This window comes from Thermobia domestica, chromosome 8, assembly GCF_964235325.1.
Source record: "Thermobia domestica chromosome 8, izTheDome1.hap1.1, whole genome shotgun sequence".
Lineage (NCBI taxonomy): Eukaryota > Metazoa > Arthropoda > Insecta > Zygentoma > Lepismatidae > Thermobia > Thermobia domestica.
This window is the reverse complement of record NC_137461.1, coordinates 78,230,118-78,302,206: the sequence shown is the minus strand read 5'-3', so window position 1 is coordinate 78,302,206 and position 72,089 is coordinate 78,230,118. Positions and strand designations below refer to the sequence as shown.

Below are 72,089 nucleotides of genomic sequence, written 5' to 3'. Positions count from 1 at the left end.
CTGATATGAGGTCAACAATTAAACTTTTTACTTCAATTTGAACTGACTGGGTTCCGGTTCACCCCACTATTATGTTTAGTTTAGTTAAGTGGTAATTTGTGACAGCTTCACATCATCAAAAGAATCTTTCGCTTCACCGCCCCCCAGGAGTCCGTACTGGATACGCCACTAGAATCAATAGACACGTTTCCTATTCTTTTTGTCACCCTCCCTAGAACAAAGAAAAAAGCGGCAATATTACAATCAAAGGGCGCTATATATTAGGTATTTCTTTGGTTATCTACCCCTAACCACACTGAGCCATCTTCGGTGGAATAAAAATTCTACGTGATATTCCAATCATGAAGGGGGAGAGGATGCTATAAATATATTTCTTATTCATTTTATCTGCTCTGCTTATCAGAAATTACTTTCTGTTGGGAGGGTACGGAAATGAGAGGGTCAAAATAAAACGTCGTGCCGCAACGCACATGGTTGCTCAAATTACTACTGAAGAAAGCATTTTAAACTAAGATGTCTATGGTTACTACATTAGGTAAGGTTGGCATACTCAGTATTATTATTATTGTTGTTATTATTATTATTATTATCACTATTATTATTATTATTATTATTATATGAATATCTTTGGGGCTCCGAAATTGTGTAAGACGAACCATGGTATTTAGAGGTTTAAAATGGATGGTCATACGGGAGGAAAAAACAGGATTTTTCTCTATCTGACTCTCTAAAGTAAAGAGTATGTGCTGAAGGTAAGAAGCAACATCATTCTACAATAGGTTGCTTTTACGTAGAATATCAGCTACTTTAGTTCTCCTTCGGGCAACTTACCTCATGTAGTAAATTCAAAACAATTTCAATTACAAACAAATACATTGTAAAACTTTTCCGTAATTAAACATCTAGGGAAATTTAAACATTTAATAGAAAAATCTGTTATCAAAAGGTCCAAATAAGTAGATTGAAGACTATTCAATGATAAACATTCTGAAATTTTATAAAATTCTCCAAATTAGAATTAATGTTTACTGGAAAACATTCGTTACGAACCAGTGAGCATGTAGTGAGCTGTGAGCACAGGGGAAAAATTACGAAACTGTTTGCAAACAAAAATTATGGGCACTAATGCAAGTGCAACAACGACATTTTCTTCTTTTTTTTTGGTATCGTCATGAGTTTTACATATATGTTACAATTTCATTCTTTCTCACATAAAAATAAATAAAAATAACCATAGTAAAATATGACAGTTGCACTTCTATGGGATTTGAACCAGCTACCTACAGCAAACAGCCTCGTTGCTTTAATTAACTAAGCTATTTTTTTAAAAGTGAACCGAACGTGTTCTACGATAAAGATGACTTTTCATTACGATCGTGCTACCAATTTCGTCCTTGTCCATAGGTGATTTTAAACTACGTATTTGCTCTATTATCCCAGTCAATCAAGGTAAAAGTAAGCTAGATGTCGGAATTAATTCCCAGAGAGCTGAATGTTTTCCTGTTGATAGACTATGATGAGACATGTAATTTCCCAAAAGTCCCCGGTTCTTCCCCTTGTGCTTTCCTCCCAGCCCCCCTTAGAGTTGAATTTGCTGTCTCTCAGAAAATTAGCCATAACTCCGAAACCAGTGGAGTAAATGTTTCGCATTTTTTATTTTCTTTGTGTAATGTTAAGCTACAAAAAAGGTGTCTTTCTTTTTTCTCTAGAAATGTATAATTTCGTGACATTTGTTCTTAAAGAGAAAGTAACTGTTTTTTCCGGGAAAAATTCTTTTTATTTTTTTTCTACGAGGTAAAGTAAAAAATGTTTCAAATGAAAGTTTTAGATCGAAGTCTAAGCTTTAAAACGAGGTATATTATGATAGTATTTATTTGACACATAACGAAAAAATAACAAAATGTGTTCCACCAGGTCAACGAGCCTCAGTGCTGGTGTAATCCGACGAAATAGTACATGTGTACTACAACAGACTGATGGCTGTGTTACTGTCTGAAATTATTTTGCTTATGTATTGCGTCAGTTGTAATTTAGAACTGTTTTTTTTCTTTTCTGTAAAATTACTGAGATGTTGCTTATCCGCTGTTGTATCTCGGAGACGCTCTATCTTTTGTGTGAAAAACAAAAAAAATCCATCACAATACGCGAAGAAAGAAGAATGTAGTCATTTCTTAAATACTTTTACTATCTCTTGTTTAGTAGAAAAGGTGTAGAAGTGTTGAAGTTGTTCAAAATGGATCATTATAATTTAACATCCATTTTTTGTAAGACGTCTTTACAAGGAAATTTGCCCACAGTCACAGTGGAAAAAGGAATCGAAAAAATATTCAGTGCATTTTAGAGCGTAAAGATAATTTACATACAGAACTTGAGGGCAAACATTCCACTACTGTTCATATCCAGTGTAGACAGAACTATTCAAGGCCTTCCAGTGTAACAGTGACGAATGCCGGTTTACTCTTAGAGAATTACGGGACATTATGGCAAGAAAATAGACTGGAAGCCTTCGAAATGTGGGTGTGGAGAAGAATGGAAAGAATTTGTTGGGTCGAGCGGAAAACGAATGAGAGAGTGTTAGAAATGGTGGGTGAGAAAAGATCACTTTTAGTTCTTCATTCACTTTTAGTTTAGTTTCATTTTAGATATTATTAGGAAGAGGAAGAGAAACTGGTTAGGACATTGCCTAAGAAGAGATTGTATCATGAGGGACGTCGTAGAAGGTATGGTGGCGGGAAAGAGAGGGTGGGGGCGAAGGAGACTAAAATTAATGGATGATATTAAAACAGGAAGATCATACGCGAAGACGAAAAGGTCAGAGGAGAACCGTGGAACATGGAAGCTTCTCAGCTGCGGCAAGTGACCTGCCAATAAAGGCAGAATACCTATGATGATGATGGCAAAATTTCTTCCCGAAGAATGAAAGGACAAAGAAAACACAGTTTATAGTGACAGATATTTAAAAGACCGACTATTAACACAGTTTTGAGACCGGAATCTTATTCCAAATATTTCCGTGGAAAGAATGTCTATTGCTTATCCGAAACAGTTCACAAAATAATTGACAAGTGGTATAAGGATCGAGACTCCGATCAAAACGCTGAAAGAATAGGAATTGTACAGGCAGCTGCCGACCTCACTAATGAAGAAATCGTCGTACCACAGTGCCTTAAAGTATTTATGGACAGAGTTAGGAGTAAACACAATGTGTCAGAATCAGAAAAAGTGAAAAGGAAAGCAACTGTTATCGACTATGCCATAATCGCAAGCATCCGGCCAAGATATTTTATTTCTCCGATTCAAACAGGATTAGCTCTAACTCTTCATCGCCTTTGCGGCTCTAAATATTTTATCAATTTGTTGTCATCACTACGGTTGTGTGCCACTTATTATGAAACAACTCTGTATTTATCTTCTCTGATAAGTGCTGGAACAATTAATATCGAGACTGAAGGGTTTGTCCAGTTTGCTTTTGACAAAGCAGATGTAAATGTAAGGTCATTAGATGGTTTGAATACCTTCCATGCTATGGGTGGTGTTCAGTGTATAACTCCTGAGACATGTGTTGATACCAAAAGAAGAGTTAAAAGAGTTCTATTATTCAATCAAAACACTACTGGAATACGTATCATGGCTTATCCTAATAAAACATAACCCTTATCTAGTATTTTTGCAGAAAATTACACTGAGCTCTGAAATCTTAGTAAGAGCACAGAAGAGTTATGTACAATATTTTACCCGATAAACTTAATTTGGATCGGAGATATAAAGAAGGAACCTGGCTGGAATGGGCTTATGAACATTATTTGCAGCACCAAGCATTATTCTGAATCTACATGTGTTATGGCAGTACCATTTATAAACTTAGACCCAAATAATATGTCTACCATCTATTCTGCTTTATCTTATGCTGCAGATCAATGTAGAAAAAGAAATCAATGTTGCATTGCTACTTTTGACCAACCATTGTATCTGAAAGCAACAGAAATCGTAGTGTAGTCAGATTCTAATAGTGACTTATCAAAGGTTATTCTTAGGTTAGGTGGATTTCACCTTTTAATGTCTTATATGGGATCAGTAGGCCGCATAATGGAAGGAAGTGGCTTACAAAATCTATAGGAAACTGTTTATGGTTCGGCAACTGTTAATCGCATGTTAAGTGGGCATGCATATTCTAGAGTAATAAGAGATTTTTGTTTAACTGCAGCATCTCTCATTACGGTAATGAGAAAAGAATATCCAAAGGTTGAAGAGGACTGCAAGAAATTATAAGACACATGTCAGCAGCTTATTGACAATGAACTGGATTTCGAGCAAATTAACCTGGATGATGAAGTTATAGAAATTGTTTTAAACATTGAAACAAATTTTGAAGAGATAAAAAAAACCTAACAGAACAGCAAAGCTTTGGCTAAATCTAATTAAGTGCATAGATCTTATGTTGAAATTTATATTTGCAGAAAGAACTGGCAACTGGAACTACCACTTAAATACAGTAGTAGACATGCTTCCTTTATTCCATGGTGCAGGCCACTTTCCCTATGCTAAATCCGTGCAATTATATGCTCAGCAAATGTTGAAACTCGAATCTAAACTATCAAAAGAAGAATACAAATTATTTACTAAACAAGGTTATTATACCATTCGCAGGAATGGGAAATATTGGTCAGGAACTTGGACAGACGTGATAATAGAACAATGCCTAATGCGACTAATGAAAGGTGGGAGGTCTGACACATGGAAGAGGAATAACAGATAGTACTTTGTCAAAATGGATTCATGGAACACCGTACTGTTTAAAGATACAAGAAGCCTTCGATAAATTTACAGGAACAGCCTTAAATTTTACTGAACAGCATGTTAAACTGCGGGAATCAAGAAAAGAAAGAGACAACAAGGATATTGAGAAATTTACATTTTAGCTGAGACAGCACAATCCTTTTACCAAGCTTTCAGGATCTCGTGTCTTTACATTCCGGCTTTGTGTCAAATGATAATGTTAACAGTGATAAATCTTATGAAGTGGGTTTGGCAGCTATGGAAAAAATGAAAGGTTCGAGTTTTGGAGAGCTAAAATTAAAAAGAAAAGACATGGTAATTACTCAAGCCAGTCATAAGTCTGTATCGGTTCGATCATTAAAAGTGAACATAAACCCAGAACAGCTTTTTAATAGAATTTTATATGTATGTGACAGCCCCAATAAACTGAAAATGCATTTGGAATATGAATTGTCTTCTGTACCTCCATTGATTCTTGATGATACTTATTTTCGGAAAGGAACTAAATCGTCTATTGTTAAAGCCATTTCAGAAGGAATCGTTGAGCAACCATGTTTAAAAATGCTGTGATAGTTATCGATGAAGGTTTCCTTTTTCATTATTTTTCATGGCCTAAGGATGCTACATATGGAGATATTGTTGGGAAGTATTGCTCATTTGCTGTCAAAGTATGGAAATATTTGTATGGTGGTGTTCGATGGTTATCCAGAAGAGGTGACTACGAAAGAGAATAACACCAAAGGAGGACCCTGAAATATTCCTCATGCGAAATACAGTTCGACGAAAATACTAAATGTGTCGTAAAAAAAGAACCTTTTCTTTCTAACAGAAAGAACAAAAAGAAATTGATTGAATGCACATGTAAAGAGTTGGAAAAGGTTGGATTAGCAGCAGTTATAGATGAAGAAGATGCTGATACTGAAATTGTAAAAACTGGAATTGACAAACTTGATACCTTTTCCAGAGTGATTGTTGTTAGAAATGACACGGACATTTTAATATTGCTAGTTGCATTAGCACCAAAGAGACCAATTTTCTTTCGAAAAGATGTTGGAGGAAAGAACCCGTCAAGCACTTCTTTGATATCGATAAATTGAAAAGATCCAACAAAAATATAGACAAACTTCTCCTTTTTGCCCATGATATTTCTGGCTTTGATACAACTTCGTCATTTTTTGGGATTGGGAAAACAAAAGCAATTGAATTAATTCAAAAAACACAGAGGTAAAGTGTGAGGCAGAATGTTTCCTGCAACAAGATGCATCAAAAGATACTCTTGTGGAGAATGGAGAAAAGTTTGTTCTTTCAATGTTCGGGCTAAGTAAATATTCAATTTTAAGCGAAGCTTGTTATTTCAGATTTACAAGACTAACTGCAAAGACTTCTTTGAAGTCAAACTTTGATTTAGCTAAATTACCACCGACCTCAGAAGCGTGTCGTCAGCACCTCTTCAGAGTGTACTTACAGGTGCAATTGTGGTTAGGGAACAAACTTAATTCTACTGATTGGGGTTGGAGACATGAATATATGAAAGAAAGTTATGGAAAAAGAGGAGTCTTAAGACCGATACTAAGTATGAAACCTTTTGTTCCTGATGATCTTTTTTCTTTTCTTTTTTATTTTCCTTTCCTTTCTTTTCTTTTTCATTTTCTTTTCTTTTAAAAGAGCGAAGTCCCAAGTCCAGTTACAATAAGATCACCTAAGAGAGCAATATGAGTCAGACTGTAATTATCTCTTTCCTACTTACATGAAAGTAAGATCAAATATCAAATAGTCATTATATTAATATTACGTTCAGGTGTAAAATATTACTCGTATCTGTATATGACAATGACTCAAAAGTTATTTTCAATGTTGTTTGCTTGAAAGTAAATGAAAACAAAATCATGTTTTCTGTTTTTTTTCTAATATTTTTTAGTTTAAAAAAATATTATATTTAAGCAACCAATCAAACAAATTCAATGTATATTTTACTTTCTTTGGAATTTCAGCTAAAAGTGCCGAATATTATAGCAAGACAATGTTAGATTTGATAAAATTCTTATTGTTGCATAAGAGAGCATCTGGGTTTATGTGTATGATAACACATATAAAGCTTTGATGCGAATAATTTGAATTTAAATATTATTCTTTAATTTCAAGCATAGACATCCCGCCTCTGAATCTAAAGTAGGATTGGTGCTCACCCATGTAACCATATTAGAACTTTATTCTTCAGGGAAACTTTCCTAGAACTAAGTAAAATTCATGAAAGTAATCTGCATTCTATACAGGGAAGGGATAAACCCTAGGCCAGGGATAAATTTGAAAAAAAAATCCTATAAAATTACTAGCTATTTATTTTATATACCTTTTTTGCTCTTATATTACATTTCAAACATAAAGTACAACGTCTCATTATCTTCTCAGTGAAATAGCGTGTGCATCTGTCTGTCTGTGTGTTTGTGTGTCATCACATTTTCTCGTATGAAGGAGTGTCCTACAGCCACCAAACTTTGCACTTGATTAAGATTAGATATACAATTTCTGGGCTATTAGCATCTAAGTCCATTAGCATCTAAATCCACGTAAATCAGGGACGACGTTCCTCGGCAAGCACACTATCTGATAGAAGTGAAGTAAGAAAGGATTGGGTAAGGAAGGAATCGACCTGGGATCATTATTTTAATTAGCATAATTCCAGTTGCCTCTTGTGAATTAGGGAAACACAGGGATACCTGATTCAAGCTGGATGGTCTAAAGACTGTTACACTTTTTCGATCGAGTGTCTCCGCTGGGAAGAGGACCTGGGACAACTCACATAAAAGCCGGGAGTATTAGTGACTGAAATAATAGCCAGGGCACCAAACTTTGTACACAAACGTATCTATACCACATGGAATTGAAAAAGGAATATTTTATTTCGGCTTTCAACACGAGAGTGATTGATGTAAAAAATGTTTTCGTTTTTGTATATTTACTGGAGACGAAAAGAATTCTGTCGCTTTTTCGAGCATCGATATGTCACTTAAGATGTACCTCAAAGATTAAACATAGTCCTCATCAGCATCGACGACCTACTGGAAGGCAAACAGTCACACCGCGGTAGAGTTTGGTGGGCCTTGAAGCGAAGAATGTATCAAATGCATTTTGCACCTATACTAGGGATTTGAACTGGAGTTCTCTAAAGTGATTGTCCAAGGAATGGAACAGGTATTAATCAGATGATGCTATAGAACAATGCGACGAGAGTGTAGCAGATACAACAGTGTTACCTATCCAAGACGTAGAATAATGTCCCGGATCATCATAACCACGTTGGGCTTAACGTTGTCCTGTAAGAGGAGGACCTTTTTGAGATTCAGAAGTGCTGGATCGAGGGTTTTCACTTTTTCTCTCAACTGCTGAGAGGAAACAGTTGAATTCATGCTCTAACCAGCCTGTAGCAGTTCCCCATGTACGATGTCGCGAACAGTCCAACAAACACATAAGAGGACCTTCTGGTTCATTACTGGTTTCGGGTGGTTTGGAATAGGCTCATCAAGTGGAAACCAATGATGACCGCGACTTAGAGCTTTGTATAGGATTCGCTTGTCATTACTTGTCAACACCCGGTACCAAAATAGCTCTTTACCCAGAGGAGACAAGAAAGAAACACATGTGTTTGCTCGCGTTGATTTCTGACCCGGAGTCAAATCATGTGGGACCCATCTACCCAATTTGTAGTACCTCCCAAGTCGATGGAGATGATGCCAAATGTTCTATCCACTCATACTGGATCGTAATCCTAGTTTCTCACGTCTAGCGTCTGTTCACCTCAATTGCTGTCTGAAGATCTTCATTTTGTACATGTGTTGGTGTTTCGGCACGTGGTTCGTCTTCGAGTGTTTCGTCATCATCCTTAAAATTTTTAAACCACTGCTGCTCTGTCCGCGTAGTCACGATACCCTCACCGAAAGGCTGGAGTATCTTCCGCCTCGCTGGAGCGACGTTTGATAACAGTTTGAACTTGTACATCATACAGCCCTTATGACGCTCTTGGACGTCTCATGTTCACTCAGTCCTTATGGAAGTTCGCAGTGTAACTGAACTGTCATAACCAGGTAGTACGGTAATATAATCACGTGGGTGCTATGTGTATTAGTTTGTACAGCATACCAATAGAGCAAAGACAGTCTTTATCTTTTTGTCGATATTTTCTTAGTGTTACACTACCCACAACCCAGCAATACATTTATATGACATTTCTCTCCTCTGAGGAAAGCTTGGGGCAACTTGGAATTATGGTTCAAAGACAAGGTTAATGTTGATATTTCGAGAATGTGCAACACATGAAGATCAAGCAACAGAAATTTTACAAAGAACAGCTTGTCAATAATAAAAAACTTCATACGAGAATCCTGGCTCAGGACCTCAGACTTTGTGAAACATTTGTTTTACGTATTTAACGGTAGTATAATTTACATCGTTACTATCTCATAGTACTTGAAGAAACAACAATAAATTATTTCCAAGCTATAGTAGGATTGTACATGGTTGGAAGGTATGGGAAATATTCTTTAGCAATGAAGCTACATTTGTAAATTCTTGTCAGTATAATGAGATGATAGTCATAATTGAGGTAGAGAAATTCCACTATGGGAACGTCAATATCCGCATGAGCGTCAATCCTCTCTCAATATATTGTACGGTATCCTCAGGAATCATGTTATTGGACCATATTTCTTTTCTAGAAATCTAATTGGCAACAGAAATGTCCTATTTGACAGTGATATGCTAGCATTGTTTTTAGAAGACATTCCTCTCGACGAACATACATATGTGTAACTGGTATAAAGTTGACAGTCCTCCCGCACATAATCAGAGGGGACTGGGCCTCCTGGATACCCGAATGATTCCAGGTGGACCCTTCCCTCTGCAAAATCACTTAGGATTCTGCTTGATTAGTTATAACTAATTCAAAAACTCTATTTCATTCAAAGTAACCACTGACATAACTAAAGAGCCCCTCCGTGTTAGCGAAAGAGGGTGGCACTAGGGAAAGGAGGCCCCTTTCCAACCAGTAGGCTTGTTTGTTGAAAAAGTAATAAGACAATTAAAATACGCATCAAAATACATGCAAGTTATTAACTCGAAAATGTAATATTGTCCATACATTCTGTATTCAATAATATGATGTGTAATCTACAAAATAAAGAGCATGGAGCTGATTCTCCTACGGTAAGGAAACCGTGTTAGGCGTGGAGTTGTTGCACCTGAGTGCTGAAGATAAATAATGGTCTCCTGAGCACAGAGATGATATCAAAAATTTGACCTAAGCACCAGAAATCGAGCACCAAAATTTCGAGCTTGAGTTCGTTCTATTCACTAATGAAATATGTAGTTCGTTGAGCTGAGAATTGGCAATGGAAAGGTCGTGGTCACTTGAACACAGCGGTGATGTCACAAATCGAGCCCAGGGCCTGATGTTCCCAGGTATTGGGCTCCGAAAGTATAGGGTCTGTTTCCTTTGTATCACCAATGAAGGATAGATTTTTTTGGAAGTATAGGATTTGCATTGGAAAGGGAAGGTTTCCCTTTAGCACACCGGTGATGCCACAATCTGGTCGGGAGCCCAAAGCCCAAGAAATAGGGCACCAAAGTTTGTTAATTCCATTTATCCCACTACTTTTGCTCACAAAAGTACTTTTCCTTATTATCCTACCTTAATGTTATTCAATCGAATATTACAAGAAAATACTGTGATCTTGCATGTCCGTAAGTGACAGCGCAATATATTTGATATTGAATGGAAAGGACCTAAGCCCAAGCATGTGGGCCCGAATTCTTCCGTTTGTGCCACGGGACCGAATTCTAACATCACCGTTGTGCTCAGGGGACCCGGTTCTTTCCAACGCCATACTTGCGTTTCCAACTGCATGTTTACCATGGTTTCCTTGCTGTAAGACAGTGGTTCTCAAACTAACTCGTATGACGACTCCCATTTTATCACATCCTATTTCCAGCAACCCCCTTATAATTTCAGGTTTGCAATAAGCTTCTTTGAGAGTTTTAATATGGCTATTAAGAAGATCTCATCATATCCATTAGTTCTATTAACTTCTTCTATATGGTCGATATAGTAATTTATCTTAAACTGAATGGATTAAAACGAAAATTGATCAGTTCATTCATATTATAGATATTGAATCCGATCTGTCACACTGTATCAAATGGAGGTCGATTTTAAATTTTAGACTTCATAACTGTTTTAATTTTGTGTCATTGAAAAAAAAATAATGTGGTTTTTAATTTTGGTTATAAAACTTGGATAATTGATAAAAAGTTATTGAGTGACATGGTAATGTCAGCCACGAAGACTGAACCAGACATTGCTGCACTAGTGAAATCTCACATTCTCTGGTATCTCAATAGCTTTCACTCTTAATTGTATTTTATTTTATAGGTGTTGTTGCATTTGTAGTTTTTCTGGTATTTCAATATGCAGTTCTCATTAGTTTTACCTCTTTCATTTAAATTGATTTTTAAGCAACTCTGCATCAGTAGAGGAATTGTTTTTGTTATATTAACAGTATGGATCAAAATAAAAGAAATGCCTGTTAGAACAAAATTCAAAATAATATTTAAAAATATTTTTAATGTTAGATTCTAATTATATATGTTTCTTCCGCCTATCCTCACGATCTCTATGAATCCATCTCGCGACCAACTACTAGTCGCGACTCCCAAGTTGAGAAACCCTGCTGTAGGAGCATTTTCATGGAATATTCTCCATGTTCTTATCCAATAGTAACAAAGATATGACAAAGCTGTGGGAATTAAAAGACGTTAGATTGGGACAATTTAGTACATATAAAGTACACGGGAAATAATGAACCCAAATGGAAAGGCAACACTCCTTTCTTGTGGTTCACCCTCCCCAGCGGAACACTTCCTAGTATTTGCATATATGTATTCAGGTAGTGGGGCGGCAAAGTGAGTTCTCCTTATGAAGCCCCTTCAGGAAACCGCCTCCTTGAGAGGGAGTCGTAAAATCAATACCTGTAGTTTAATTTATAATAATGCAAAAATAAAATGACCGTTGCGCGATGTTTGTATGGTTTTGTTATATCGAGTATATTGAATTATTGCGTGGTTCTATGTTTTTGTAGTGTTCGTTAGTTATTCTCTTTCTGGGCCCATCGTCTTACAGACTACTACGCTCCTTCACTGTGCGACTGACATGTATAGGTGGAGTAGAGGAAACACGTGTTTTTAAACAGCTAGTACTCGGCGATAAGTAGGGATATTGGGTTTGAGCTACATTGTCCCCCAAATAATACCGATAACTTAAGAAATGTTTAGAACATATCAGGTAGGATTTTATCAAATTAACTAGCATTACTATTATTTGATACTTCCTTTTTCTGCAGAGAACAACGTGAATTAACAGTTAGTTGAAGAACTCGAACCACCTGTTTCTATTCAATTGGCAACATTGGAAGAATGAGTTGGTCACTAATGCATCTCCAGATGACCATGTACGTAATTATTTGTTTCTTCATAGTTAGGGCTACGATAGTCATAATATGTATGTATGGCACGTTAGTATTTGTTTTTGAAACACATAAGTAAAGCTCACCGTTTAGGGTCTTATAAATTAGGTTTAGCTTTTATTGTTATGGAATAGACTATATTGTTATTTAACAAATTATGTAGATTATACACACGTAAAGTACCAGGTTTCCTTGTATATTCTGTGCAGTAAGTCGAGCCCTTAACAATTTTTCATCGTTTCCGGAGGTGTGAATAACAATAATACGCATGAATGAAGACAGTGGCAAATAATAAAAAAAACAATACAATAAAAAGGCAGAACACCCAACGATTGTCCACAATCAGCGAGTCAAAAAGGTGTTAATATGTGGAGAGACGTGTGAAGACAAATTACTGACAATTTGATCAAGTGTAACAGTGCGCTGCCATTTATTAATCACAGTTCGTATCACAAATGAACATATCTCCGACTCTCTGCTTATGTAGTATTTTGTAGTTGCGAAACACTGCATCGTAATTGAATTGTTAGTCTTTTGTTCTATGTGCCAGTTTTCATTTGGAAGTATTATGCTTTGTCCACAACATTGAAGACTATTAGAAATAATTGAAGGCCGTCTTATTGCTCAGGTTTTACCAGAAAACCTGATAATTTCAGTGATTATAATATTTGTTCCCTGTTACGTTTACAAACTTATACTATTATATATACAGCCTTTTGTGGAAAACGGATATTGTCTTCTAATAAAGATATACTACTTTGTAACAGCGTGTCTACTAGTCTGGAAAACGTAGAAATCCTGGAACATTCATGGAATTTGTTATTTCCTGGAAAAGCTAGGGAAGTTACCAAATTGTCTGAATGTTTTAGCCAAGGGAAATTGATAAAGGAAATTATTCACGCATGAACGGTTATAGCTAGAATAGGAACAAACAACTAAGTAAAATATTGCAAATAAATGATCCGCTACAGCAGAAGTCACCATAAAACAAGGACTCGGCAAAGGAGAGTAACGTTCCATGCATTTGAACCTTGAGCTCAATGAGCTCCTCGCTAAATATATAATGTGTCCAAAAGCTTGCAACAATGTGAAAGGAATCAAAGGCATGGGATTTGGTTTAATGTTTAAATTCCCTTCCTATGAATAGTTTGTAGCGTAATCACTAAATGAAAAGGGTACATTCAAGTTTGTGCATCATCTCCGCACAGGCGGGTGAGTAAAGGGGATTTACGGTACATTATATAGCACCATCATTAATATCAAAGAAGAATGTTGTTTTATTTAAGAGTGATTACGTTATTCGAAGATGTATAAAAGTATTAGAGTGTTCCCACAGTCATTTATTGTTTTTAACTTTCACTAATAGAGAAACGCTATGCGAAGTGATAATGAGTGTGACACATTTCACTAAAATATAATGTAGAAAATGTTCATAGTTGATGTGGGAAACCTGGTAAAATCAGGGAAGTTTACTTGTTCATCAAAGTAAACACTATGTCTAAGTATTTTCCCCATCGCAACCGACTTTAAAACGGAAGCACTTGAAGTTTTGCTTAGGGTCATGAAACTGTTTGTGAGGTAAATTGTGTAGAGTCGAATGTTATGGTTATTTATATATTAAGTACATTGTTATAAAACAATGTAAACCACAATCTGTACTTCAGGCAAGCCACTTTAGTGAGTACAAATGATCGAAACATTACAACTTTCTATATGCCAAAACGTGAAGTTATGTGGTTCATAGGTTAATCACATATTTAGCCGTTTGTCAAGGATTGCATTTGATGATGGGTTTGTGTTTACAAATATACATCGTTCAAATAAACATATGTCCAAGATTCACGTATTGTACAATGTGTTATTTACAGAACAGTTACACCATTGGGCTAACAATGGATTCCAATGAGCCGATAACAGGTGTGGATGGTAGTTTAACATGCACAAATGTGGTCGAGGAAACAGCTGGGGAAGGTGCACTTGCCATTGAGCAATCGGTATCGAGTTTGGAATATGCAAGGAACGTGGAAGAGCGAAGTACTCCAAGTGTAATTGAGGAATGCCATCCATTACAATGAAATGAAGTAAGAATGCATGAAATCTCTCTCTGTGTTTTTCTCTAACATTATCGCTTTCTACTTTGTCTTGACGAGCCACTTAGTGAGGTCGACTTTTGTATGTAATGTTTATTAGAAAGCTAAAAATTGTGACAGACTGAATGACACATCGCGGAAATTTGAACCCACTTCCAGACGAGGTAGAGATGATTTATTTGCTTTTAGTGATGGACAGTAACAAGGAAATAAATGAAATGTGTAAAATGCGAATTCGAAAGCCTAGACATTACAGGAAAGAACACCCTGATGTTTGAGAATGGAATGAATTCTTTGTAAAGTATGCAGAGTCGTCTTACGCGTCATTAGTGCCATAATAGAGTTCGACTAACATAGGTTTCCTGCAGTAGTCAGGATTTTAGTATGACGCTTATCATACCTTAAAACGACTCTGCATAAGACCTTTTGCGTTTAGCATTCCACAGTTATACTCTTTGGACAAAGGGAGACGTTGATGAGAGCAAGTTAATGATTATAGAAGATTTGATAAAATGAGAAAGTGGAAGGAAACGACGTATCCCGAGAAAACCCACGGACACGATGTTGGTCATCACAAACTTACTTTGCCGGCGAACGAACCAAGAACCCAACAGCCCTGTAGTACTAAATATATGTATGTACTAACGTAATTCAAATGAATTTATATATATATATATATATATATATATATATATATATATATGTGTGTGTGTGTGTGTGTGTGTGTGTGTGTGTGTGCACTATAAGTATATATATATGTACTAACGTAATTGAAATGAATTTATTTGTCGTGAAACTGATATCTACAAGCTATGAACTGGGGATGGGAAAGGAAAGTTATAATGTAATGATCAAATCCATTAAACATAGATACAGTTCCAGCTTTCTTCAATGGAGCGGAGGAAGTCAAAGGTACATCAGAGTTACATAAATAAACTCATCTCATATTGTAAAGTTACCACGGTCAATAGGCTTAAGTATTCATCAACTATCGATGCGTCAGCACACTGTTCTACAATTTCGTTTTTAGCCGTTTCCAATGTACATTTCCACCAATTCTTTTAATTTTCTAAAAAACTTCAGAGGTAGCTGATTACGGAGAACATTTCTTTTCGCTCATGCGACGACTCTAACTAGTCGAAATTTGCGATTGAATTTTGGTCTGCTACTCGTGCGCTTAAAACAACGACCACCATGTTTGAACATCACAGTTCAGTGCAGGGGAAAAGATGTGCCCGTCTTACAAGGGAAACAGCTTAGCGAAAGATACGATGCATGTATTCAAATGTGTACAAAGTTGCTAATACAAAGAATAAGAAAAGTAAAAGAATTTAAGGTTCACTTAAAAAGCTATTTATTTATTTATGACCAATTATTTGAATATCTTAGGGCAAAGTTACAGTGTACTAATTTACTGTATTATTGACATTGTTTGCAGCGTGAGGTAAGGAACTAATTAATATTCTCATGTTTCGGTCACCTACCAACCTTACGAAACGAATGTTATCCATTCTTAAAAAAAAATCAACAATATAAAAGCATAGTTATTTGATAGTAAAGTGCTATTTTTTTATAAGCAAGTTCATTATGGATTCGATAGTTATACGCTCAGAGGGAAGTCCAAGGAAATTAATACATAAAAAAACATTTCTCCAAGTAACAATAATCTAAATTCTTAATTGGATTCGACACAAGGACGCACAATATTACGATGATAATTATGTTAATTTACCAGTAGTATTATCGAACTAATTGGCACATTAGCAATATTATTTCATAATAATATCTTCGCGTTTACTATCGTTTTTGTTTGTCCATGGAACATATCCGTACATTGTTTATATTAGTCCACGTGAACATTTACGAATTGACTGAAGTGTTTTGAGTACATGAGTTAACACTTAAACGAACAAATAAACAGATGTGATTAAACAGTAATGATAACAGACCAGTTACACTGGCTTATTACTAAATAAAATAAAATGAAATTTCTATTTTTATGTTTCATGACTGCGTCCTGTAGATAAAGGAACACGGATAAATAATGAGAGTGAATCGGTGATGAACACCGGCGATGAATCGGTAACCAACAAAAGAATCGGTGGAATTGTGATGCGGAAGGAAACGTCTGAATCACGAGAAAACCACGGACACGATATTATCCACTGCAAATTTATATGGCTTGAATTCCAACCAAGTACCTCTCACACTAGAAGTGGGCATTCCGCTATTGATCCATCGCCTTTGAAGTAAGGGGGGCTATTCCAACGATATTGTAGTTCATCACCATATTATAGTTTATTAGCAAGCCTACCTTAAAAATTTCAGGGGACCTATAGAAAATTAGGGGGCTACCTCTCGTGGATAAGGACTCGGCTGAAGGGGAGAAAGAATACAAATAAACTTACGTTTGTATACTTAGAACACTTTTTCTTGTGAGGTTATTTAAATGAAAAGGCTGAAGTTTCAAAGTAACAACATAACAACACAAGACATTCGGTCAATATTCCTCATGTTCAAGATCGAAATATTCTGGACGCCAAGTAGTCAAGGTGATTGGAAATATGAGTCTGGCTCCTACATAAGTTAAATAAGGAATAAAATTATGAATGCTCATAGGTGAAATTGTATTATTATGGTTGCCTAGGTTGATGCCTAGGTCACAAGAAAAATTCTCGAGAACTTAGCTTGTATATGATGATCTTTCGGCAGTCTAACCATCTGTCTGCGTCTATTCGCTATAGCTTTCTTCAGCTTCAAACCACCACGATGACAACGAAAGCATTTGCTTTGTAGAAATATATTAAGAAAGTGAAGCGCTATATAACACGATTATTTCAGCATTAAAATAAGAATAGTTGTATCAATGTTGTGGGGTTACTTATTGCTAATATGTACAGCAAATAGTAGAAAAATGCGGGAAAGTAATAGATATAAATTTTTTAAGGGCTTAAGAGCTTTTTGGTGCAAATATTGCTTATTTGGAGCCATCTTTAGAATGAAACAGTGATTCAAAAATGGAAATATTTCGGTTAGTAGGTTCTATACTATATTTCTTATATGTACCGATCTTATTTGGTATTGCGCAGAGTTCCTACGGGTCCGAAAGGTCAGGGAACATGGTGCAGGGCAGGGAATCTGAGAGGAAAACACTGGAAATCAGGAAAAGTCAGGGAAAGTTTGTGGAATATATTTTTTTTCTTACATTAATTGTACACCAATTTCAGCTTAGCCAAACATAAATGATCACAGTAGGGACGTTGCTAAGATTTTAATGCGAGGTAAGTGCAATATACATTTGAGCAATTAATTACTATTTGTCTCTATAGAAGAAATGTTGTAATATTATATTATTCACCTTTATTTATATATCATCGTCATCCGACACCTGTCATGAAGTCAGGGAATTTCCGGCTAAAGGTCAGGGAGACGTCAGGGAAATAGATTTCTCCAGATCAGTAGCAATCCTGTTGTGTTTCTAAATAAGAATACCGTTCGGAATTGTAATTATTTTCGTGTAATGTTTTCCTCGCTTGGGTTTTAACCAGGGCTGTAGTTGAAGGAAACTGGCGGAAACTGCTTAACCTTAGTCATTAGAGTGTACCTTCTGCTTGAAAACGTATAACATTTTCTACTTTTGTTTCTTTTATACTTATTTCATCGACGCATGACTCCAATGATAAAGTGGCTATATCATCTTTTAATTTTTTTAAAATATATTCTTAGAAGGTATTCAAGTGTGTGAGTCCTTATTATACAGGAAGAAATCAAAACATAAAATTGTTATGCTTAAGATGAGGGGATAGATCGATGCAAGTTTGTTCTGACAGGATATCAAAGCGTTTTAAGGTCGATGGCTGTGATATTTCAATTGGTTAATACCTTGTTCTATGAACAGAATAAAACTTGTTCAATATTTTAAAACTTAGGAATGAATATTTTCAATGTCATGCCGATGGTAATACGTAACTTGAGTAATATAGAGCCTATTGTTGAAAAGAAAAGTATTAATAATTTTATAGAGTTAAATTTGGGGAACAAGTGTCTTATTTCTGACACATCGGGCGCGATTTTTTGATTCTTCTTGGAGTGAGTTGGTTTATTTACCTTATTTACATCAATTTATGTTTTAATAGTGCGATTTGGGTAAAGAGTATCATCAAGAGAATAGCATGAAATGCTTTTGACTATAATACGTAATATCCTTTATATTTTAAATGAATTAACTTATACATGCATTTTACATTGTTTGTTAAGAAAATACCGTTCATGTCTTTATTGATAATCATAGATGATCCCACAACAGCGTATACACTCTGAAAATCTTAGGATTACAGCACTGTTTATATTTGTGTAATTCGCTGTGAAGTTAATTAACTGTTGTCGTCTTTTACAGCTAAAACATGATTTTTGCCATTTTGCATACAGGAATCGGCGGAAATGTTTCAACAACTTGCCATTATATAAGGAATAGATACTCTGTTGTACGGAACAGAAACTAGAACGAGTAAAGGATCGACAGAGTAAGCAGCGCCAATGGGACTACAACGATCTCGCCAAAGGTTAGTAATGAAAGGCCGATCTTTATGAGTTTTAAGTTTGAGGACTTAACATTGCACTTTATCTGCGATAAGACGATGTACTTTTCTCCCTATTTCTATATCATCACATTTCAATTCACGAATTTGCAGCGCACTGACAAAGATTATCACAAGTTGTTGTAAGTACTTCCTGTTCTATATACCGTTGGGAAAAAGGCATCAGAAATGAAATTATGTATCGTAGTTGAAAGTTATAAACAAATTAACCTAAAACATGTGGTGTTTAATTCATGCAAATGACATTGACACTGTGCTATTATTTCTTGAATTGCTAAGCGGAACGAAACATGCCAAACGTATGGGACAACTATGCAAAAAGTGAAAAAAAAAACAAATACAAATTATGAAAATAATAATATAGCATGAAACAAAAATCCTATAATGTACACACATTAAACGCGCTTTTGTACCCTTGATATATTACTTGTGAACTTATGATAATGCCGTTCTATGATTTATCAATTTAAATACGTACATATCCATATGTCGTGCAGCTTAGAGGGCTTTTGGTTTTTAAAATAACGCTAGCACTCGCGCCGTTTGTATGTGCACACGTCATGGACACTGGAAAAAGGGATTGAGACGTGTATGCTGACTTCTTTCACTTGGCTTGTTCCCTCGGAAGACCTAGAGGTATTAAACGCTAGGCACAACCTTTCGCTTTTATGTGTTCATTTGGTAATCCACCCTACATGTATGGGTAAAGCCATATATATTTTATTTGTTGATTTATTGTTACACATTTTACGTTGAAGGGCATTTATGAATAGTTTACCTCTTTGAACGACAGTTCGTTTATACGTCTTTCTTTTATTAATATTGTTAAGAAACTGGTGTTTATTAAAGAAAAGAGAATAATATCCGGACAGTATTGGAATTTTTAGAATAGACCAGCTATCCAAGGAAAACAAAATCTAAATTCAACAACAGATACGTGAATGTCCTACAAAACACTTTCTTCAGGTTAGAATTGAATATTCAGCGAAGTATACACGGAATCTACTCCATATAAAAAAATGCGTTTAGAAAATTCAGTTATCCATTCTTTGTCGCTGCCCACTCTGTGCAGCGCAACTTCGATGGACCACGACGCCCAGCATCATTGATGTAGAATTCGATCCTAGAAGTCCGCGAAGCTAAGTTGGCCCGCGTTTATGTCTCAAATGACGTCCTGTTCCAGAAAAACTCAAATGACTTCCAAGGAAAACTTCTGGTCCAGAGCCCAGATCCCAAGAGGGAGACTACAGAAACGGCCACCAGTGAGAATGAACCAGCTACTTTAGCGTCCAAAGCCGAGCAGCGACCGGAACGTCAGGACTACGAGGCGCTCCCAGAGAAGAAGAGGACGACCTCCAGCGAGTTCGATCCAAGGCCTTCGGCAGCCGACTCCACGAGCTTCTACAAGTAACAGTGCGTCATTTAATAGAATATTACGTGAAAGTGGCACCTAATTCCTGTGCCTGTAGACATAAGCACGTTAGCACACGTTAGTAAGCAATACCAGTTTTTAATGTTCTCAAAGAGGTTCTTTTCACGAAAAAGGAAGCGAATTCTCAATTTCACTCACAGCTTTGCATTGGCATATTTATCTTTTAACGTCTCAGCAGTTAACCTTCACCTAAAGAGACTGCCGATCTATACCGAAATCGTTCTCGTCCAAGAGTAGATCGATCATAAAAATACAGTTAATAATTCTAATAATTTAAATACTGCGGATTTCCATAAATTTCATTTCATTAACTCATCATTATCACTTTTATACTAAAATGCAAAATACAATATCTCATCTTTTATTTAGAAAACTTGCATCACTCTGATGCGCGTTGTTGTAAGTTAAGCAATTTACTAATTTAAGGAATTAATTTTCTCCTGTGTGACAGAGCACTCTTCTGAGGTACTGTTTTATAATTCCCCCTGTTATACGGTATCTTTATACACCTTTGCACAGTGACACTGATACTTCCGAGCTGAAATAATAGTACATGACTGCCGTAGTTTGACTCTACTATTTAATTGTACTTCCATTGGTAAACAGATAGAGCACATTAATATTGTAGTCAGTTTTTTTTCTCGTATTGTAACGTTTCGTTTCTGTAATAACATATATTTTGAAATTATTTCAGACGACAGCTTTTACGTTACTTCTTGTTATACGTTTGGATTGTAACATTGTAAAATAATCAAATATTTATAGGGAATTTATTGCAAAATACACATTTGGGCAACGTCTCGTTTACTTTATGTCAATATTCACAACTTCAATAATCCTTGTTCACAACCACCTTGAGAAACATTTCTTTCTCTTAACCTTTTTTTTTTTTTAAATCTTTTAACTTGGTGTTTACATAATACATACAACGAAGCACTTAACGTTACTGTATATTCTACAAAAATATATTTTCAACGAGCTTCGAATGTTAATACCGTATTTTAAATTTTTATCTTCAACCTATTAACAACGTGGTGGTGGTGTATCTAGGTATATATTGAATTAACACTCATCATTGTATATTAGTATAATACTATCATAATTATTGTTTCATTCACGTCGAGAGCTGTCCGATTGTGGGCTGAGTTCATTTAACGTAGAATGATCCAAAATATATGTCATTCTCTCTCTCTTCATCTCTCTCTCTCTCTCTCTCTCTCTCTCTCTCTATATATATATATATATATATATATATATATATATATATAAATCCAGCTCTAACCTTTTAATTTTGAAACGGCTTGAGGAAAAGACACTACACTTTGGATGTAGGTAACTAGGGTGGGGGTGCACTAGGTGGTGCCATTTTGTGTCATGTGCCTGATTTCGCCATTCTAAATCCACGTCCATTGTTGCAGAAGGAAAGGGAGCATGCGATATTTGTGTTAAGGCTAGACGTTCCCCAGAAATACGAATTTGCAGTTATCACCTGTCTTTAATCAGTATTGATACCTTATAAACTACACATTACATGTGTGATCCTACAAGATATGATCTACGTGTTCCCCATTCTGTGCCACACCTAATGCAAGACGTTTCTGACAGTCCTAATGGACACGTAATAACACTTCCGGCGTCACAGATTCCCAAGCGTATCTTATTCGTTGTTCGAGGTGTCGGAGATCTGGGACTGTCTTGATGAGCCATGTTATTCGCGTGACAAGACATAACCCATTACATGATGCAATCTGCAATGTTATTCACAACCTTTCATTATTGATTAAAGTTAGGTACCAAATAACGTGAGAAACGTATTTCTGCTTTACATCTAGGCTCACATCATGTGTTACATGACCCCTTACCATTGGAAATAGTGGACGTGCATTTAAAATGACGAACGTGCATATGGCCGCCATGAGGTCACATGGCAGCATCCGGCACGCCCCCATCCCCATTACCCACATCCAAAGGATTGTCAACTTTCCTCAATTCATTTCAAACCTACAAGGGTGGTGCGGCACTTTTGCTTTACCCTCTCTAAGTTCCTATACCCTTCCTAACTTGTAAGTAGCCATGTGCGTATTATAAGGTTTTCCTCTAAATTACAAAGAAGAGTGTATTATTTTTAGAGATTTCTGGCAGTATTTACATAGAATCACTGTTTTGTTTTCCTTCCAGATAGAGAAGAGACATCGAATCTTGCTGTCTTCCTTATAATTCCCTATCTATTGCCAGTGTCATCAATTAAGGGAAATACAACTCTTCGTTCCTGCAAAGAGGAGGTGCAGTCTGCGTTTATATTACAGGCTCCTTCCAGTGCTCGTATAGAAATATATGGTATAGCTCTCCGCTACTCAGTGCACGGAAAGAGAAACTGGTACACCAAAGATTGCGACAGCAGCAGAAAATAGTGATTTGTGGCCCTTCCCTACCGCCTATCAAACAATATTTCATTGTGATTGATGCCACCATGTACAAGTTACAAGAAATGTTAAGTTCTATGGATGTTTGTTTTGTTGACTTTCGGTGTGTTACCCTGCTGTGACGTCCCATGTGTGGCACTTCATCCCACTCTGCTTGTACGAGCTACAAACTCCGTATGACTGTAGATATACTTGTGTGCAGGAGTTGATGTCAAATGTCTTGTAAATGAAAGGCCACATACTACTGCAAATTATTAATGCGTTTCTATTTTCACTGTATTACTTATAGCTTGCGTGATATACATATAGTCCAGTACGTATCTCTAAATGTGCTTTCGATATTATTTACTTTGTATACACGCACGTAGAATGGCGCGATGCTTTAAATGTTTAGTTAACTTTACAACGTTAACGTCATTGTTTCATCATATATGTGTCTTTGTCATACAGTAGATAATTACAAATGTGGTGAAGCCAAAATAACATTATATTTCGCCCTCTCATTGACGAATTGAATTTCTTGTCCGAAAAAGGAGTACCCATTACAGTTTCGGAATTTACAAGTGTTCTGTATTTCGAGTTAGGTGCTTTACTGGGAGATAATTTAGCTATACATTCTATAACTGGGTTTTGTGAAAGCTTCTCAGCTACATGCCTATACCTAATGTGTAAGATGACCAAGTCAAAGATTAGAAATATCTATACTGAAGGCACACCTTTATTGAGATCAATTGAAGAATACCATTTAGATCTTCGGTTACAAAATGTTACATGTGTTAAATAACGCTGTGTCTCGCTTGTTGTGAAGGGATTTTCTCTCTTCGATCAAGTTGCTGTGGATATTATGCATGACATGCTGGAATTCTATTGTAAAGATATAGTTTTTTTGTTTCACTTAATGTATAATTTGCAACTTTTTTTCGGTTGAATTTCTTAATGGTAGACTATCAGGATTTGATTTTGGACCGGATTGGAATTTTATACCGCGGTTAATTAAGAAGGAATACGTCCATTTAAATTATTACATTTTATTCCATTTTACGCAACAGATGTGTTGACTCTGGTAGAATATTTTGGATTCCATAGTTGGCGATTTCGTACCCAGGAACGAAAAGAAATGGCAATTATATGTGAGAATCAGGCAAATTTGTGATATTCTTGTTTCAAGGACATTGGATGTAGATGAAAGTAAATTGTTACAAGTACTTATTTCGAAATTAAACGAAATGTATATACAATGTAAAACACTGAAACTAAAATTTCATTTTTTGTTACATTACCAATCGCTCATTGAAAGGTTAGGTCCTTTAGTAAGTTTATGGTCATATCGTTTTGAGGCCAAATGTAAAATATTGAAAACAATGGCGTATTGTTCGTGTTCCAAACGCAATATTTACAAAACAGTGGCACTCAAGCAGCAATTACAGTTTAATACTGTACTATTCAGAGGATATATTAATGTAGAAATAGATGTTGTCCTCTGTAAGAAAGGTGATACACTTAGTGATATAAATGAAACACGGACACGTATCATGTGGATGCAAATGAACGGAATAATGTATAAAAAAGGTATTGTTGTTTGTATTAATACTACAGAATGCGGTTTGCCGGAATTTGGAATTATAGACTCCGTGTTCCATACTGGAGAATCAGCTGTTTTTAAATGTCGTTTGTGGAGTACGATTGGGTTTGATGACCATTTGTTTTCCTATGACGTACAATGCAGTAATAGGAATGCGTGTATTAAGAAATGCACTTTACGGTCACCATTTCCAGCCAATATCAACGTAAATTCGAAAGGACAATATTTTGCTACTGTAAGGTTCTCAATATTGTATATTTTCACTTCCTTTATTTATTTCACATGATCGTAATGCTGACTACAAATTAATAAGATTACTTTTTATGTCGTATGGAAAACAATTTTGATAGTACGGTAGATGCTGTAAACAACCGATACCTACATTATTAATGTACTTGGAAGTTAGTCGTGAATCTGTCGATTGAGTCCACGTGCATCAATCTCAATAAATTATTATGGTAGGGAGGGTCAACACGTGTAATGACGAACACGACAAACTTTCTGTAATGTTACCCAAGGTTTTGTTATCACGAAACACAGTGATCTTTCGTGTAGAATACAATTGTAGTATCGTAAGAGGACGTCTCTGATCAGCTAAGCGATTTCCAGACGGGGCGTAGTTTTTTCCTTGATATTGGAAAACATTCTGTGATGCTCTGAGGTATGGAGTGAGGATTCCCACCAGTTCTGGGGTATATTATATTTATCTAGTGAACCGCGTAGGCAGTTTTCGTACATGTCCCTTATTTATTTATTTTTTTATTTTTTTATTTTTTTTTACATTTCAGCTTCAATAATCTGTCCTTTCTCCTCACTATGGGCTACGAAACTTTTTATATTGGTATGATTTCTTCTCAATTGTGCGAGGCAGGTCTTTTTGAGGGAACAGATGAGTTTATAAGTACACCATTACATAGTAAAGGTTTAATTATGAACGCATCATATATTCTAAACTGTAAATCTCGTCATACATGTTTATTTAATAAGCAAGTATTGATAGTAAGTTTTCTTCTATCCTAGTATATTTTGCATCACATATTTACAATTTCAGTTTCAGTTTCTTGTAGTATACACAATATAACTCGGTGTGTTAGTTACATACCTTTACATGTAAAATTGCAATTTTCTTCTTTATAAATTGTTTTGAACCCATATTTTATTGTCAAGATGTTTAATTACTTTGTGCAAAATATAGTAAAGAGTTCAATCTGAAATGTTGTGTCCTTCTAATTTTAACTTTCCGTTTCTATAACATATAAAGCGTATCTATAACTTGTTGTTAGTAATAACCGTAAATCTTTATATTCGTTATTAAGCATTTTTAACGTTCAGCGTTTGTCCGGACAATCTTATAGTGGCATCTTTGTTTTCTACCTCATAAAAGTGTGGTTTTACTACACAGTGCCCTACGTGTCATGCTAACAGAATGTTTTGTGCAGTGCATACTACGAGCTGTCTCAGTAGAGTCGAACCATTTAACTAAAATGCGCATTAGCGTACTTCAATTTCACTGCTAGTGCTAAGGATATAGGATACTATTTTTGTGAGTCTTTGCATTCCTTGAACTTGATTTCACATTTAATGAATAGGGTAATAATACTATGGTTTATTTTATAGAACATTTCTTTTCCATAAAGCTCTGTGTATTTTAATTATCTTGTTGCTTTTATTACGAGAATTGTCAGTGTAATTGTATCTTAATCCATGTTGAAGACACATTAATTCTTTTCATAATTAAGAGAAATTGCCATTATCTTGTCTGCTGAAGGCAGGTGTCGCCGGCAGGTTGTTGCGAACTTTAATTCGAACGGAACAAGAGAGTATCCGAGGAATAACTAACACTTTTCTTACAAGACTATCTATACTTTGTTGTTCGAACTAAAAAAATGTTACAGTTTCGACAACGTAACGTTATCTTCATCAGACACTAACTAAAGACATATCTTCAGTTATATAGATATAAATACAGAAACAACAGTAATTAGATACAATCACAGATGCCTTTGAAACAAACAATGAGTGTTGGGCTTTTCTGTTTTGAATATATATTTCAATGTTCTGAATATTTCTTTTAGTTAGTGTCTGATAAAGATAACGCTTAGTAGTCGAAAGAGTAACACTTTATTTTTAATTGTAATACAAAAATATATATTCTGGTTAGAAACGTGTTAATTATTCTTGTACGTAGTTCCACAGTCGTGATGGGTGGAGTTCGACTATCCCAATGAAATCATTTTCCAATTGTATTATCATTTACTCAGGATATTGTACAAAGATGATTGATTGTAGACGTCCAAAACGCTACAAACAATGCGGAACTGGTAAACACACCCAGTGACTAGCGCCGAGTATAGTGGACCCAGGGACTTTATGTCGTTCAGACACATTATCCAACATATGAAAAAACATTTGATTCATAGAAATTATTGTTGCATCAATTGTCCACGCGAACGTACCGTTTTTGATACCATTTATGTGTTTACATTTTGTTGGGATGCGCCCAGTTTACGGCACTCACGTTTAGTATTCGGTATCAAATAGGTCTGCTACTATGACCCATATCTACAGTTGTTGGGATTAAACGTATCTAGGTCCTGTAATGAAGGACTTTGGTTAGTCCATGATCGCAGAAACTGCCCAGTACCAGCAACTGAACCCTGTGTCCACTACTAAACATTCGGCTTTCCCAACTAAGTGTATCCAGTACTTGCAGCATGAGTCCAGTACCAGACACTGTAACACCGTTTACTGAATACATTGTTACCATTTCCTACATATTTTTCACTGAATACGTTGGCAATTTGTTTGTCAAGCCGATAATGCATTGATCATTTTAGTGTCCGCTACTGAACTTTTTTCTCCGTGTAGGTATATATACAAAATATGCATTTCGGCTTGAGGGGCAATTTGATGAATGTCCTGTAAACACTTGCTTTTTATCGATTTTATTAGCCCCTCTCCGGTCTTCGAGACGCATATGTGACGGGAAACAGTATGGTTTCGAGATTGAATGTACAAGATAAAATGCTTTGCAATCATACAATTGCAATATTCATTAGTAGGAACATAAAAAAAGAGCATTTTAAGTAAAAAGACTTGTAAGTAAAACAACTAAATATCATGAAATATATATATGAGTATAATGATATTATGATTACAACATCAATTCATATTATATGTTGCAACTATTTCTACGTATAACATTGTTCATAATTTTAAATCAAAACTTTGAGATACATTTCATTTATTTTCTTCAATAACTACAGAGAAAGGCTTTGGTTTCACCACAAGTCCATCCCTCGTTTCTGTGGACGGTGGAGATTGATTCGGCGGGATAGACAACGTAAATTTCTGTAACATCACTGTTGTAAATTGGAAGAGCATTACTTTCGTTACATTTTCACCAAAACATCGCCTTCGTCCTGAAAGTGGAACGCAAAAATTCACTGAGAAGATTACATTAATTCTAAAATTGTTTAAACCAATTTCAATTTTTTTAAAAAATTAGCATGCTCTCTTTTTAAAACATAACTTTTCTTTAGCACAATGACTTATGAATAACTACATTAAATATACAACGACACGTAGTATTTTCTATATGATTTGTAGAGTGAGAACTTTCGATGATAAAGTTTGGTAAGTATTTTGGTTATAGTGTATTCGTATTATAGGCAGTAGCTAGTATTAGTTTGTTTACGCAATCACAAATAAAGTGGGTATTTGTGATATCTCATATTTTTACTTGTAAGTATTAGAAAGAGGAACGCATTCGTGATTTAAATCCTAGGATTAGTTACTGTAATATTATGACCACAAATTAGGCTTCCTAATATATTCTACTTTCAAGCATTATCTGCTATCAATATGTTTAATGTCACGTGAAATACTAATTTTCTCAAGCCGTGGCTGATGTGAGTAGTTGTATTTACACAGTTCCATCTCATTTGAAATCGTCACTACGAAGTCCTTACAACACCAAACAACAAATGCCGTCACATGTTGTTCAATGTAGGTAGTGAACATATTAAGAATACATGAAAGTGTAAGAAAACCTTTCAAACAATATCTTCTCAGATGCTTGCAACATCTTAAGGAGAACATTAAAATGCATAAATTTATGGCTACATTATGATTGGAAAGATACACATCCAGGGAACACATTTATCGTATATATTAGAACTGGACTATCATAGTATTTACGAAAGAAAAGTTAATAATTCAATTCCTCTCTGTGGTACTCAGCTGTGCGGAGAAAGGTACTTCTCGGACAATCAGTACATTTTAAATGTTTGTAGCTACGATCGGAATTGTATTCATGAAATAGTAAACAAGTATACAAATCGAGTTAACCTTACAGTATTTGCACAAATTGTAATTTCAAACTTTGAACTTAAAATTTATTTAATATTCCGTTTGTGCTGGATATTGTGAATAAAAAATATTTTTGCTGATTTGCTGGAGAACTTCCTCATTTTATCATGTAATATTCCTTTACTTGCCATTATTTCTGCAAGATTAGTCTACTTCTCTCCATGAGGAGGATACATGTATTTTTGAGCATTTATATCACCTCCATTATTAATAACAAATCACTGAAGCTTTGAATTTTGAATTTTTAATTTTATCAATGCACTGAACACGTTTGATTAACAGTCTATGAAATTAGTAATTTTACTTAGGTTTTGCGTGTTCCAAACTAATATTCACAAGATCATTCATAAAAATGTGACTTATAAGTAGTTCATAAGAACAATGATAGTACCTAGAGAATGAGGCAGGTCATAAAACGAGAAGTCATCTTCATAAAGCTGAATTAGTACCAGAGGGGAGAGAAATATTTAGAACTTTAGAAATATGTAGTAACCACATACGAAGTCTGGATGTATTTGTCAAATCTTCAGTTCGTCTCACACACATACAAGAGCGAGCACTCATCATACCATGTGACAAACTTTTTTAAAAATACCCCAACCATTCCTCAACCGAAACTGAAGTAAAACAGAGAGTACCTTCCAGGCACACGAGGCATGAGCTATCCCCTATACTATAATAATTGTTTCATTTTCTTTGTCACTCTTTCACTACTTTGAACTTCTCTCACTTTTCTCTATTTAAATGCTTTACCTCTCTCTCTTTCTCTCTGTGCGTGTGTGTGTGTGTGTCTCGCTAACACTCTCTAACTTTGCACGAAGAAACTAGAGAAACTACTACACTTCCCTCTATATTGATGAACACCAACGGAAGTTGCCTCTCTACAGAGAAAGCTTTTTTTTTTTTCTATTTAGTAAATCGAATGACCAGTTTTGCAAAAAACGCCGTTAGCGTACACAGCGTTACCATCATTTACAGCGGAATGCACACAGACAGCTACGCGCACAAACGGAATGAGGTACTGACGTTTTGTACATCTTAAATTAAATATTTACAGAAACTCTTTCCCTCAGTCCAAGTTTAGAATTGTCAGTTGAGCAATTTTGACATTAACAGAAGAAATGAAGTTGAATTAGGGAAAGTTCGCTAGTGTAGCATTGCTTAAAACCTATAATGTAAGGTAGTAGAGCATGAGAAGCAGTACTGTGGGTATGACAGATCGATAAGTCACGTACTGGCTGACATATTCGGTATCTTGTTAAAACTGAGAACTGCGCTATGTAAAATTGGCAACGCTGCCTATACGCCAAAGGGGTTTGCAGTTAACACATGTTTCACGTTATTTCTCGAAATGTATGAAACACTGACTTTCATTTAACACCTCTTTTCTCTTTATTTTCATTGTTGCTTCGATTGATAAAATTCAATCATTCGTTTGACAAAACTTTCTCTTGGAGCGGAAACATCCGGTGATGTTCGTCAATACACGGGCAAGTGTCTTACTTTCTCTAGTTACTTCGTGCATAGATTCGTTTCTCCGTCTACTTTGGTTTCTCCGTTATCACGGTTGGAAATTCTAAATTATATTAAAAGGTGGAAACGTTATTTAGTGATACTGCCGTCAAGTCGGCATTAGTTAACAGTCTCGTAAGAATTTCACTAATGCGGTTTTACAGCCACATATAATACTTTTCACTGGTGTACGTATCGTAACAGGAAATTACCTTAAATAAGGGACACATTATATATATATATATATATATATATATATATATATATATATATATATATATATATATAGGCTGTCTCAAAAATCTCCTGGAAAGTTTTAAATCGAGCAAGCCGTTTCAGCTGTACACTTTTTATGGGCCCATTGTTAAACGAGAATGCAACGTTTCCATTTACCTGGTTCCATAACATAAGTGAATGAACTTATTGTATTTCTGCTAACATGTCGATGGCCAGCCCAATTTCAAACGGTTACTTCACTCACTTATGATGTGGGTCCAGGTATTGGCAAAGTTGCATATTCGTTTAACAATGGGCGCATAAAAAGGGTACAGCTGAAACGGCTTGCTCGATTTAAAACTTTCCATCACTTCAAATAAAAAAATAACATATTAAGAGATTGTTTTTCATATTACATTTTTTTGTAACTCTGATAATAACAGAGTTATTCCATGTCAGAAGACATTTGACACACTCTGTGTATGATATTAAATGCACTATGAATATGAAAGGATTCCCTAAACTAAAGAAATGGGTTATAGATCTAAGAAAAATATTTTCCAACCTTTAGAAAGGGAAATAAAGATGGTAGGAGAAGCAGAGGGTAAAGAACACAACAGAAGCCAAGAGGTTGATTGAGAAAATAGGAGTAAGAAATGAGAAAAAAAAACTTCCTCAGCTTATGTTTTAAAAATGAGTTTTCCATTTTAAAGGTATATTTTAAAGTGTGTGTGGAAGAAATGGAAGACAATACAATAAAGAAGTGGAGTAAAAAACTATTAAAAGAAATGGAACTTATACGGGAAAGAGTGCATGTACAATAGAGAATATGTTAGAGAGTATAGGATGAGTATAGGATCGAGATTAATCTGAGTATTATCAGGAAATGTAATGAACACATGAGAAGAGGATGGGAAAGAGAGTGGAAGAAATGGTATTTATAATTTGCAGATATGTGAATTATTCTTATGCATTTCGATCAAAACAAGTTACAGTTTTAGTGGTTTGTGAGAAAGCTCAAACATAAAGAAAAGGAATAGGCCCAGAAGTGGAATCAAAAGGAGACAGTTAAATCAACGTTTTGAATATAGTAATAAGAAGAATAGAAGGGATATTCAACAGTGCTTTAGGAAAAATGCTCAGCAGATATGTATTTTCGTAGAAAGAATATATAAGATGAAAGGAGTAAAAGGTATGTTATTGAAATTATCGGAAAATTATAGAAATAGTAGACAGTGAAGATGAGAAGAGAAAGGGCATATTAAAATTCTTTGCTTTCTTAGAACAGAGTGGATAGAGTAAACAAAATTAAAGAATGAGAGCAAGAAAGAAGCGGAGCATGGGAAAGAGAGTGAAGAAGGAATAATAAAAGAAAAGATGGTTTTTAATAAACAGCGTTAAAAGAGGAATGAGGAGTCACGTAAAAGCTATTTATGAGAGTAGGAGTATGAACATACAGGAACGGTTGTAGAATAACATTATTTTTATTGAACGGGAAGAGAAGGTGAGGAATGGGTTTCAGTGCAAAGAATGGGGAAAAGGTATATAGAAAATTCGGCAAAAGGTTAGAAGAAAGAATTAGGTGACAGGAAGCTGACGTTGAAGAGAAATAATACGATAGCATATATGTGTATGAGAGTATCAGGACACGAAATGAACTAGTGAGGTATAGAAGATCTAAAAAGGGAAGCAGACGGAATAGATATGAAGTGAAGAGAGAGAGAGAGAAAAACGGATGAATTGGAATAGCTGGCTGAACATACTTGATTTGTACAGAAAAATGTTATATAAAGCAGAAAAAGGAAACGATCAGACATATACGTTAAAATGATTGTAGAGTATTGCAATGTGGCAATTAAGAGTTTAAATTCTTAGGAAACTGAAATATTTATAATTAAAAGTTGAAATATGTTTGCAATTAAGCATTCTTAAAAGTAATAGGATTTCACTGATTTTTGAAAAGACTTGTACTCATTTTCTTGTATATATATCTTGTAGCATTTAGACTTTATTTCGTAATGTGTATGATGGAAACACACACTGTCGAAACTTTACCACTATTATCAAATAAAGTTTCTTCCCTTGATCAGGTTTTATTTATTTTTGAAAAGCCGACGGAATTTCAAAACTAAAATGAACGGTATTATCAAATTCCATTTTAATATTACGTGGTTACTTTATTTTGTTTTGAATGAAAATAATATAATTGCAAAGTTACACTAGTGTAATGTTTCTTAAAGTATTTTACTCGTGAATTCACATGAAACTCGTACCTCCTCCAAACGTTACCAAATTTTCAGAGTTCATAACTTCTCCATTCTGTAGAAATCGTTCTGGTCTAAACTCATCTGGATCGATCCATACCTGTTGGCTTTTGTGAACTCCAAGTATATTCACCCAGATGATTGTGCCCTGAAATTTCCAATGATTAATTTTTCAAATAGTGTTATAATACTACGCTATAATTGTCATTCCTAGCTCATTAGAAAATTGGCTTACACTTCGTGCGGGATTAATTACTGATACTATCACATACTTTGTGTCGAACTGACACACGATATAACTACAATAGTATTATGAATACATGTAACCAAATTCCCAACGACATATCTGCAATTTTATGACAATCTGCTATGTATTACGATATTAAAAGATAAGACATTATTATGGTCGACCATCTTGTGAAACTAAGCATATCAGAACTGTTAAAGGTTTTCAGATTCTAACACAATATTAAGGAGGTACATAGTGCAGTGGCATAATACAAGTGATATTTTACAACGAAAAGCGAATAGATACATATATGTAATATTTTGAAATAGTAATTGTAGTAAGAATGTAAACGGTATTGTGTCAGTCAAGATACAGCGACTCGATATATCGACTCAAGACGAGATAGAAAACAGGACAGATCCACACAAATCAATGACTAGTTGCAAACTTATTAACGTATTCAATCATCACCTGCGACTTAATCATCTCTCATAAAATGCTATAAAATACTCAAATTTATTTGCTTGTACACGTGTATATTTATATATATACCTAGGTATATGGTCGTCTTCCGTATATATATATAAGCATTTCTAGGATATTAACCATCGCTAACATTGTTAAGACAAGAGATGTTTAAGTTTGAAAAGAACCACGTGTTAACTTCAACACAAATGCATAACATATGCAATGACCTACAAGAAAACAATACTATTTTTGACTCTTAGTAGCAGTCAGATAACCGTGATTCTCTTACTATGACGGAACGAACATGAACATGTCATTCAGACATTCGAATCAAACCTAGTGCATTCGATAAACATAAAAAAGATATACTCATGCACAAAAAATATTTGCCATGGGCAACCGAGTACGTCCCTGGAGCACATTAATGGTGTTTGTATAAATAAAATCGTAGACTCACCGCGAAATAGATAGTGTATCTAGTTTTGATAACAAAGCTATAGCGTACAGTGGATTTTCTTCAACATGAAATATACTTTTCAAAGTTGCTATGGATTGGGACCCATAAGGTAATTGAACAGGGACAATTAGGACAATGTCGAAAAATTCCCTTCAGAAATTCCTCTCATAAAATTTGGTCCAATCTGGAGTGACCCCGGGTAAAAGCACACAATAACATGATATCTCGAAAAATACTATATGGGATTAGAAATGAGAGTAGCAAATTTTGTTTTGATAGACGGAATTGGTATGAGGATAAAGATGGTATACTACTACATTATATACATACAAAACTGAACCTATGACCTGACCTGTAAAGAGAAGATAATAGAAATACAGACGCAGTACTATTTATCCTGATATGAAGATTTGTATCACATTATCCGTAAAGTAAAGTGAAGCAAGTGTTTTAAACAGCAACTGTACTACAGCTATATTGGACAAACCAACTTTATGCACACCACCACCACCACCCATTCTTGATCTCTATTTCTTTGTCACTGTGTCGTATTTTCTCACTTGTTTTAAGGAGAAGGATATACATATTATTTTCAGGGTACATTTTAATTGTATACTCGTTCGACGAGTGGGAAGGTCTGTCTTTGAAGAATTGCTTATCCCGAAAAAATCCGAGATTCCTCATGTGAAATTTTCCGCATGTGCTTTCTGTACACTTTAATAGTCTTTTAATTCACACACTGACTCCTACCAGCTCCGGTGTCAGTTCAGAGGAGGAGCAACTTCACAATAGAACCATTTTAGAGGACATAGAAGACATTTTTTTCAACTTATTCCTAATTTTCCTCCTTACATGTTACGGAACGATATGTGTGGTAACTATTGAAACCCTTGCTCCTTTTTACAAATAGTATGGCGCAATTATTGATACAAGTATAAATAGTACTTCGTTTATATGTTTACATTATGCTCTCTTTATAAGTCAGGTTATAATTTTTATTTTTGTATGGTTTTGTATGTACAGAACGTATTGGTTTAAAATCTTTACCTTCATACTTATTCTGTCTATCAGACCAAAACTTAGTACACTCTTTTCTCATTAGCTATGGTATGTTTTAACATCGTTTTGTATTATGCGCTTTTACCCGGCGCCACACTAGAGGATGCCAAAAGTGATGGGAGGGATATCTGGAAGGACTTTCCCGACATTCTCCCAATTTTCCTTGTTCAGGTATGTTATGGACCCCAATTCATAGCATATATGGAAAGCGCGTTTCATGCTGAAGAGAGTAAACTGAGAGTCTACGATTTTCTTTATACTAACAGAGTTAAAAGGTGATTTTTTTGTACATGAACATATGTTTTTTTATGTTTATCAAATGGACTCGGTTTCATTCGGATGTCCTGATGAAACGTTCATATCCGTTCCTTGTAAGTAAATGTAATGATATTAACAGCAAGTATGAATTGAGACAATTTGCAATGTTGCATTTGCCTCTGGACATCCTCTATACAATGAGTAGTCCAATCTGTTTTCAAGTGGAAAGTCTGGGGGCATGAGCGAACTTTGTTATGAGTATCAGTAAGAAATAGAAAGGGAGGAATGTTTCTGCATATATATATATACAGACTGAACTGTCTCAACACATTGCAATTTTTAGGGCAAAATAACAGGTATACTAGTAATGTGTTTGAGTTGTCGTTCACACGTTATACTTTTTTCCACGGGGATTTAATTGCATCACCTCTGTAATGTTATGCGTTAGTCCTTGTTATAACTAGTATTGTTTTTTTGTATTTCTTGATATTCATAGATTATTCATATCTTTCTAGCTGGAAGCACTACGATTGAAATATTTATATTTTGGTCACCTTAGGTATTTTGTAGCCCAGTAGATCGACGTCCTCCAGTGCCTTTCTTACAGTTACAGGTACAACAGGCATTATTCTCTGTACTTCGAGGAGGGTTGCGGCAGTATAAGGCATCCTAATTTGAATAGAATACAGTTTGGGATAAGTACAACGCAAATATGACGCATGTAACACACATTTCTATTGATATAAATAGACAATACAAATAAATAACACTAATTTTCGTGTTTACTGTAGAAACTTAGAAGGGAAGTCAAAGAAGAAATATATCACCTACCTGTTGGCGTGGAGATGAAACGAAGGGGTGTCCTTTATTCCTACGACATCCATTATTTCTTTCTGGACATTCCTCTGAACATCAGGATGCAACACAAGGTACAAAATAATAAAACTTAAGGTATTACTAACAGTATCCAATGAGGTAAACACCATGTCTTTAAGTATATCAAGGGACGTTTCAACTGGAAAGAAGTTAATTTAACACTGTTAAATCTTTTTATGGAATTTCAGAAAGAAAACGTTGAAAATACTTTTGTTTTGTTGATACAGATAATCGCATTTCACCTATTAAATTCTTAAACACTTTAGAGGTGCATAATGAATTAAAGAACCGAAATATTTGACATTCAATTATGTTTGTTATATAATGTTTCTGTATTTAAGCAAGCTAAACATACACACTGAGGAAGAGGGGGACACGTACAACCTAAGAAGTAAGGCAGAAAGACAATTTAGAAACTACATTATTAAATACTATTAAAATTGGTAATAATTGTTTCATTATAAGAAATCAGAAGAAAAAAGTATGAACTTTCTTTACATCAACGTAGTAGACAGTAAGTATATAAGTAAAAGATTTCTACTGAGCTGACACAAACTAGACCAGGTGAATCGAGTGTAAGAAATTAGATATTAATTGGATTGCAGTGAACGGAAGGGAGGAATTTGAAACCAGCATCCACTAAAACTAGACGAAAAGTAAATTCCCAGTCAATTCTTTGTATACAAGAAATTCACAACACTGACAATACAGCAAAGTTAATATTTTAAGCAAAAGTCCGCTTGAAACAGTTTCATTACGTTCTGGGAGAATTATATTTGATTATTGTAAATAATGTAGAGTTAGTGCCTATAAAATTTTTACACGACAGCTAGAGGTCAGTACTCGCTTTAAGCTTATCATAGTTTAGTTCACATAAAATAGTAAAAAATAAGGCCTCTAACAAGTGTGCCTGTACCTAACATTGATTACATTTTTGAAAGTGTAAATGATTTTACAAACCTTTTTAAATGTGTAATCGAACAATGTATTAAGATTTCCTGACGATTGTAGAAACAAATGAAGAGCGTAATTAGCTTGATGTATATGTAAAAGAAAGGTTTTTTGGTTAATGGAAAATGTTAAGCATGACGTTACCACATGACAGTGTTTGAGAAACAAAGAGGTTCATGTTGATGTTGATATACATAGTTGTAAATGAGTCGTTTGCTGTAGTTGTATAAGCCCAATCAAGATAAGAGACAAAAAGAAACTGGTATCAACATTCTTGAGTAACTCTCGTAGATTGGAACTTTAGTTGAAGTAATACCTTTGCTTCCCTAAAGATACAAAAGTATTCAACACACCGTGATGGGCGCCTGCAGAATCTTTTCTAAGGGGACAACACTCACTCACACGCACACACAAACACACACACACACACACACAAACACACACACACACACACACATATATATATATATATATATATATATATATATATATATATATATGTGTGTGTGTGTGTGTGTGTGTGTGTGATGCGCACTTTAAAGCTAGCAAAAGAGATTACTGATGAACCACAAATGATATGAGCAAGATCTTGATGGGAAAAGTGTAGGGGAGGAGGTGGACGTATGCGTATGTTATTGGCCATGTCACTAGAAGAAAACTTGTCACTAGAAGAGCCTATAAATATTAATCTCTTTCGAAAATCCAAACGGGGCAAATGCCCCTCTAGAACTTGCTTATGAAGTAAACCTAAGCTTCTAATTAGGATAATTGTTTCGATTAGTAATTTTGAATCTTTTGAGATTGAAGCTTGTCGAACGGTAATATGTAGAACGGCATTAACAAGTAGTAATATATGCGGCATTACAAGACGACGGAAAAACTTCATTACTTTTAGCTTTAATTGGGTTACCAGCGAACAAGGAAATTAAAAAAAATGTGTGCTCCAAAAAAAGACAGCCCAGAAAACTTATGAGAAATTAGAGAAGCTCGTGCTGGGACGTTATGGATTAAAGACCAATGAAATAGCTGAACAGTTTAATTTTCATATAATCAAACAGCTGCAACACCAAACTGTCGCTCAACACGCCTTGAAACATCATGCAATATTCTGTAATGTTTGGTCGTGCCTTGAGCAATCATTGCGAGATCAGTTTGTTTCTGATAATAGTATCAATGTGGATACAAGGCAAGCAGCGGCTGTACTAACATTGCATTAGGTGATGGACATTACGAGTGCATTTGAAAGTACTAAGGGGCGTATGATATTATTCAGTAGTTCCCCAAATCAGAAGCAATAAAAATTGAATATAAGGTAGAATCCGTGCCCAAAAGAGAATAAAAAAAAGATAATAAAAGGTCATCTAATACAGCAATTGATACAGAAGCAAAAATAGTACTCTTCCACATTATCTGATTGTTCAAGAAAAAAAATACAGAGAACCCCACCTAATGTAGCAAATCGGAACTTTCGCATATGGCAAAAATCATTCAAATATACAAACTAAAACAAATGAACTACGAATTGACAGATCAATTGTAGAAATCAAGAATGAAAACGAACACGATTCCAATTTCATGGAAGGAAGCAAGTCAGTATTGGAAAAGAACAATTGAAGGCAGTACAAACTTTGCAGCAATAAAACTGCGACATCACTGTGCAGCTAGTGTACCCAAACGATACCTTTGTAACTCTTAATCGTGGCTCGTAAAGAGAACCCCTCGCTTCACCCTTCGTTTTTCCCACACTAAAACAGCAAAGAAAATGAGCGCAAATCTAAATTCGATATGTATACGTATATCCTATATACTGAAGATGTTATGAGTACAACGAGCATATGGACAACGAAATTTCCAGTTAATGAAATTTCCAAACTGGGTCGAATGCACATTCAAGTCAAGTATTGGTCCGGAAATGGCTTAGGGCTAGTCACCAGGCCATCAACAGTAGCTAGGCGTTTGCTCTGGAATACGCATAAAACGAGTGTGTCTGTCTGTCAGGTTGAGAAAGAGAAGGAGAGAAAGACGGAGACATGAAAAGGAAAATTAAGCATGACACCGAGATAAAAGGATGGATATAAAAATGAAAACTACTGATCATTACTCTTTATTATAAGGAACACACACACTGTTTACACAAGTGATGCCCTATGAGTTCTCCAACTGGAAATGAATATCTATTTAGAGACATGGGTTTATGCGAAAAGTACACTACCTGTTGAGGGAATCGAACCAAAATTTTCCAGAAGCTTTCACTGGATTTGAACTTACGTATAATAAGTCTACTATCCATAAGTTAAGCACGTTAATGCGCACAGCTTTTCCAACTAAAACCATAGCACAAATATTACGACATTCACTGCTGATCGTTGGAAGGAACCGGCTTCTTCCTGTAAAGTTATTGACACCAAAGTTCTACGCAACCTGAGTCAGTAACATTTTGGAAAATAAATAACAAGCTACGTAGCGAAAAAAAAACACATTTGAAGAGGAATCTAATAAGGTACTTTTGGAGTAGAAATTTGTATGATACACTCATGAATTCAAATTATTACACTTGCATTTTCATCAAAATTATCTCAACATTTGCAACTACTCTCGAAATAGAAAAAATACATATACTTGCTATAATGAGGGCGGTTGGGAAGTTAAATACATTGAAGCATACTAAGGGTAATCATCATAGACGAAGATGTTTTAGGCATGTGATCTTTGTACTATTGCTGTTCATAAATATAGATTTATTCCGATATTAAATATTATCAGTAATACTTTAAGAAAGACTGAAATTAAAAGTTGAGCTTTTTCGATTTTGGCTAAATTACGTTAAGAACCGCTTCGTCAAATAGTCCAAACGGACTAAACCTATGCCAACGGGCACCAAGACGTAAGTATATATTGTGTGTCGCGCTGAACACAAGCTTATTTAAAAAATCTATATATTACTACTCCCGACATTTGTGTACGTAGAGATCGATCCCTGCACATGTCATATGGACTTGATGGTTTGTAAACGTCATTTGCGTAACATTTCTCCAAACGGAAGAGAAAATGCGACTACAGTCAAATATCCAAGGAATTGTTCGCGGGACTGACTTCGTGTAACTTATCTGTGCGTAGCGTCGCAAGTATCGGAGCATATTCTTATTATTGTTCGTTGTGTCGCTAATACGCAATGAAGATAAACATGCGTATCTTTCATTTTTATTATTATTATTATTATTATTATTATTATTATTATTATTATTACACTTATAAACGTACCTCTGCACTTGTACGGCGCAATCACTGCATAATATGTTATTGTTTATGTAATTATTCCTGGAACGTACGTTACGTTATTTATTAGTGGGCACTAATTCGTTTACAGGTTGTAGAATGAATGAATTTGGTTTTGTACTTTGATGTAAATAGCCGTTGAGAAAAAAGTCGGTTTATTCCAAAGAGCAGCGCTGAATGTAGTAATATTTGATTTATGGTTTTAGGCGACAAGATGGTGTAGGGGTAACGTGCTTAACTTATCAATAGTACAGATAGACAAAATAGGTTTTAATCCAGTTGAAGACAAAGTTTTCTTACAATTCGATCGTGAAAAACAAAATAATGACTTCTTATACTAAACGCGCAATCGATAAAAACGTGGAAACAAATACTTATATCATGGAAGATGGCGTATACGAATGTTGGTTGGGAAAGGGCAAATAAAGTCTATGGAGATCAACTGGACAGTTTGAAACATATCAGTGATCTGAAGTATCCACTTTTCATGTTCTTGTTCTTAGAAACATACAGTGTATCATTTGTTAATTAAATTTTATGTAATGTGGCCTGTGTATTATCGAATTCAACTTCCAAATGAAAAATCTCAGTTAGGTTTCCTACCAGAAAATATTTTACGCGTAAAGTAATGCCTGTACACACAGATTCATCTGCAGTATAATAACTTATAAGGCATCACTGTCTGCAATCCGACGAAACAATGTTTGCGGTTCTTATCAGTAGTTTTATATTAGTGTTCGCCATTTTATATTTGTTCCTATATTGACACTTCCTTATCATGTCTTTCCTGTTTCACTTCTCCCTCTCCCTTTTTGTGGTCATCAGTATCTTCGTCTTTTTATTTTTGCATCTCTCTCTCTCTCTCTTATTATATATATATATATATATATATATATATATATATATATATATATTCTGTGCGTGTTCCAGATTTCAAACAGAGCAACTTTTGATGGTGTGGTAACCAGACCTAACCCAAACACACGCATTCCGGTCCACATTTTGACAGCAATGACCCGTTCTACCCGGTCTAGAAAATCCCATTAACGGGGAATTTTGTCTTTGTCTTTTCCGTACTCTTGGGATAACATCTTCAGTCCTAGTCACTTCTGAATGAGAGAATGTTTAAATGCGAAAAAAGAAGTAAAATCTCTTCTTTGTCTCTAGCTTACCGAGTCTCAATCGAATCAGGATGTCAGTGGGGGTTTGAATCGTCGATCATGAGCCGGTATTTAACTAACCCACATCACTCGATTGACATGATGAGCCGTTTTAGCTCTGGTGTGTTCATTCTATCTCTCTAATTTAGAACGTTATATTTCCAATGGATAAAATTGAGAGTGGACGTTTGAAGCAGATATAACTTCACTGATGACTAAGAAATTGCCCCTTTTTAGTTATTTCTATAGAATATTTTACTTATATTCGTTCGACACAAATACGTTTCTTTTCTATAATTTATCTTAACTTCCTCTACTTCGAAATATTTTATCCACGTTTGAAATGTAAAACATGCAACATCTGCTAAGTCTAGGTCGATCATATACTTTAGATATATATATGGTTTTTCATTATGATACATTTTGAATTTCTAATTTTGACTTTTTGTGATAGATATTTCGCAGAAAAATAGTACCAATTCATTTTATTTCCATTACCATTAGTCGTCTGGCATGGAAGATATGATCTGCATTACCATCTGGACTTATTATTATATATTTCGAATTAGTGCGTAAAATGGACATCACAAAACTTGTAACCGAATGGCGTGCAAACAAAGCAAGTGTTTTAACCTTAGGACATAATCCCAGATTTGGTTTAGAATTCTACAATTCCACTGAAAATTAAGTATTATGTTTGACCACTAAGTTTGGTTTTCATTTTGAACGTGGTTTAACGAATTGTTCAAATATCCTCTATATATTTGAATAAGCTTGAAGCAATACAGAATCTAAACTTTACTTCTGTCTCACTGTTTGATTTCAGGAAAGGGAATTTTATAATGCTAGTTTATATTTTCTACCTTTAAATTATATACTTTTATCTTATCATTCTGTTCCACTTTCTCTTCTTCTTTGTTATCATCTCTATATTTATCTTTCTCTGTCACTTCTGCACCTCTGTCTAGAATATTGATTGATTGATGAGTTTTGCGTTATATGTATTCTAAACGGATATGTTTCAAATAATCCAAATAAATAAGCAATAGATTAATTAAGTTGAAATTCCAACTGAGGTGTGTTAATAATATAGAAGAAAGGTAAATCTTAAGATGTCGTGTTGTAGCCTACACCCAGAAAATCCGCGCTGACGTTTTTAATGAAGTATTTTGTCAAATACACGCTATAATCACTTCCTTAAGTTTAGAAGGTGTGATAAAAATAAGGCAGTTCTAAAATCATTATCAACACATTATCTTTAATCTTAGGTAGATGTGAGCTTTGCAAAGATAAGTGAGTTCTTTCATAACATTATTCAAATGCGTTCCGTAGTACTTATGTAGTAGTTATATAGAATGCAGGACTTACGTTAATTGCAGCTAATGTTTTTGCATCATAGTATGAAATGAAACATTTAACTTGTTATGAAAACCTTTAGAAAAGATTTTAAGACATTAATCAGAAGATAACAGTTGGTTAATCGTAGTTGAATGTCTCTTTCAATACAATCCTGTATGGAACGTGAAAACATCTTAATGTAGAATCTGAACCACATTAGCTCCTTTCAAGGATTTGACCCGGGTATCGCATGTTTGAGAAGGTAATAATAGAACAATGATCATATTTACAAAATTGTTTTAAACTATGGAATTGTATATTTACAATGCCTTAAATAATGTTTCATAATTGAATTTGAAAATAAAAGGTTTGTCGAATAGATATACAAAGAAACGCTGTCAGTTTCTTTGCCAAGTTTGGAGCACGAAATGAAATAAAGGAAAATAAAATACTTTACTTATTCGATAGTTTAAACACACGAACACGCCAATAACAATTTATGTACTCAAACTGCTGAAATATTTTTACCTTGGCTTCGATTAAATTTTGATTTTGCGTAAAATGATTTTTCTGTTACATACTTGGTTAAGTATATAGCCAATTACGACTGAACTCACAGTGAATCATTAGAAGTTACAAATCTTGCTACGTGTAAAATCAAAATTTTCTTCGGAATAGGCTCTAATTTCATCGTGAGATTGTCATTGGCCATTTAAGCTTAAAAGGTATGCGTGCAGTGATTCTGCAATTTAGAGCTTGAAACTATTTGATTTCAACCTGGAATTAAACTATGATATCTCACACCAAAATCTCGACACTATCTAGGTCTCAATCAGTTGGATATCATGTGGCTTAATTCCAAAACTATAAAAAAAATATAACAACTCTTTATTCAGCTCTGTAAATGTGTACCTCTCTAAATATATTTTTCTTGAAAACAGTAAATGATACAATCCTAAACTCTATAGTTATGATTTTGGCTGCCACGTAAAAGTAAAATTATCTATTCAAGAGACATTGAACTTAAAATTTCACTCTTAGAATATTTCAGTTACGGAGATGGGCCATTTGTCATACAAGTACTCCAATTACATGTGAGCGCTAACACTCTTTAGATAATAAGTATAGATTGTGGTAACCAGAAATATACTCTAGAAATTCGCTAGTAGCCGGTAATTCTGGGCATTTTCACTATCGTCTTTTAACATACTACGCATGTCCAATTCTTAATTTTTCAGACAATGAACAAACGTTACTAAATCTATTTACAATATTAATATTTCAGACATTTTAAAAAGTGTGTTATTCTACAAAAAGCGCTGACTGCTTTAACTACAACACAAATGGCAATTAACACATTGAACTCGCTGCTGTACGAGGTATTACTTGAAATTTCCAACGTTCGACATGCAGGCCAACAATATAATAGATTATTTGGGGGCAATCTATTTCTTGTGACTTACGGAAGTTTGGTAGAACACGGATTAATGTTTTCTCATCAGGTTTATTCCAAAAATTCAAAGTCGCAAAAAATTGGATATAAGGTGTGACCTTCATAAATGACGTAGTAGCTGCTGGAAATTATGATAACTATAACATCTAACTAATCCGATTAGTATATACATACATTTGCTGACATTGAAACAACTATTTTTGTCCCTGACGAGTGTAGTCTTGTCTGCTATATGTTGAAGTCTTCAAGAACATTTGGCACACCTAATAATCTTTCCTCAAACGATTGATCCTACCACCGCCTGAGGTAGTAGTTAGTAAGTTGGGTATTAGGGAAATACTTCGGTGGAGATAGTGTTCATACTGCAACTCGTGAATAACTTGCACAGTTATATTACGGAAGATGTGGATGTCATGAAAGACAAGTTAGCCATATCTTTTGACTTTTATGTTTCGTGATTATTATAAAGGCTGATTGTGGTCAAGCTTGCATTGGATTTCATCGAGTGCTCTACTATATTGCCCTTAATTGAAGGTTATAGTGCGGTGGAAAATATACGATGGCTCACTATCAGCATACTAACAGCAAACTAGAGAACTTGTTTGCGAAATCTTCTCTGACATTGATTCGATCCAACTATTCTTGACTCTGTTTACTTTTAATTCTTATTGTGGCTTGCTATGGAGAATTTTCTAGTTTTAAGTCACTAGGAAACATCAATCGTTCGCGTTTTCTGCATCTCTACGTTTTCTTCTTGAAGTGGGTATTTCCTCATACATCTAGGGGAGATTTCCGTAACCATCTTTATAAATATAAATATAAATATAAATATAACCAAAAGAATACCAACAACGTTCCGGACACCAAGATAAGACAAGAAGTATAGACCAAACTGGGAGTACAAATACTTCGCTTCGGAGTTAGGGGCTGCCGAAAACGTGAAAAGATTAAATTTAAAGATCCATAGCTCTAAAACTATGGGGCTTATCGTACTCTGGTCAAGACTTCACTTACGAAATAATATGTGCGCTATCTAAGAATATATGTTTCAGAATCCTGCAGTACTCATGCAACAATATAGATAGAGGGGATTAGGCTATAGGCATATATTTTAAAGTACTCAAGAATTACCTTTATAACAATTCTAGCGTAAGTACTGCAATATTCGGACACTTGGATATTTGGATAGGGCACATATTATTTCCTAAGTGAAGTCATGACCCGACAAGGGTGGATCCCATTATTGGAGTTCTGGACTAATAAACTGTTTGGAACTATGGACCTTTAAAGTTCATTTTTATGTTTAGGTTGCCTATAACTCCGAAAGGAAGCATTTGTGTACCCAAGTTGTACTTATCGTCTTATCTTGGAGTCAGGAATCACATCCGAAACGTTGCCTGTGTTGTTTTGAAACATCATGTATACAACGCATTTCTTTTTAGGAGCTAAACAATTCTTCTCATTGTTGTTGGATAACAAATTGTACATTTCAGACTTTCTTTTTTGATTATTTATCAACGGTGGCTTCATATTGTGTTAACTTTATACTGACTACCAGCAGTGCAAAGACAAAAGGTTTTGTAAATGCCTTTGTTTTACAGTATGTTTAAAGAGTGGGCAGCATTATGTAAGCGACTTCATGATACATTGTTTTTCGAGTACACGCATCTGATAAACTCTGATCAGGAGTTCAAATCTTTATATAATTTACCTATCAAGAACATCTATTATATCAATCAAAAATTCATACTACTAAATTGATATCTACAAAATATATGTGACCAGAAACTTACCAGATAGACGAGAATGTTCTTTATGTGTTTCGTAAAGTAGGAAATCAATAAGATGTCGTAAGTTATTGCTACTGTAATCTTTCCTATTCTTTTCCCATAAAGTCTGTAATAAGAAAAGTAATGTATCTACAATAGGATATACGTATATATATATATATATATATATATATATATATATATATATATATATATATATATATAAATAATGTGTAAAGACTCACTCCGTAACATAAATATATACTATATATAAGAATGTATTATGGGAAATGTGGCCATTAAGGCGGAATAAGGGGAAGAGAAACTTCTAACATCCTAGATCTCAGAGGATAGGAAACGGTTATTTAATTTTCGTGCTGTAGAAGGTCGGCACTTTCTATGAAGAAGCTTTGAATATCTGTAGTTCGAGATGTATTATTGTTACATTGACATTTCACGTTATTAGTATGAAAATGTTTAGGAACGTTTAGCATTGAGCCATGAAATTTTCATACTACATATTTTGACACAAGCAACATGCATATATGATACAAAAAGAAAATTTAGCTAATTATCATTTGAGGATGATATGTTTTGTATAATTTCAATGAGCCAGACAAATTTTGAGCAATTATTTGCAGGAAACTGGGAAAATCTTACGATTTCTATTATAAGGAAAGGATTTGAAAACTAACGTTTACTAAATAAACCTATATTTAGATATGGTGGAAATGATTAAACTTTTGTCTAAAGATTTCTATGAATTCAATTAATTCAATTGTTTGCTTATGACAAAAATTACTTATCCCGGTATTTCTTAGTGAAAAGTTTATAGAAGAAATTCAATGAGCAGTTGTTAGCGTACTTTGCGCTAAACCGAACTTGGATGCAAAGTATTTGAAGACAGGAAAGTTTATGATCACGGCTACTGAAAACCCAGAAATTTAATTTCTAATCCATGTTCTAACTGAATGCAAATAAAATCATTAATTATAATGTAGGATTGGAGAGGAGAAATCTCGAAGTTTTTCCAGTGAGACCTTGAGGGTAACATCTCACCAGATGGAATCCAAAATTGTTTTCTGTGTGACTTGATGTATATATAAAATCCAAATATGCTTTAGCATTGTCCTGAATTGATCTACACAATACAGTGTACAAGCACTTGTTTTCATACAAAACGAATTCCTACAATTTCTCGGTATTATCACACTATGTGAGCAGTAGTTTCAACGTCAGTGTACTTCATTGATGGCATGGGACAATGTCAAAGAAAATGTGTACCAGGATCCCTTTAAGAAAACGTTACGAAGAGAAAGGAGATTGAGTAATCTGCTTTCTGCAACAGGCCAAGAATACGCTATTCAGTAGTATCTAAACCATTTTTATAATCGGATTATAACCTCGAATAAAATTCTTAATGGCAATTACGTATACGGTCTATGAAAGTACAAAATGTGTATTTACAAGTATTTTGGTTATTAACTTTGAATTCCGCATCTTTACTTTCTCCTAGTACTATTCTACTGTATTCTTCAGTACCTGTAATATTTACTGAATAACTTGCCGTTGACTTCTAATATGACTCTTGTAGTAATCTACAGAATCTTACGTTAATAATTGAAGAATGTTACTAAAAGAGACTTCAAACGATTTCAACAATAATTTAAAAGAAAACTAAAAGGTGTTTTCTCTATTTGTCACTTGAATTCATTTCTAAAAATTATACTTATAACGGTTCACGTAGTTGTAATACAGTATGAAAGACTACAACTTTACGGTGAAACTTGTTCGAATCTTTGAAAAAGGGTGTGTAGCTCTAAAAGATTAAATATACCGCCGTACTCAAGGAATCTTTCTGTTTTCAAACAAGGTTTTCACTTTACTTATTGTACAACAATAAAAATTAGCATTTCCACTAACATAAAAATGTATAAGCAAAATAGTATTTCCATATGAATAAGCATAATAATTGAGATAATCAAAATAACCATGTCCATAAAGTAAAATAAATATTCTTGTTATGATGAAGGAATAGTCTGCCAATAACAAACATTGGCCTTTACTAGAATATCTTTTAGAGTAATAACAACAGTTACATTCACCCTAAAAGAAGACAATCAAAATTTTCATCACTCGGAAAATCAGAGTATCATGAGCTATGAAAGTGACTAGGTACTCTCTAATATCCACAATCTTAAATTACTGATTTGAGATATATCTTTCGTCAGAAACATTACAATATATCAAGTTGAATAGTTTTAAAATATATTTTTTATGACACATTAAAGTGAAGTGAAATTATATTTGTAAATGACTTATATATTATGTAAAATAAATGTTCGAATTATTACTACTGTGCTAAATTAAACTACGTTTGCATACAGTAAAATTAGTTTACTTTCAAAGATGGATGTCTGTGTTTGGGGACAAAATGTTCGATTTGAAAAGTATCATTTTCAGTATCTACGGTCTTTGAAGTTTCCGGTTCGTACGTCGTTATATTTCCTTTCAAAAATGCAAATTGTACTTCTGTTGTATTTTCAGGCTTAAATATATCTATTTTGAGTTCTGACATTCATCCCGGGACGTTTGATCATCCACTCGTCTGTAATAATGTAGTAAATATATTTTTGCTCTGTCGTTTCTAAAAGAAAACATTCATCATTTTGCTTACTGTTGTCTACTATTCTGAGATGACAGTTCTTTGTTTTCCTATCAGTCATTGTTAGTAAAAGTAATGCCAAAACAATTGATAGTTTGCAGGTATATTATGCGAAATTAATGACAAGTAACATTAGCAACCTTCAGGAGATGAAGAAAACAGTTTGGACAACTTATTTCCATAAATACTGAACTGGAGATAGAAACAAAATACATGCTTTATATCAAAGCAGAATATTCCTGGTTTGAGTATAACAGATGTCAAGCTGCTGGAAAACATTACAAACATAAGCATTGATTGCCTTCTACAGTGACGGATGCTATCAAACCTATCTACAGAGCTCTTATGAATCCCATCATTTTGGGAGAATGTTTTCATGAGAAACCACAGAACCCCAATACAAGTTACAATATACTGATAATTCAGCGATGTCCAAAATCATAAATTGCAGTATATAATGCCTTTATGCGTTTTAATGGTGGCCGTGAAGCAAGAACTGGTGTTTTGGGAAGGATAGGAATTCCAAGCGGGGAATAGAAATTTCAATCTAGGCATGGACAGAAGCGTATAACAAAATATAAATTTGCAAACCTCAAGCTTACCAAGGAATCAAGAATGAAAAAGGTTGAAAGAGACACAGCCAAAGACGGAGAATGTGGTTATGGTGCTTTCCGAACTTTATGATCTGCTTTTTTGATGAATTTATAATCCAATGAATTAATGAATTGATGATTTATGATCCATTTCAATTTTAAACTTTTAATTTCTCACAATTGTATTTCAGACATAGATATACCACTTCCTCACAAACTATTAATACTAAAGTAGCCAAATTTTGCAAAAATATTATTTATATACCTCTATTTACTGAACTAGAATAATTACATAGTTCCTTTATTTCTTTCAATTACTCTTTACTGAATAAAAAAATACATTATTAAACTTCTTCAAAATTTTAAAAAAATAATTATTGGCTTTGTATGTAACCCAGAAACATAGTCTGGGTGCAGGGTGCATAGTGCAGGGTGTGTGGTATGAAAATTAAACGAATTCCTTCACTAGTTTCCAAGAAAAAGCACAAATACTTTTAGAGCTCTGATACCAAGTTGAGTCTATGTCTTAAGAGCAAAAGACAACAAAGAGGGAAAAGAATTAACACAGGAATGCTGAACTTCTTTAGACGTCTAACGACCAAAAAGTAAACTTCTGCAAGCAATAGCAAAGTGTGGGTTGTTAAATTTCCGGAAGCAGCCAAACACGGACATTTATTTACTAGGATTTTTGTCTGTGCCACCGTTAGAAGCAAGATTCCGTAGCTTTCCGTAACGCTCCTTGACCTGACCTTTGACTTACTACTGAAGAAACAACAATTAAAAATATATTCTAAAAACGGGAAGTACCCTAACTGATATGAAGAATTAGGTTTCAGAGGGCGTCATTAACTTGTTCCGCCACCAATGGATTTCGAGCTTTTTTCTTTTGTAAAGTTTTGTGCGCCTATTCCCACGTTGTGTGCGTCACCGGAAGTGGGTCAAAATGGGCCTACAAATATAGCTGAAAATGTTTATGCTGTTCAGCAACCATCGAGTTCTGAGATCGTTTTTTGAGTGTTTCATACCGTTTTGTGCGCCTATTTCCACGTTTTGTGCGTAAACGGAAGCAGGTCAAAATGGGCCACCAAGGTGGGTAGAAAGTGACCCACTGCTCCGCTACCAACAAATTTTGAGGTGGTTTCATTTGCATCGTTTTGTACGTCTTTTGTGCGGTTTTGGCCGCATATTGCCACGTTTTGTGCGTCACTGGAACAGGGTCAAAATGGGCATACAAATATTGAGAACCAACTTAATGCTGTTCTGTAACCAACGAATTTTGATGTCATTTTCATCGCACCGCTTTGTGCGTGTCTTGTAAAGTTTTGTGCACCTTTTCCCTCATTTTGCGCGTCAACGGAAGCGAGTCAAAGTGGGTCAACAAGTATGGCGGACCAACGTAATCCTCTTCCACCAACAACGAATTTTTTGGTTGTTTCCATCACATCGTTTCGTGCGTGTCTTGTGAATTTCTGTGTACCTATTCCCACGTTGTGTGTGTCACCGAAAGTGCATCAAAATGGATCTACAAATATGGTGGACCAACTTAATGCTGTTCCGGCACCAACGAAGTTTGAGGTTATTTCCATCACATCGTTTTGTTCCTGTTTTGTGTCGTTTTGTGCGCCTATTCCCACGTTTTGTGCGCCACTAGAAGTGGGTCAAAATTGACCTATAAATATGGTGAACCAACTTAATGCTGATTCGCCACCAACGAATTTTCAGGTAATTCCCATCACATCGTTTTGTGTGTGTTTTAACCACATTGTGCGTCTATCTAAGCGTTTTGTGCGTCATCAGAAGTGAGGAAAATGACCCAATGTTCCGCCACCAACGAATTTTGTGATCGTTTCCACCACATCGTTTTGTGATCGTTTGTGCCGTATTGTGGGGCTATTTTAACGTTTTGTGCGTCATTGGAAATAGCCAAAATGAGCCTCCAAGTTTGTTTTACATCGTTTCGTGCATGTATTGAGGGGTATTTTCCGCCTACTGTTACGTTTTGTGCGTCACCGGTAGTGCGTCAAAATGGACCTAAACATATAGCTCAAAAAGGTAATGCTGTTCCGCCACCAACGAATTATGAGGTCTTTTCCATCACATCGTTTTGTGCGTGTTGTTTGCCATTTTGTGCATCTATTTAAACTTTTTGTGCTTCATCGGAAGTGGGACAAAATGGGATTTGAAGGTAGGAAAAAAGTGACCCAGTGTTCCGTCACCAACTAATTTCAAGGTGGTTTCTTTTGCATTATTTTGTGCCGTTCTTCGCGCCTTTTCACACCTTTTGTGCGTCACCGAAAGTAGGTCAAAATGGGCCTACAAATAGAGCTTAACATGTTAATGCTGTTCTGCCATCATTTCCATCACGTCGTTTTGTGCCTTTTTTGTGACCATACTTCCACGTTTTGTGCGTCAGCGGAAGTGGGCAAAAACGCGACAACAAAAGAAGTGTAACAAGCAAATGCTATTCCGACACCAAAGAATTTTGAGATCCTTTTCATCATATCATTTTGTGCATGTTTTATGCCTTTTCTACGCCTATTTCCATATTTTCTGCGTCATCAGAAGTGTGTTAAAATGGGCCTCCAAGGTGCGAAGAAAGTGACCCACTGTTCTGCCACAAAAGAAGTTCGAGGTGGTTTCATGTACATCGTATTGTGCGTGTTTTTTGCCGTTTTGTGCGTCGCCAGAAATGGGTCAAAATGGACCTAGAAATATGGCGGAACAACCTAATGCTGTTCCGTCACCTACGAAGTTTGACGCGGTTTGCATCACATCGTTTTGTGCGTGACTTGTGAAGTTTTTGCGCCTATTACAATGTTTTTTGCATTACCGAAAGTGGGTCAAAATCGGCACAAAACAATACAAAGAAGACCATCTCGAACAGCGTTGGTGGCGGAACTGTGAGTCACTTTCTTCCCACATGGAAGTCCATTTTGAACCACTTCCGATGACGCACTAATCATTTAAATAGCTGCACAAAAAGGGCAAAAACACGCACAAAACGATATGACGGAAACTCCGTCCTCAAAATTCGATGGTGGCGGAGCAGTACAAAGTTGTCCCGCCATATTTGTAGGCCAATTTTGACGCACTTTCAGTGACACACAAAACGTTAGAATATGCGCACAAAACGGCACCAGATACGCATAAAACGATGCAAAGGAACCACCTCGAAATCCGTTTGTGGCGGATTAGTGGGTCACATTCGTCCCAATTTGGAGACCTATTTTGACCTAGTTCCGATGGTCCACAAAACGTGGAGATAGGCGCACAAAACTGCACAGAATTACTTGGCAGCATAGGTTACTAATTAGGTCTTATACACGTCACGATCGCATTCGTAAATTAAACTATTTTGGTGTAATGTGATATATTGAATCAAGAACCTCTGATCGTCTCTTTGGAACTAAGATCCATTAAAAGTTACATAGTAAATTTTTCTACCTTTAAATATGCGTAAAACATTTCGTAAAACTATTAAAAAAATACTTAAATTTTACAAAACATAATTCATTCTTTTAAGAAAACGCTCAAAAGTGCTCAACAAATATTGAAAATAAATTGTTCTTCCGTGCTTAAATCTGTTATAAAAGTTGAGTACGCAACGGTATGATTTTTTATCAAGGAGGAAACATCGATAACTGACAGAGCACGAAACATCTGGAATAATGATTCTCTTTCCCCGATTTCTGCCACACCACTTAACTCTTTGCGGCATAGTGTTTCTAATTAGTTATCTGAAAGGTGGTACAATATAAGTACCAACGTCCTTCAAAGAGTTAAGAGAGATCTGATTGATAGGGTCATTCAACAAAACTCACTCTCAAAACATCCTGAAACTCTTCTGCTTTCTTTAATAACCGACAAGACTCAGAAATATAAAAATTTGGTTTTCGAGGATTTAAGAAAGTTAGATTATTGAAAAAAGAGGAAAAGACTTCGCATATTGAATTACCAACCACCAGTTTTATTCCAGGGCAATACTATGGCATGAATGCTCCCTCCAAGAACACAGTTGTATAACAATATTACAAATGAAAATGTCGATGACTATATTAAAGAAAACAGAAGAAATTCAAGACCTTCCCTGTCACTATAAAGGAGTGAAGCAGCTAGTGAAAATAATCACAAAGGCTGATTCTTCTGTTATCGGTGTCAGCGCAAGTAATGCCCGCATAAAATCGATACTGGAATATAGAGGTCGTATGTCAGAATTTCGAACACAAAGTAAATATAAAGTCCAAAAGGAAAACTAGAAGAAAATCTTGGAGTGTCCCTTTGGGTTGATGAACCTTGCCATCTATCCAGCTCCTCGTGATGAGCTTTAGGTTATTTTCAAAACATAATAAACTATAAAAATAAACAATGCTCTGTACAGTAATTGAAGAACTGTTAGCAATTAGAAAGCCAAATCAATTTTATTTAGTATTTTATGTCGAGAAACTTTCGAATAAAACTCGAAGTAAAAACCATTGGGAAAATCAATAAAAATGCTATTTTTCACCTAAATCTGACAGTTATTTATTACAAACATAAGCACACAGCATAGCCCCTGAGACATGAAGTTAACATATTTCTCATTAAATAATAAACGATCATAATTCAGGAAATAATTTATAAAAATAGCGAAATCATGGCTTTATTTAAAAATTGTTGTGCGTGTTGTATTCTGTACAATTTCGCAATCTGATGATATAAATGTTGGCTTTGGAGGGTTCTACTAAAATTATTAAGAGCATACTTTCTACATGTGTATCTGCTAATAGGTATATTTGCTCAAATTATCCATGTGAATTTACTTATGATATCATTATGAAAAAAAAACATACTCCAAGAAGAAGTGCGCAGACCTATACATTAAATCTTTCTGACCAATTTGAGTGCGTCACTTGAAATAGGAAAAGCAAAATCATTATAAACTCAGAAGGTTCTATCAAATACGACTCAAGTCAGGTCTGGAGTTTTATTAATATCAAACCCAAACATCTGTCATCATGAGTCTTCACATAGAATGACCAGAGTAAAGCGTGAAAATGAAATTACACAGATATTTTCAAGTTATTTTCATCAATGTCACAACATTGCACCATCAAAATATAACGTTGAACCTCTTCATGCCAATAGGGAGGAATTTAATATATTAAAAAATTTCCAATTACTTGGAATAAAAGTTGAGGAAAAAGAAAGAGCGATCAAAGCCCTACAAGCAAATGTGTCTTGTGGTCCCAATAACATTCCTCTGTATGTTGTAGAAAGTTGGAATGATATATTTAAATTCTTCTTCCACGGTATATTTCGTATTTCAAGCAGAACTAATTCGTTCCCAAACAAGTGGAGAAAGTTTTGATTTCAATTACTGAAATGTAGAAACACGAGGAACAAAACTAAAAGGCACTAGATCTTTTGTCGTCCTTTGGCAAAATACTTACAAAAATTTCAAATTATGCAAAGGTTGTTTTATCGACTTATCAGCATAGCTTGTTACATTGTGTCTATTTCGACACATTTAGCAATACCAAACTTTTTTTGGAAACTGAAATATATGGAGATGATCGAGTTAGTGCCATTTATATGGATTTTAGCAAGGCTTTTGACATCGTTGTTCATGATGTTTGCTACTTAAACTTGTTCTACGCAGTTTGGAAAGCAAACAATTGAGTGTCTTGAATCATATTTGCATCATGGTAAAGAATCTATTTCACACAAGTGGTTTAATACCGAAAGTTCAATACTCTGTTGTGAGTTACTCAAGAATCTCATCTATGGCCTCTGTTATTTCTTTCCATTAGTAATGATGTTTATCTTTAAATTGAATATTCTCAATCTCTTTGTTTTGAATAAAAATATATGTTCTAAACCACTACCCACTGATAAATGTGTGAAACTTCAACAGGATCTACAGTGAGCTAAAATCTGTTGCAATAAGAACAATGTAGCATTAAATATGTCCAAATTTAAATCCGTATCATTTACGAGTCATGACAATCATATTAACTTTGTCTCAAAACAAATTGAACTGCTTATAAAATTCAAAAAAAAGGTTAATAAAGGTCTTAGGAGTTATTTTTGATAACAGGCTAAGCTTTATTGCAACACATTCACGCAGTGAGATGTGGTGCATATAGAAACCTAAATTTTATTTATAGGTTAAGACACGATTTCTACATAGAATGAACATTTATAAAACTATTTTCCTCATATATAAGGTCAAAATCAGAACACTGTTTTATTGTTTGGACACTCAGTAATTATTCCGCAGCAATAGAAACGGTCCAGTTTAAATTCTCAAATATCGTTGCATATTAGAAAAATGGTTTCTACCCCAACTACGTCTTATGAACACTTACTATCGAACTTTAAATTTTAAACGTTAAGAAAAAGGAGATGCTTATTTGATCTTTTGTTGTTACACTAAATTTTAACCCGTTAATTTGGACGAGCAGAATTACTTTCAGAATTGTTTCTGTGTGCCTCAACAAATAGAACTAGAACAGCAAACACACGGACATTCTACTCTAAGAAAACAAGAATTAATATACTACCCAACTCTCCTTTGTGGATAATGTTTTCTTCATATAACGACATTATTGCACTTTATGTAATAGATATTCATTACGATTTAAAACTGGATCTAATTGATTGTAAAACGAGAGTTTGTGCATGCTTTTATTATCATATATGTTTGATAGAACATTATTATTTATGTACAGGACACTATAATTGAAGTTTAATCCTTTTTGTTCTTGTACAATAAATAAACTTAATGGTAGGTCATGCTGATATGGATACTATGTTTTGAATGTGATTCGGTTTATAATATAATGTTCAAGTATCATATTTATATTAATGTGAGAATTTTAATACAGTTACATTCAAACAGTGCTTTTAAATAACGAACTTAATATTGCAAATGAATAGTTGTTTGTAAAATCATCCTTAGTCTTCCAGTTTTGCGATTATTGCTTTTGTTGTTTCAACTGCTTGTATGGGTAGAACTATCATTTTGTGAGAATATGACGATTTTTAAAATTCACAAATACTGTCTTTCAATGTATTTTCAAGTATAAATAATAGATCTATTCATATAGACTCCACAAAGCAGAAAAACGTAGAAGAGATAGCTAAAATATGAAATAGCCTGCTGTATCAAATATTGATGCAATTATCTTCCCATTCAAAGCTTCTGATAAAGTTGGCTTTATATGTAGCTTAAAGTGACATTGAAAATACAGCTCTAAATTTATTTTTTTTAATCAAAAGTACTTTCTATATATGTAGCTTAAGTGAAATATTTTTGAATCCATCTGAGAATGTATTTTTCCGTTCACAGTAACACAGAACACAGAACACAGAAGTAACACAGAAATCTACACATGATGTACCCTTCTATAGAATTCAATACACACTGCTCGATGTACGTTTCAAACGGTGGAAGTAAATGGAAATAAGTTAATATACTGAATTTAGCTATGGCTATCGGATAATATTTATTTTGCTTACTTCTTATAACTAGTATCAATGAATTTAACTTAGTTGATATTACAGTACCCTAGTCCCTTTACCGTCCTGTACTTTGTTCAAATCATAGTAATTTCAGTATTATTTGCTTACATAAATTGGAGTAAATAATTTTACATTAGTTATTAAGAGGCACATTAGATGCATATAACATTGCTGATGACGGAGCATAAAAGTAAAATGGAATTAAACGGGAAACCAAAATTATTTACCTTGATATAGCCATTCAGACACTCCTTTACTCTTATTTGTTGATTGTATGATGTCAATTCCGGTGCAATAAAACGAAGATATGGATACACATTCATAATCAATGCTGAATTCGTTATTACTGTTTCTAATTCTTCAATTTTCTTCACCATGTTTAGTAACAATGGATCATTATAATTGAAAGTATGTCCTGCAACAATATTCCAAACGCAATTGAAAGTTGGAGCAGAAAATAAGTGATCCATCGAAACAATTTTGGATCCAGATTCGCGAATCTTCTTCTGTAACATTGTTATAAAACGTACACTTTCATCTAAGATAATTGAACACATGCCACTCTTTCCGAATCCTAAATCGTTTAGTGATCTTAAACACAATTTTTTGTTCTCCAAGACAGACGATCCACTTCCAAACATTATTCCTGAAATGAATAAATATTTAATCGTATGGAAAGTAGACAAACTAAGAAAGAACTTTCGATGAAAAAGTAACTGAAGTTTGATGATGAGAAAAAATTGAAGGACACACGGGAATAACGATCTAAGTCCATTTTTTAACATTGTGAGAAAAAGCGATTTAAAACTCTAAGGACTATTTTTAGTTTGTTCTGGACAATTATTGCGTTTGTTTTCTGTTCTTAAGTAATACACAATTTTATTGAAACCTACTGTCTTTTAATTTAGAATGGTTAAGTGTTACAAATAAAATAATTACAGTTACAGAACAGAAATACAGAATCTTTCTTGAATAAACTATAGATTCATAGAGATAATATCTCTGTTTGTAACTTGTTTGTGGGGTGTGTTTTATCTGAAACTTACACATTGTTTTCGTCCACCTCATTTTCAAATATTCTCTATGAACTGAAGTACTGATGCGCTTATTGCGTCAAGAAATGCGAATATTCAAGTTTTGTACAGGAAATTCATATCCGCAATCCCTTCTTTATCGAAGGCAATAGATCTCATTTCATTTCTGGAAGTTGGGAGGTTTCTATGATTTTGTATGTTTCATATGAAAAAAGTATGACTTTCGAACGTGAACCACTGTATCTATCTTCTTCACAAGGAATTGTAAGGCTGTCTTTTGTGCAAAAGGGTATTTTTTTTCTTGTACCTCTAGATAAAAAATGTTGTTCATTGTCGGAAACATTCCGGCTTATAGTCTATCACAATGAAAGGTTCGGTTTTTTTTGGCGTGCGTGTTCAATGATCTCACACCAGTCATTACGTGTTTCACATTTGGATCCGGTATTTATTGCGTTCACGTTTTTGTCACATTCTAGAAATGAATGGCTCCTTACCGGAAATGTAATCGGAATACTCTGAAACAATCCTGTTGTGTAAACCAGAAAGTGAAACAATTAAAATATTGTTTACTTCTTATTCTGCCTTTGACACGAATCGCAGAATAGGTGCAAGTCACGTACAGTTGGATGGAACAGTTTGCACTTTTGATGGAAATTCGAGGACGGCTAGTGTGCAAAAAGGTGCCATTAGTGGCACTGACCTTACTGATATTTTTTTGTTTTTTTGACAACAACTTACCCTGAACCAACGGACTTAAATTTTTTTAAGTGTTTGGTTATGCCCACAGAAAAGCTACTTGTGGTCGTTTATAGAGTTACCTCATGGCTATAATACAATGACTTTATTAAACCAAACTTGCAAAGCCAGTAAACAATTTTAAAATGTTTATGAGTCAAAGTACAGCCATATTAGCTCAGTTGTTGGAACTATTGCCCAGATTTTGTTTGGAATGCCATGTTAACGATGAATATAGGCATAGCTCTTAATATAGCACGATTTCTTTTTTCCAACTCTTCGACTGTCATCTACACTGACAGAAAATTCAATCTAGCGACAGTCTGCACAACTTCGTTGTTGCTTAGTTTGTCCATGCTCTTCGAGCGTCGTCGCAACGTTCGGCTACGTCCAGAAGATTCGCGTACCTCCCGCTTCCCTCGTTGGCTCCAGCACGTACCCCGAGGTTTCTTGAATATTCTCGATCGAAGTTCGACGGTTGCATAAATGTTGTGTATTTCGGAAAACTAAACCAACAGTTCAATTTATTGCAGCTTAAGCTTTAACGCTTTTATTTCGCTACTGTTACTGTTAAGACAGCGAGTTTGTGCATTGTACCTAAAGTTATAGTATTCTTAGTGCAATCCGATTCGTAGATATCGCCTATAAGAAAGTAACAGCCTAAAGTTCATCTGTCTTCAAAATACAGCGGAGGCCGTGTTTAGAACTGGACCTTCAGACAGACAGGTTGCTTTGATCGCTTCTGCCGTATTTCAGGACGCGAGACTCATAACGCCAGATGGCAAACGTCTTGTTGTTGACATCTCTACGGTACGAAGAGGAAATAATAAATTGAGCGAGAAGATTCAGAAAGAAAAGACACACCTAGGCCGGGCGATTACAAGTGTTTTCTTCGACGGAATAAATGATCCAACTCTTGTGCAATAAAAATTAATGGCAAACTACGAAGACGAGAGGATACAGAAAACCAAATCACGGTTCTATTGGAGCCCGGTACAGAATACTTGGGTAATGTCACACCTAAGTCAGGTACTGGTAAGGATATTGTCGACTCTATACTGGAACTTTCAGAGAACAACCAGTACGACGTCTCAAATCTTGAGGCAGTCGACAGCTATGTTAAAGCTACGAACACAGGAAGGGATAAGCCAGATACAAAGATCCCTAAGAAAGGAACTGAAGCATCTCACTTGCCTTCTTCATACCAATGAGATGATATTTCGACACCTGGTCACTGAATTGGATTTTGGGACGACCGGACCCAACGCTTTTTACGGCCCCATCTAAAAGAAATTAAAGGATTGTGAACGATCACCCTCTCCTTACACCCATTCTTGTTGAATGAGTGTCTGAAATGAAAAAAAAAACATATGGTTTAAGCAGCGACTAGAATTATCTCTTTGAAATTTGTGAGGCTGTTGCTACAGGAATGTGTACACCGATCTAGCAAAAAGAAAACCAGGACCTTTATCACATTCACGATGGCTTACATTGGCCTGTAGGATGCTTCGCCAATATATTAGTACTGATAAGCCTAGTTCAAGTTTGTGTTTACTTTGCCAATATAGTGTTAAAATATACGCTCCAGTCTGGTTTTCAATACTGCGAAATGGGCGCCATGCACCTGTTTAGCATAGTTAAGCTATCACGTTTTCTGCCAGAAAATCCACAACACATAGTTTATTCTGTTCTACAAACAAACGGATACTACTCTCATCACCAAAACCTGCTGATAGCGAAGAAAGCAGATGAAAAACCGTATATTCGAGTGTTAGGCTCGAGAAGGATAAATAGTGCCGGAACCAGAAGACTCCGAGCTCAAACCGCCCACGTGACTCCATTGTCCCGAAATTAAACTTTACAGCTCACAATTAATACGACATGATTAATTGGCCTAAATGTCTAAGATAGCCGCCAATCACACGAAAAATAACGGATCATCAGCTTGAAGAAAATATCCGAACTTCAGCTACTCTAACCACTACATTCCCTTGCCATAGTCAAGCTGTGGAACGCATAGTGATGCTGGTGTCCGAGGCAGTGTCGAAAAAGTGCGGCCAGAACGCAAGACATATCTTCGTTAGAGCCAAACGGAAGTCTAGAACAAGAATGCCCCGCTTCGAGACCAAGAAGAACTACGTGACCTAAGGTCAAATGTCAACGTATGTTTACTGGTTGGGTGGGTGGGTGGAACTCTATGCGCAAGCACCTCCCCGTGGCGAGTTGTGGGTTATTTTGCATAAAGAGCAAAATGAGCGAAGAGTTACACAAAAAATCGTGTTATTTCAAGAGTTATGCCTATAATCATCGCTAACGTGGAATTCCAAAGAAAATCTGTACACTAATTCCAACAACTGAGCTAATATAGCTGCACTTTGACTCATAAATATTTTAAAATTATTAACTGGCATTGCTACAAGTTTGGTTTAATAAAATGATTGTATTATAGCCACCAGGAAACTGTAAAAACGACCACAGCTCTTCAGTCATTGGTATTGTGCCTGTTGCATAACCAAACACTTAAGATTTAAGACCGTTGGGGCAGGGTAATGGTTTGTACAAAAAATAAAAAATAAAATAATCAGTAAGGTCGGTAACACTAATGTCACCTTTTCCGTACTAGCCGTCATCGAATTTCCAATAAAAGTGCAAAACGCTCCGCCCTAACTAACAGTGTTTCATGCAACTTGCCACAACATGGAGCAAATTTCAACCGAGCTTAATCATCAAACTTCATGTTATCATGTCCAGTGATGCAATTCTTGGCTCGAATCTGTTTCACTTCATCGGAAACTCGCATATGTTTTCTTCCTCCCATTGGGCCCAGCTTTCCGGGCAGAGTCTTCATCTGAAGTAGTGTTGTCCAATGCAAAGCACAGCACACGAGCAGAAATCAACTGACAAACTAAAGGTTTACTAATGTTATGCACTGATACTAAACTCACAAACATGAATACAGACAATGAAACGTATCGACACACGAGCTCAACTTGGCTTTGCATTGAATCAGTGAGACTATGGAACTGAGAACTTCGATCGTTTTTCCGATGGACCTGTGGACTTCGATCGTTTTGCCAAAGTAGACGTTTTTTCCAAAGGGATATTGGTCACGTTTCCAAAATACACAGTATACTAAATGAAAGACCACTATTTGGTATAAACCTGCTCAAATTCGCAAATAATGGACTTAGATCGTTACTCCCGGGTAATCTCAATTAAAAATCCACGTGTTATCCAATTATAAAATGTCATTAGTTTTGCGATGTTACATACAATTTCATTCTATAAACACCCACACACTTACGGGTGGGTATCTATCTATCTATCTATCTATATATATATATATATATATATATGTATATATATATATATATATATATATATATATATATATATATATATATAAGAGGGAGAGAGAGAGAGGAGGAAGGGAGGAGAGAAAGAGATTCAAAATCCGTGGAAGAAGTTCGTCGATATTGTAGTTCAAGGTAAAAAGAAAAGCTTACAATTCATGTCAGTCCTAAATGTACATTACGTCGCTAGTTTTATATTTTAACATAAAACACAATACAAGTCCTGTACCTTTATAGTTGCTGATGGTGCTCAAAATGGTTGCCATTAACAGCCCAGTATGTATCGTAATAGAGAGAAGTAGAATGAGAAACATCCGTTAGTATGTTGGCTGTCACCGATGCATATGTCTCTTGAATATCTCGAAGGACCTATTCTCAAAACCGAAGGATGTTACAACAATTAGTCCCGCTTTTCATGTTCAGTTGTGTAAAAGCTTGCGAGTGGCGTTTGTTCCATTTTTCTAGCTCCTTGATAATCGGCACGTCTATATGGTAAGGACGTTAGCTTCCCCTTGCACCCACGACACCCATCGTCAATCTGAACCCCGGTATTAAGGCACTTAATGTATCAGCAAAACGACATTGAAATCTAATCCCAGTTACGGAAGTTAATATGTTCAAAGGGTTGCGTTATACCTATCCTAACTATATACGAAGTGCATGAACTGATATAAAATAAAGGGTTGACGTGGAAAGTTGAAATTTAACATGATTGTAGCTTTCAGGTACTAACCCACTGGAAAATTGCGAAAAGTTAATATTCTTAATTTTCAGGGGTCTAAAGGGGGTATGAAGAAATTCTTTATGTTATTTAAATGAGCCCTTTTTGGGCTTATAATCTCATAATTTGGGTACTTGTAATTAGATTAGAAACTTGTAATTCGATATGCTGTTCGTTTTCGTTAGCATTACTTAAGAAAATCACCAAAAATAAAAAAAAGTTCAACCGTAGGGAGTTTTTTATGGGGAACAGGAAAGTGTTTTCAATGTTATTTGCATGGGACACTTTCTAAGCCCCAAAATGTTTATTGACTTCCGGCAGGACTAGAAAGATTAAATTTGGCATGATTATAAACTTTCGGGGCTAACCAATAGGAAAATTGCCAAAAGTGAATATTTTTAGTTTCTAAGGTATCTATTCGGGGATGAAGTAATTCCCATGTTATTTAAATAGGTGTTTTCTTGTGACACAAATATTATTTTCTAGAGAGTTGAAATACGAAAAGAAACTTGAAATTTCATAGAATTGTATGCGTTAAACGTTCGAGGCCGTAGGCCGAAATATATCCAAACATTTGACGGTGCTACAAACATCGTCACGCATGTGCTTTCTTCATGTTTTTACCATCTCCTCACTTTTTTATATATATGTAATATCTGTCATGATTTTTGCAATACTTTATTCACATGTAGAATTACTTTGTGGCTAAGCAGAAATATTTATCACTTTGCCCTCCTGAGATATTACGCCCCAAGTATAGCATCAAAATCACAAACATCAATTTTCGAACCCCATAAATCTACAGAGCCAGTAGTATCATAGCTGTTGATATTTCTGCAAACTCTTTACACGTAATAGTATTCAGCACAAAAATTATGAGCCCTCACTTTATGCCATTCCCAAAAGAGCCCCTTTAAAAGTGTAATTTTCTATAGTTTTTTTCTGGTGATTTCATGTATTGGCTTCCATCTCTGGATATTTATTTAGAAGCAAAAGTTTATATTTTCCGTGTAACTCAGTCTCGCCTGTGCGTTTCTGCTAGATGTTCGTCTGATTCGTACGCCCTGAATAACTCCTTGCAAATGCAAAGATTGGCACTCCACCGACTACAAAGATGGTCGCCATTTAGAAACAGTTGTTCATACGAAAACATAAATGATGTTATTGACCTCATACACAAGGGTTATTTCACTCAAATTTTTATTATTTTCGGACATGGTCGAGCAATCACCTATAAGCCACTTCGTATGGATTAACTCATATATTAGCGATGTTCCTTATCTGAAGAACTGTTGATAATGCTTCGATTGGGTTATTTTTTGTTCTTGTTGCTTGAGTCAGACTCGATGAGGACTGGTGTTGTAGTATTTCTTTTGTGTTTATACACTTGTAACAAAGACTCAACGTTAAGTGCATCCTGGTCTTCTTGTTTCGTCAAGTGTGAGTTGATGCCTAAAACATGTATTGAATTTTAAATTTTAAAATTATGTATTATTAAAAGAATTACTTACCTTCTTCCGTATCATACAAATATGCAGTGACTGGAAACATGTCACGTCCTTCTGTTTCTCGTTTTGTAAGTACTTGAGTTACTCCTTCTTTGTTGCTAACAACAAACTGAATATAGCCAAATTGATTAATAATATTAATTGGTCCATATTCGTTGCTTATACGCATAAGTACTTTACTCCAAGATCGAAATTTTAGGAAAAGATAAAGATGGTACCAAAAATTACCAATAAACGGAATACACATTGGAGCTGTTTAAAAGAGAGAAAAACATGTTGTTACTACTGCATTTCAAAGTATTAAGATGTAATTAAAAATTTTGCATTCGAGAAAAATAGCTTTAGATGTATAAATACATATATTAAACAGCTTCTAGCTATTAAATACAAATATAGTTATGAGCTTCTAAGTGATACGTCGGATCAAAATAACGAATTAGAAAAATAATAAATTTCACAATTGTATTGTTTTCATTGGATAAATATTTCAAAGTTACTAATTCAGTGTTCAATGTATATGAGTTTCGGGAAGCACTCTCTTTTCTAAAGCAATAAACAAATGTAACGTTTCGGTTTATATCTTAAACTACACGTTCTGTTTTGTGCACTCTTACTCCTGACAAAGTATATCAGTAAAAATAAATCAATATTTCACAACCTTGAATAAGAAAAATTGTATATCTGGAACAGCAGGAATTACCACAAGAGTGGAAAGAATCAATTATTGTTATAATTCATAAGAAAGCGACGAAACTGAAAATAATAATTGTCGAGTCAATTCAATTCTTATACACTGTGTCAGTATTAGCTTGTTTTGATTATAATACGTAGTACTTTTGATTACCCTAATGTCCGGCAGTACCGACAGGATGATATTGATAGCTACATAAAATAAATGATGTAGCACGACAACTCAGACGATGCGCTTTGCATTCACTATGTTTATATTATTAAGACTACGGAATTATACTACGAAAAAGCGAGATAAATTATTTATTATTGCGACTGCAGTCAACAATAATGAAATTGCTTTAAACTCAAAAGGTATTTGTCAATAATTCATGAAGAAATGTTATAGATTACTTTTGCTTACGTAACTTTAGGCCAAATGTTTCAATGTAAGAAAGATCGAATTTATCGTTTATATGTATAGAGATTTAAATTACACATAGGCTATTTAGCATAAGTGCCATTATTCTGATAAACGAGCGAATGCTTTAATGTGTTTTATGATAAGCTTACCTGTTTGGTTGCTGAAGGCTGTACGGAGGGTTGAGATCTTGCGTGAATCGGCATGCTTTACGGAGCGGTGACGGACGTCCGCCATATTGGTATGTATCATGGTTGGAATAGCCAAATTAAATACGAAGTATAAATAGGAATAATGGAATTGGGGAAAATAAATAAATTTTCTCTTTTTGCTTAAAACTGATTGTGTATTTTACGAGCCGAAATATGAAATAAAATATTTATTATAGTTATATCTAGTACTGTCAAGAGGGGGTGACTTTTTTGTATAGAAAACCAGAAATAGGAAAGAACACAGTGAGAACTCCTCCAAAAATTAAAAGGAAATGTGCACCTCAAACAATAGTTTAGTCCATATAACCTACATAAAATCTATAATTAGTTAGCCTAGCACACAATTAGATACAAATAGGTCTCTTTCTGTGAGAAATTCACTGCGATGAATAATGTTCCTCTTGGGATGCGGATAAGGGTGATCTCGGAGATAGCAGTATGGATGAATCACAATTAGAGATTTATCTAGAGAAATAGTAACGTCCAAGATGTATCCCGGTGCTATGTAAGGTGATTCAGGAACAATGAGACTGACAAGGTAATCTTAGCACCAACCAGGTAATCAACCAGGTAATTTCAGCACTGTGTGGAAGATCAGGCCAGGACAATGGTTAGTGACTATATTCTCTATTTTGTACAAGTCTAGAAGTATCGTGATAAATTACCTTTTTAGAGTATCCTATTAATCCTTTTAATTTTAAACCTTTTTAGAGTATCTGTGACTTTCAGTATCAGTGACGTTGTTTTGATGACTAAATTAAAATCTTCTAATCAGGAACAATAATCATTTTCTTCATTATGTATGTGATAATGATGGAGATTCGATAAGTGTATCGCAAAGTCACACAAGCTTTGACAGTCTTTGGGACGAAGGAAATGATTAAAGTCAAAATCTAATAATCATGATCCATACGTCTCCTATAATTAGCTCCTGCTATGATACCAGATAGTGAGAGTTTTGTACATCGTCTTGATGCTGACATCTTAAAAATATGTTACTTATTATATATATATATATATATATATATATATATATATATATATATATATATTAATATCGTTGACAGTGCTGATCACAGAATCTCTTTAGAATTTGATTTTCATCATTGAATGAGCATTGCCGTTGTGATACCCCTAACGTATAAAATCAGAATTTTATAAGAACTGAATTATGGGGAATAATCAAATCCTGATTTGCATACTTTGGAAAATTACTAAAAATAAATTTGTTATTCCTGATAACATAAAGAGATGTTGAGGCAACTCTAGCTATAGCGTGCAATATATATGTATGTTTGTGTGTTTGATTTCTTTTAATATAGTGTGATCTTCGAATTGTGTGAATTTCCTACATATATGTTATCTGCCGTTTGAAGTATGAAATGAGTCTTCAAATATTGTTAGATATTTGAGATTTCAAAATTTGGACTAGATGAGGTAGGAGTAAGATACACCGTAGTTATTGGTTAGGTTAGGTTACATTAGTTAGGTAGATATAATTTTATCGTGTGTCGTATTCTTTTCATATTAATGTCGTGCACGCTTTCCGGATAACTTGATGAATATTGCTGGGTGAATATCAAGCTTCTGTTCTATGTAAAGGTAATATTTTCAGTATATAAAGTATGTTGAATTATTTAAAAAAATAGTAATTGTATTAGTGTTGTTTGTCTATTGAATGGAGAATGTAATTCTGAGCACGCTTGGTGAAATATGGAGCTAAACCTCAATTCTGTTCTATTCTTTTCAATTTCCTAAAATAATTTTGTTATTCATTCTTGGAGATGACTCCATGAGAGATGAAGGAGTATTGTTGTTGTTTAACGAATATGACATTGCAATAAAAGATATGCAAATATTTAAAATTTTTATCTGGTGAAATTGAATAATAGTACATTCTCGTACATTCAGTTGATTGATTGATATTGCGTTCATGTTGATATACTATAAATAAGCTTAATGATATTTTCCACTTAAATAAAACTGAATGGTTTCAATGCTTGGTTCACTTCTGCAAGATCTTGGAATTAACAACATAAAAATTTTATAAATAGTCAGATGCAATAAAAGTTCGATAATTCAGAAATAAAATTCGTCTGATCACAATTTTAGTTAGAGGAAGAACTGACGGAAGAGAGTGCAATTGGAAGGGGATTTCGACAAGGATGCTGCCTCTAGCCAACACTATTTAATGTCTATCTAGAAGATATAGCGAAAAAGAGCCTACATGTTGATGATGGCATTTCGATAGGAGGTAGAATGATTAGACGCATAAGATTTGGAGACGATATGGCGCTTGTTACAGAATCTGAAAATAAAATCAATAAATGGTTAGAAAAAAATGAGAAAGATATTTGAAGAATATGGAATGAAAGTAAATGTTAGAAAGACAAAAACCATGGTGATTGGAACGAAGGGGTTTGTGTCAAATATAAAAGTAAGAGGGAAGAAAATAGAACAAGTGAATAGTTTTCGATATCTGGGTAGTATTCTCAGTAATGACATGAAATGAAAACGTGAAATAAAAGCAAGGATAGGAATGGTGAAAGAAGCCTTTAGGAAGAACAAAAGTCTGTTTTGTGGGACCTTGAACAAAGAGTTGAGAAAAAGACTCATAAAATGCTTAGTTAAAGTGTTGTACTGTATAGGGCGGAAACGTGGACATTACGTAAAGGTGACGAAAATCGACTGGAATCCTTCTTTGGGCTATTTTGGCGTAAAGTTGCACCCTGATTTCTATTATTGTACTAGTTTTATTTATTTACGTCGACAATACGTATTGTGTGATTTGCCAATGATACTTAAGTCGAGCCCAAGTATTTTTCAAACAATAGTGAATTCATACTTTGGATAAAGTACAAGAAAGTTGGTAGTTGTGTATTTAACTGATATTTTATGTTTTATCTCCAAAATTTTAGATCATTTTAAAAATTTGAAGAATGTGTTCAAAATTTTGGATTGTGGAAATTTCGCTTTGAACTTCAAGAAATGCAAATTTTTGCAAACAAAATTCGTATTCCTCGGTCATATTGTAGATGAGATTGAGATAAGACCTAATCCCAAATAAAACGAAGCCATTAAATTTTTCCCGATGCCTACGACTCAAATGAAATTATGATCTTTCCATGTAATTCTTTCTTGGAGAAGGAAGTTCGTCTGAGGTTGTGCAGCATTGACTGCTCCATTATTTGATCTGTTAAAGAAAGAAGGGAAATTTCGACTTACGTCAGAAATTTTAGATCTATTCCAAGAATTTATAATTTTAATATGTGAACCCCCTGCATCAAGCCAGCCAGATTTTACAAGGAATTTTCATTTATTCTCGGATGCGTCATTGGAAAATTTAGTGGGGTACTTAGCACAATATAAACAAAATGGGGATTTTCTGGTTACCGAGTATGCCAGTGGAAAGTTAAAAATGTATGAAATATCGTTTTTGGTTTTTCAACCGGCACTTTTGGCTGTACTGTTCTTTTGTGAACATTCTTTGTATTATATTCTAGGATGCAAAGTAACGGTTCATTGTGACAACAATGCTGTTACTTATGTTTTTACTCTCCAAATCTTGCATATGCGAACGACAAAAATTCTATTGAAATTAAAATATTTGGTTTAACTTTTGAAGATATTAAAGGTACTGATAATAAAATAGCTGATTTGTTAAGTAGTAATACTCCTGAAATTCCTACCGAATTAGATACTTATCAAATAAATTTCTAGATATGAGGTGAAAACTTGGTTTGAACAGCAAGAAATTGAGTTACAACAGTGCGATTCTTATTGTATGCAGTTGAAACATAAACTGCATTCAATACCAAACTGCGTTAAAATAGTTGACGGTTTGGTATTTATAAAGAATCTAAAAATACATACATGGTTTTTAGTTATTCCGGTAGCTCTAATAGATAAAGTAGTTGAGAAAATATATTACACTGTTCATTTTGGGATAAATGAATGCGTACATCTTCCACGAAGTTTATTCCATTGCAAACACCAGACATACTTTTGTACAATATATTAAAAACTGTGAATTATGTGCTAAAACAAAATTTTCCAATCGTATAATTGCCAGAGAAGATCTACATACTGAAGCTGAAAACTCCCATCAAAAATTGTGTAGATCTTGTAGGAAAACTCCCCTGCAGTTGTGGGTATTACTTCATAATATCAATTATAGATTTTTATACTAGATTTGTCTGCTACCAACATTTGAAAACAGCTACAGTTAATGACATGATTCGTGTATTGAAAACCACTATTATTCGTGTTCCCTTACCATAGTCAAATAGTATCAGATAAAGGACCGAAATGTGTCTCTAATCGCTGGAAAAATTATTGTGTGGAGCATAACATACATCATATTCTTACTACATCCTATAATCCTAAGGCCAACGGAATCGTAGAACGATCCCATTAGAAATTAAACCGAATTATTCAACTAATGTGTTACCAGAATCACACTAAATGGAAAAATGTACTAAAGCATGCTTAGGATTTGTAAAATTATTCCTATAACAGCGTAATAAATAGTACTCCAGCTGAACATTTCATTTCATATTCAGTTAATGATATATTTAAAGAAAGTTTTCCTTGATCATTAGAATTAGAGGCAGAATCAAGAAGATATATACAGGCGTTTCCACGAGATTTATCTAAATGTAAACGTAAATTATGTCAGAAATACAAGCAATCGGTAACTATACAAGAAGGTATATTAATAATGGTTAAAACGAACTTTCTTTCAGATGTATATACAAGAATCACTCATAAATACATGCGTGTGTAGACTGGTCCTTATGTAGTGGTTCGAATTCATCATAATTCTCTGTTTTTGAAATATTTGAAAGAGAAAGAAGTACCGAATAAAAATTTAAGCAATATAAAGCTATTAGATTGTTCGGCGGAGAAGAGACAAGATTTACTAAAGAATTACAAATAAAAATTCATCTTTAACATTCTTCATTTTTATCTTAGCGCCCGGGGAAAAATGTTACGGTATGTTTTCCACTACCGGTAACATTAGATAAAATTACGGTGTTTCACTATCGGTAATATTAGACAAATATTACATTAACGGTAACGTTGGAACATATTAGAGTATTCCTTATACATTGTGTCGGTATAAGGTTGTTTTGATTATAATACGTAGTACTTTTGATTACCCTATTGTAAATCAGTCCGCGGGATGATATTGATAACTACATAAAGTAAATAATGTAGCACGACAAATCAGACGATGTGCTTTCCACTCACTACGTTTACATTATTAAGACTACGGAATTATACTACGAAAAAGCGAGATAAATTATTTATTATTGCGACTGCAGTCAACAATAATGAAATTGCTTTAAATTCAAAAGTTATTTGTCAATAATTCATGAAGAAATGTTATAGATTACTTTTGCTTACGTAACTTTAGGCCAAATGTTTCAATGGAAGTAAGATCGAATTTATCGTTTATATTTATAGAGATTTAAATTATACATTGGCTATTTAGTATAAGTGCCATTATTCTGATAAACGAGCGAATGCCTTAATGTGTTTTATTATAAGCTTACCTGTTTGGTTGCTGAAGGGTGTACGGAGGGTTGAGATCTTGCGTGAATCGGCATGCGTTACGGAACAGTGACGGGCGTCCGCAATATTGGTATGTATCATGGTTGGAATAGCCAAATTAAATACGAAGTATAAATAGGAATAATGGAATTGGGGAAAATAAATAAATTCTCTCTTTTTGCTTAAAACTGATTGTGTATTTTACGAGCCGAAATATGAAATAAAATATTTATTATAGTTATATCTAGTACTGTCAAGAGGGGGTGACTTTTGTGTATAGAAAACCAGAAATAGGAAAGAACACAGTGAGAACTCCTCCAAAAATTAAAAGGAAATGTGCACCTCAAACAATAGTTTAGTCCATATAACCTACATAAAATCTATAATTAGTTAGCCTAGCACACAATTAGATACAAATAGGTCTCTTTCTGTGAGAAATTCACTGCGATGAATAATGTTCCTCTTGGGATGCGGATAAGGGCGATCTCGGAGATAGCAGTATGGATGAATCACAATTAGAGATTTATCTAGAGAAATAGTAACGTCCAAGATGTATCCCTGTGCTATGTAAGGTGATTCAGGAACAATGAGACTGACAAGGTAATCTTAGCACCAACCAGGTAATCAACCAGGTAATTTCAGCACTGTGTGGAAGATCAGCCCAGGACACTGGTTAGTGACTATATTCTCTACTTTGTTGAACTCTAGAAGTATCGTGAGAAATTACCTTTTTAGAGTATCCTATTAATCCTTTTAATTTTAAACCTTTTTAGAGTATCTGTGACTTTCAGTATCAGTGACATTGTTTTGATGACTAAATTAAAATCTTCTAATCAGGAACAATAGTCATTTTCTTCATTATGTATGTGATAATGATGGAGATTCGATAAGTATATCGCAAAGTCACACAAGCTTGGACAGTCTTTGGGACGAAGGAAATGATTAAAGTCAAAATCTAATAATCATGATCCATAAGTCTCTTATAATTAGCTCCTGCTATAAGACCAGATAGTGAGAGTTTTGAACATCGTCTTGATGCTGACATCT

The 72,089-nt window shown here is 34.7% G+C and overlaps 1 protein-coding gene across 1 annotated transcript; it reads right to left on the bottom strand.

Moving 5' to 3' along the window:
- Window positions 1-27,655: 27,655 nt before the first annotated feature.
- LOC145692186 (methyl farnesoate epoxidase-like) lies at window positions 27,656-65,480 on the bottom strand. The gene is made up of 8 exons (XM_081767484.1): window positions 65,427-65,480; window positions 64,188-64,293; window positions 57,061-57,479; window positions 46,097-46,199; window positions 36,081-36,264; window positions 34,263-34,284; window positions 32,788-32,926; window positions 27,656-27,837 (listed from the first exon to the last, which is right to left on the bottom strand). The coding sequence occupies exons 1-8, from the start codon at window positions 65,478-65,480 to the stop codon at window positions 27,656-27,658; spliced, it is 1,209 nt and encodes a 402-aa protein (XP_081623610.1).
- Between the last annotated feature and the right edge of the window lie 6,609 nt (window positions 65,481-72,089).

What these genes read in the sequence shown, in the direction of transcription:
- LOC145692186 (XM_081767484.1), bottom strand. Translation starts at nt 65,480, where the DNA reads ATGCCGATTCACGCAAGATCTCAACCCTCCGTACAGCCTTCAGCAACC. An exon ending in GTCTGAATGGCTATATCAAG is followed by an intron (nt 46,200 to 57,060) that starts GTAAATAATTTT and finishes TTCTTATTACAG; the next exon opens with ACTTTATGGGAAAAGAATAG. An exon ending in TTTGGTAACGTTTGGAGGAG is followed by an intron (nt 27,838 to 32,787) that starts GTACGAGTTTCA and finishes TTCCACTTTCAG; the next exon opens with GACGAAGGCGATGTTTTGGT.